This window comes from Biomphalaria glabrata, chromosome 2 (genome assembly GCF_947242115.1).
Source record: "Biomphalaria glabrata chromosome 2, xgBioGlab47.1, whole genome shotgun sequence".
NCBI classification, from domain to species: Eukaryota; Metazoa; Mollusca; class Gastropoda; family Planorbidae; genus Biomphalaria; species Biomphalaria glabrata.
In genome coordinates this window covers 33,582,024-33,654,112 of record NC_074712.1, presented here as the reverse complement: position 1 = coordinate 33,654,112, position 72,089 = coordinate 33,582,024, and the positions used below count along the sequence as shown (strand labels likewise).

At 37.8% G+C, this 72,089-nt stretch overlaps 1 protein-coding gene across 1 annotated transcript; it reads left to right on the top strand.

The window, feature by feature from the left end:
* The first annotated feature begins 29,867 nt into the window (after positions 1-29,867).
* Positions 29,868-71,116, top strand: LOC106055703 (substance-P receptor-like). Its single transcript, XM_056020156.1, has 6 exons — positions 29,868-30,031; positions 41,586-41,859; positions 43,862-44,057; positions 60,341-60,502; positions 66,466-66,634; positions 69,588-71,116. Exons 2-6 carry the CDS (start codon positions 41,610-41,612, stop codon positions 69,879-69,881), a joined length of 1,071 nt encoding a protein of 356 aa, XP_055876131.1. The 5' UTR covers positions 29,868-30,031; positions 41,586-41,609; the 3' UTR covers positions 69,882-71,116.
* Positions 71,117-72,089: the final 973 nt, after the last annotated feature.

Here is a 72,089-nt window from a genome sequence, read left to right as displayed (position 1 = left end):
GTCATGTATTTCTGTACTATTGTGTTTTGTTTTCTCACTCAGCTCCACATGTCCTGTATTTCTGTACTATTGTGTTTTTTTTTCTCACTCAGCTCCACATGACCTGTATTTCTGTACTATTGTGTTTTGTTTTCTCACTCAGCTCCACATGACCTGTATTTCTGTACTATTGTGTTTTGTTTTCTCACTCAGCACCACATGTCCTGTATTTCTGTACTATTGTGTTTTGTTTTCTCACTCAGCTCCACATGACCTGTATTTCTGTACTATTGTGTTTTGTTTTCTCACTCAGCTCCACATGTCCTGTATTTCTGTACTATTGTGTTTTGTTTTCTCAGCTCCACATGTCCTGTATTTCTGTACTATTGTGTTTTATTTTCTCAGCTCCACATGACCTGTATTTATGTACTATTGTGTTTTGATTTCTCAGCTCCACATGTCCTGTATTTCTGTACTATTGTGTTTTGTTTTCTCAGCTCCACATGTCCTGTATTTATGTACTATTAATTTTGTTTTCTCAGCTCCACATGTCCTGTATTTCTTTACTATTGTGTTTTGTTTTCTCAGCTCTACATGTCCTGTATTTATGTACTATTGTGTTTTGTTTTCTCAGCTCCACATGTCCTGTATTTCTGTACTATTGTGTTTTGTTTTCTCAGCTCCACATGTCCTGTATTTCTGTACTATTGTGTTTTGTTTTCTCAGCTCCACATGTCCTGTATTTCTGTACAATTGTGTTTTGTTTGCTCACTCAGCTCCACATGTCCTGTATTTCTGTACTATTGTGTTTTGTTTTCTCAGCTCCACATGTCCTGTATTTCTGTACTATTGTGTTTTGTTTTCTCAGCTCCACACGTCCTGTATTTCTGTACAATTGTGTTTTGTTTTCTCACTCAGCTCCACATGTCCTGTATTTCTGTACAATTGTGTTTTGTTTTCTCACTCAGCTCCACATGTCCTGTATTTCTGTACTATTGTGTTTTGTTTTCTCAGCTCCACATGTCCTGTATTTCTGTACAATTGTGTTTTGTTTGCTCACTCAGCTCCACATGTCCTGTATTTCTGTACTATTGTGTTTTGTTTTCTCAGCTCCACATGACCTGTATTTCTGTACTATTGTGTTTTGTTTTCTCACTCAGCTCCACATGTCCTGTATTTCTGTACTATTGTGTTTTGTTTTCTCACTCAGCTCCACATGTCCTGTATTTATGTACTATTGTGTTTTGTTTTCTCAGCTCCACATGTCCTGTATTTCTGTACAATTGTGTTTTGTTTGCTCACTCAGCTCCACATGTCCTGTATTTATGTACTATTGTGTTTTTTTTTCTCAGCTCCACATGTCATGTATTTCTGTACTATTGTGTTTTGTTTTCTCACTCAGCTCCACATGTCCTGTATTTCTGTACTATTGTGTTTTGTTTTCTCAGCTCCACATGTCCTGTATTTCTGTACAATTGTGTTTTGTTTGCTCACTCAGCTCCACATGTCCTGTATTTCTGTACTATTGTGTTTTGTTTTCTCAGCTCCACATGACCTGTATTTCTGTACTATTGTGTTTTGTTTTCTCACTCAGCTCCACATGTCCTGTATTTCTGTACTATTGTGTTTTGTTTTCTCACTCAGCTCCACATGTCCTGTATTTATGTACTATTGTGTTTTGTTTTCTCAGCTCCACATGTCCTGTATTTCTGTACAATTGTGTTTTGTTTGCTCACTCAGCTCCACATGTCCTGTATTTATGTACTATTGTATTTTTTTTTCTCAGCTCCACATGTCATGTATTTCTGTACTATTGTGTTTTGTTTTCACTCAGCTCCACATGTCCTGTATTTATGTACTATTGTGTTTTGTTTTCACTCAGCTCCACATGTCCTGTATTTCTGTACTATTGTGTTTTGTTTTCACTCAGCTCCACATGTCCTGTATTTCTGTACTATTGTGTTTTGTTTTCTCACTCAGCTCCACATGTCCTGTATTTCTGTACTATTGTGTTTTTTTTTCTCACTCAGCTCCACATGACCTGTTTTTCTGTACTATTGTGTTTTGTTTTCTCACTCAGCTCCACATGACCTGTATTTCTGTACTATTGTGTTTTGTTTTCTCACTCAGCTCCACATGACCTGTATTTCTGTACTATTGTGTTTTGTTTTCTCACTCAGCTCCACATGTCCTGTATTTCTGTACTATTGTGTTTTGTTTTCTCACTCAGCTCCACATGTCCTGTATTTCTGTACTATTGTGTTTTGTTTTCTCACTCAGCTCCACGTGTCCTGTATTTCTGTACTATTGTGTTTTGTTTTCTCACTCAGCTCCACATGACCTGTATTTCTGTACTATTGTGTTTTGTTTTCTCACTCAGCTCCACATGTCCTGTATTTCTGTACTATTGTGTTTTGTTTTCTCACTCAGCTCCACATGTCATGTATTTCTGTACTATTGTGTTTTGTTTTCTCACTCAGCTCCACATGTCCTGTATTTCTGTACTATTGTGTTTTGTTTTCTCAGCTCCACATGACCTGTATTTCTGTACTATTGTGTTTTGTTTTCTCACTCAGCTCCACATGTCCTGTATTTCTGTACTATTGTGTTTTGTTTTCTCACTCAGCTCCACATGTCCTGTATTTATGTACTATTGTGTTTTGTTTTCTCAGCTCCACATGTCCTGTATTTCTGTACAATTGTGTTTTGTTTGCTCACTCAGCTCCACATGTCCTGTATTTATGTACTATTGTGTTTTTTTTTCTCAGCTCCACATGTCATGTATTTCTGTACTATTGTGTTTTGTTTTCTCACTCAGCTCCACATGTCCTGTATTTCTGTACTATTGTGTTTTTTTTTCTCACTCAGCTCCACATGACCTGTTTTTCTGTACTATTGTGTTTTGTTTTCTCACTCAGCTCCACATGACCTGTATTTCTGTACTATTGTGTTTTGTTTTCTCACTCAGCACCACATGTCCTGTATTTCTGTACTATTGTGTTTTGTTTTCTCACTCAGCTCCACATGACCTGTATTTCTGTACTATTGTGTTTTGTTTTCTCACTCAGCTCCACATGTCCTGTATTTCTGTACTATTGTGTTTTGTTTTCTCAGCTCCACATGTCCTGTATTTCTGTACTATTGTGTTTTGTTTTCTCACTCAGCTCCACATGACCTGTATTTCTGTACTATTGTGTTTTGTTTTCTCACTCAGCTCTACGTGTCCTGTATTTCTGTACTATTGTGTTTTGTTTTCTCACTCAGCTCCACGTGTCCTGTATTTCTGTACTATTGTGTTTTGTTTTCTCACTCAGCTCCACATGTCCTGTATTTCTGTACTATTGTGTTTTGTTTTCTCACTCAGCTCCACATGTCCTGTATTTCTGTACTATTGTGTTTTGTTTTCCCACTCAGCTCCACGTGTCCTGTATTTCTGTACTATTGTGTTTTGTTTTCTCACTCAGCTCCACATGACCTGTATTTCTGTACTATTGTGTTTTGTTTTCTCACTCAGCTCCACATGTCCTGTATTTCTGTACTATTGTGTTTTGTTTTCTCACTCAGCTCCACATGACCTGTATTTCTGTACTATTGTGTTTTGTTTTCTCACTCAGCTCCACGTGTCCTGTATTTCTGTACTATTGTGTTTTGTTTTCTCACTCAGCTCCACGTGTCCTGTATTTCTGTACTATTGTGTTTTGTTTTCTCACTCAGCTCCACATGTCCTGTATTTCTGTACTATTGTGTTTTGTTTTCTCACTCAGCTCCACATGTCCTGTATTTCTGTACTATTGTGTTTTGTTTTCCCACTCAGCTCCACGTGTCCTGTATTTCTGTACTATTGTGTTTTGTTTTCTCACTCAGCTCCACATGACCTGTATTTCTGTACTATTGTGTTTTGTTTTCTCACTCAGCTCCACATGTCCTGTATTTCTGTACTATTGTGTTTTGTTTTCTCACTCAGCTCCAGATGTCCTGTATTTCTGTACTATTGTGTTTTGTTTTCTCACTCAGCTCCACATGTCCTGTATTTCTGTACTATTGTGTTTTGTTTTTATAAATTCATTATACGATTTAAGATTTTGATATTCAATTATTCAGTTTCCTAAAGTGAAATGATTTGCCAGTCATGGGTGCTGTTTCACTGATGCCCGGCTACGCTTGGAAGTTGTGTCAGTACCTGCGTCACACCATACGTGACTGATTATCCCTGAGTTAGGATGTGACACTCAAGATTGGGGGTGGAAACTTATTTCTGTATTCTCTCGTCACGACGTCTGCCATGCACCGAGACTAACAAACTTATTAAAACACAATTTAACACCCGCCCCTTCACAACCAAAAAAAACTACAATTAGATCAGATCACAAGATCCCTTTCACCGCCGTCATGTAGCCACAGTGGCTCTCAAACTAAACACACCTTGTTACCCTTTTGCATATGACGCAATAGGTATTGTGGTTAACACCTGAGAGTTGCGGGCTGGAGGCTATTGAACTCTAGTCTCGCTGAGCAGTCGGATCATGTAAGAAACACCCTTTGATCACGATTCACCTATCCCATAGTTTAAAATTGTTCCTATTTATTCGCGAAGCCAAGCCAGTGATCTGATGGGATGAGTTTGTTCGTATATTTGCTTGGGATAGAAGTGTGCAAGGATTACCAAGTTGGTTCAATAAAAAAAAAAAGGTGTCTGACATGCGCACTGCGCAACACAATGCATCTGTTTCATTTTCTCTTATTCATAGATCTTTTTCATACTTTGACGCAGGTGACCTGATTATAAAACATTTGATGTCTAAAACGAAGAATTCGAGTCTTTACTTGTTTCTCGCTAGTAACGTGCTACGTGCAGATAAAAGAGACAATGTCATAAAGAGGTTATGAGAAGCATTTGTGGCTAGCCAAGAGATTTGTACAGCTGAAAAAGAGGAATCTACATCTTGCGGAGAGGTCAAAAGCAGTTAGAAGAGAGATGTACCTTCAAGAAGAGTATCTACAGCTAGAGGATATGTGTATAGAGTAAATCTAAAAACACCAATAAAAAAGTGGTATTAACAGTCAGCTGAGGTGTGATATACATCTAGAAGTAGGAGATGCATAAACGCCAAGGAGCTACAACTAACGGCAAAGTATATTAACCAGAGGTGATATAGTTCTAGCTAAAGTAAAGCCGCCTTCATGACAATTATTAAGACAGCTGCAAGCAATGTAGTGACTTCAAAAACAAAACAAAAAAACAACGTTCAAGCTGGCAGTTGACCTTGACCTACGAGCAGTGGCCTAACATTCATGGCGCGAAGGGTTTCAATTTAACCGGGCCCACAGCCTGTGACGTAGCAACAATGGGATGCATTGCGCTTGTGTCCATGACTGATGACTAGTTGGGGCACACGTCAGAGCTTGGGGATGACAAAAAGGGACAAAAATAATTTGGACTTTGGTAAAAACCGATTAAAAATAGAAGATAAGAAACTCTCTCCAAATGTTCTAAACGTCATCCAAAGATTTGAAAACATTCCCCCCCCCCCCCCACCCCGGTGTAGTGTCTGTGTACCAGCGGCTTGGATTGCTTTAACTGCATCAAGTTTATTGTAACAGTGGTTTGCCTTAATCGTGCGTTTGAGGTGACAATTGTAGCCAAATTGTCACATTTTTTTTTTTCATTGTATGTTCCTAAAACCATTGATAATATAGCAGGAATCGGAGAGAGAGAGAGAGAGAGAGAGAAAGAGAGAGAGAGAGAGAGAGAAAGAGAGAGAGAGAGAGAGAGCGTTTGGTTAAGAAAAATATTAATGTGTTGTACAGAAAAAAAAAAGGAAAATGGGATAGAGGGGGGGGGGCGACAATAACAATGGACCTCATTCACCAATCGTAAACAAACAACATTTAGCCACGTGATTCTCTATCTCTTCTATACAAGTTACGTAATACACACAGGTTGTCACGTGACAGTTTTTTCGTTGTTTTATCAATATTATCACGTGGCTAAATGTTGTTTGTTTACGATTGGTGAATGAGGTCGATTAGGTCTATAGGTATAGTTTTGATGGTCGCGAATTAAAAAAGACAAGATCCTGCTGATGTTAACTAACTTTCTACTGGGTTTCATAAACAACGTACTGTCTCAACAATTGTAATTGACAAACGTTTGCATCCTATAAAGAAGATAGTGTCTATAGCATTCAATCTGCCTCCTCGGAAGTCTTCACATTCTTGTCTTGTCTTTTGTAGTGTGTTTAAAACAATGTTAATGTAATCATTAGATTAGAATAGTAATAAAAAAAAAGAAGATGAACTCTAAACAATTTTTGTTAATAACATAAAATATTTAGCAAGCAAAAGAAACATCACAGTGTGTTAAAAAGGAATCGTTCAAGTTGAATAAGTTTTGTGTTACTGAGATGAATGGCGAAACCGTAATGGGGAACAGGTTTATAACAAAGATCTAGAAGATAGAGAGAGAACTAACTTGATTATAAAATGCTTTGTATTTGGTTGAAACTTGGTTTATTCAAAAACCTCAAACCAGGCTTTATTTAAAAGTGCTATGATATATGTATTTGATTGATATGAACAGGAAAACAAACTCTAAGATGCAGACGAGATAATAGAATTGGTGGGAAATGAAGTTCTAGCCAGAATACCGGTATTACAGGAGTTCCAATCCGAACCATGTTTCTATTTCATTTGGTGACAGCATTCAAAATGTATAACAAGTTGATCCAATTAGCATTACATTTTTGATACTGTTTTGTAATCTCCGATGACGGAATACCCAAAGAAATAGTAATAAAAAAAAACATTTCTAGGTTGTCATATTTGTGAGAACCAGACGTCTGCAGAATTAGCTGAACAAATGCTCCAAGTAATGAATATCCCCATTTATCCTTAAACTACTAGGCTAAAGATATGATGGTGTTTCCAATGTGAGTACCATGGCCTTGGGGCATTGTTTTATCGAAAAAAAGCCGCTCGCGCATTATGTTGACTGTGCTAACCACAACATAGACTTGGTCTAAAATGATTCCGTCAGCTGTGTTCAAGACGTTGCAGAGTTCTAGGACCTGGACTGTATAATGTGTTTTTTTTCCCTGACAGCATCTCAAGATGAGCGCGTCTTGAGTCCTATAGAGAGAGCATAGTTTATAGGACACTCAAAAAAGTATTGCCCGCAAGGTGGCTGTCAAGTAATGATGCTCTAACTGCAATGAGATTCAGACATTTTAATGTACTCAATCTGTTAAAATAAATTACATGGTGCTCTCCAAAAGAAAAAGAACGCCTGGAAGCTCCAGCGCTTTGAGGACAATTAGAAACATTCGATGCCATTGATCTGCTTATTGTCGAGTACAAAATTGTCAGCGCAATCAACATAGTATAACAAATGTTGGAAAGTGAGCAGCAAGATCTACATAAAGCAGAAAGTCAATTGGAGAATATCTAGAATGAAGTCAGTTATTTGAGAAATGACTTTGAGAGTGTAAAATTTGAGGCCATGAAATAGCTCGATCTGGGGGGGGAGGTGATAAAGTTGTTTTGTTTTGTTTTTTTTTGCTCTACACGATGGAGGAAAGTTAAAAGGCAATTTGATGTGAATTACTGTGAAGAAAATAAAATCAAGAGACTTTCAAACTCAAATTATTTTTACAGAACTATTGATGTCATTGTTTCTCAATTTCATGACATATTTAGTCGTTTATGATCAGTTTCATTTCCAATGCTGACGACAAAATTATATGATGCCACCATTCCTTTTGTGGCCTATTGCCACAGCGTATTGTTCAGAGATGCAATCCTTTTAAGAACTTATAACTTTAATAACTTATCAATTATGTGTTATTAGGAGATTTGGCTGTTTTTTATTTATTTTCATAGGCAATACATTTTATCATCAAGTTTTCCAACCATTGTCACAGCATGCCTCTTATTTCTCACTCTGTCTTAATAAATCTATTCAGCATAGCGGTCATATTCGAAATTTCGATCGATCAAAAATTATTTAACGATTTCTATGACACAGAACAACTTGACATTGATGTTCTTTCCATTAAGTCAGAAATAGTCAAAAAGAAATAGATGCCCCACTGGTTTCTGACTTTGCTACTTAAAAGGTCAGAAATAGATGCCCCACTGGTTTCTGACTTTGCTACTTAAAAGGTCAGAAATAGATGCCCCACTGGTTTCTGACTTTGCTACTTAAAAGGTCAGAAACACTTTTAAGTTGTTTAATTCTGTTAAGAAGTAGGTCACACTCTACATTCGTCTTATTAGGGGAGGGGTGCCCATCAATATATTCTTGAACCGAGCCCACTGGTACCTTCCTACGCCACTACCTAAGAGCCAGGACTTGCGGAGAACAGGGTGAGTTTTTTATGGAGTGCTCACCTCTCAAAGACGTTGCTAGACATGAGCCTTTCAAATATTGATCTTTCAGACAGTTTTCCTTTACAAGGACGAAGATTGTGGATTCTGATATGTCTACTGTTGTAACTCCACGGGCGCACCAGAGCAGTATTTGGCACACAACATACATGTGATGTTGACCAAGCGGGACATCGACTTTGAAGAGATGTTTCAGCAGTATAGGAAGTCATGGACAATGTCAGAAGTTTATCATAATTGTCCATGTGTTTTTAGCTGCCATTAAACCTGTGTTATTGTTCCCCTTCTCGTTGAATCACCTCCCTTATATTTATTACAATACCTTGATTAATGCAATTAGGCGTGGTCATGAGCACATCAAGGCGTGGTCATCACCACATCTAGGCGTGGTCATGAGCACACCAAGACGTGGTCATCACCACATCAAGGCGTGGTTATGAGCACATCAAGGCGTGGTCATCATCACATTCAGGCGTGGTCATGAGCACATCAAGACGTGGCATGAGCACAGAAGACACAAAACTAATAGCAATGTTTCATCTTACCGGGGCTAACATAGCCCCCTGTGAACAGAGAAGGCACGAGCCACTGCACGAGCCACTGCACGAGCCACTGCACGAGCCACCCACTGCACGAGCCACTGCACGAGCCAATGCACGAGCCACCCACTGCACGAGCCACTGCAGGAGACACTGCACGAGCCACTGTTATAAATTTTGGATTTAAAAAAAAAAGAATGAATTTCTCCGCTTCTACTAGATCTAGTGTTCTGATCAATTTTGTGGTTGGAATTTTTAGCGGCCCCCGTAAGGGAAAAAAAGCCGCTATTAGGTTTGTGCAAAATGTCCGTCTGTCCGTCTGTCCGTCTGTCACACTCAGATCTCGAAAACTAGAAGAGATATAAATATTATTTCATCATTAAATCCGGCTTGAAAAGTTTAGGTGCAACGGCTATATTTGGTTTTCTAAAAGCAAACCGTTTAATTTATAAAATTAATTATGCAAGCGATTTTTTCATAAAAATACACCAATTCTAAAACAATTACGTAAATGTAAGGGAGGCAATGTTACAATATGCTAACAAAGATGGACAATTTTTGTGTATTTTCAGTATCACTAAGTCAAATATATTTTTAAAATGTACAGGAAATGTTTACAACAAATACAAATAATAGTTAAAGACGTTTTTTCTGGTCAACTAGCTGCTAAAATTAAAAGAAAACATTTCTGTTTGTTTATAAAGGCTAATAATGCACTTTGTATGTAAATATCACGCACATTTTTTTAAATGGACTTTTTATGCAGCGATTTTCGTGCAGTTGCGTAACGTCGCAACATGATCAGGTGCTAAACCAATTCCTTAAACTTTTTTTAAAAATCAGATTTTATTTATTTTTTGTTTAGTGCCCCCATCCGAATAAAAGAAGCTTATTTTTGTGCGTTTTGTCTGTTGGTCGGTCTGTCCGTCACGATTAGATTTAAAAAACTAGAACTCTAAAAGCTATTGAAAATCTGATTTACCCTTTAATGTTCCTCCTATAACATCTCAATAGTTTTAAGTATCTAAAATTGATTGTTCCGGATTTTTTTGTGCAAAACTAATCAACGCCAACAAATGTTTGTTTGCTCTTCTAACTTATATTACATTCAATTTCCATGCTTAAACGTTGCAAAAACACATTATCAATAATATGTTGTTCCGTTTTTTATGTAAATAGCATATTAATGCAAAATCATAATCTCTATACTGACTTATATTTCATTAAGTGTAAAAATGTTCCGGATATTGTTTTATAAAACATGAATTATGCCTAATGATTGTTTGAAATCGCATAAGGCTTTTAAAAAAAAGTAATTTACTAGAATTGATTACTGAAAATTACTTTTTAGACATTTAATTTTCTTGTAAAACATAACATAGAAGTTTTGTAATCGATAAAGAAAGTTCCGGATTTTGTTTCTTACAAATCGTCGCCAGAAATTTCCGAATTTATTTAAAAATCTACTAACGCCAAATAATTGTTTGAACTCCCTCTTCTAATTAATAAACAAATAATCTTCTCATTTACGAAATAATGTTTTTACGGATTTTTATGAAAAATATTTAAACTCACTACTCTCTTACAGTACATTTAACTTTCTACCTAAAACATTAAAAAATCTAATTATCGTTAATATTATGTTCCGATTTTTAAGGAAAACAGAATCCAAACACCAAAGTAAGGTATGAAAATCTCTCCACGTGGCTGTAGTACATCTAATTTTTATACGAGACCATCCAAAAAATTTAATTAACGGTATTACATTTATCTGAAATTCTCTTTTTCTTTTACTATTTATACAAACATCCGGAACAATCTATTATATAAACTTTTCAATTGTGTTCATACCTAAAAATTATTGCGATGTTTTGAAACGTAAAATAAAGGTTAATCAATTTTTAATAACTTTTAGTTGTTTTTTTTATATCAAGATAACGGACAGACCGACTGACAGACAAAACGCAAAAACAATGTGGCTTTGATCCTTTTTAAATAATATCTATTAGAACTCAGTGCACCAATGTCTATGAACCTTGTTAAATATCTCGTGTAAATAAAGACATTTTTTTTTTATGGTACCGGTACTAGCCTATTGTGAGGTAATGGAATTTTTTTTCTTTGACGTCATATGAATGGACTCTTTAAATGTAATGTTAAAAGAACGCACTCGGTGCACCAATGTCTATTAACCCTCGAAAAAATTGCTTGTATTAATGAAAACATATTTTAGTCTAACTAAGCCGTGTGACGTAGTGTTTTTTTTTTCCTTTGACGTCACATGGAATGAATTCTTTAAATGAAATGCTAAAAGAACGCACTCGGTGCACCAATGTCTATGAACACTCGAGAAATGGCTCGTGTTGATAAAGGTGATTTTTATTCTAGCTAGGCCGTGTGACGTAGTGTTTTTTTTCCTTTGACGTCATATGGAATGAATTCTTTAAATGAAATGCTAAAAGAACGCACTCGGTGCACCAATGTCTATGAACACTCGAGAAATGGCTCGTGTTGATAAAGGTGATTTTTATTCTAGCTAGGCCGTGTGACGTAGTGTTTTTTTTCCTTTGACGTCATATGAATGGACTCTTTAAATGTAATGTTAAAAGAACGCACTCGGTGCACCAATGTCTATTAACCCTCGAAAAAATTGCTTGTATTAATGAAAACATATTTTAGTCTAACTAAGCCGTGTGACGTAGTGTTTTTTTTTTCCTTTGACGTCACATGGAATGAATTCTTTAAATGAAATGCTAAAAGAACGCACTCGGTGCACCAATGTCTATGAACACTCGAGAAATGGCTCGTGTTGATAAAGGTGATTTTTATTCTAGCTAGGCCGTGTGACGTAGTGTTTTTTTTCCTTTGACGTCATATGGAATGAATTCTTTAAATGAAATGCTAAAAGAACGCACTCGGTGCACCAATGTCTATGAACACTCGATAAAAGGCTCGTAATGATGAAGGCGATTTTTATTCTAGCTAGGCCGTGTGACGTAGTGTTTTTTTTCCTTTGACGTCATATGGAATGAATTCTTTAAATGAAATGCTTAAAGAACGCACTCGGTGCACCAAAGTCTATGAACACTCGATAAATGGCTCTTATAGATGAAGGCGATTTTTAGTCTAGCTAGGCCGTGTGACGTAGTGTTTTTTTTTCCCTCTGACGTTATATGAAATTAATTCTTCAAATGAAATGAAAAAAGAACTCGGTATAGTAATGTTTATTAAGCCTCGTTATGTGACTCGCGTTTAAAAAAGGAATGATATCTTGATTTAGATCTAATCTAGATTTTTTAAACTAGATCTAGATTTTTATTACAGTATATCTAGATCTGGATTTATATTCTAATTAAAATTATTTTAGAGTCTAGATCTAGAATTTCTAGATCTAGTTTAGACTAAAATAGACTAGATTAAGATGTAGAATTTCAATTTCTAAACTTAAAGTGTAAAAAAAAAGTGTAGATTTTCATTTCCAAACGTTTTGATCAATATTGTAATGTTTTAATATACTAAAACTAATCTACTATTTTTTTATTAAATTTAAATTTAAATTTACGGCAAATGAATCTTTGAAACATTATTACTTTTGACCATCGGATGGCTGCCTGGTCGTGCGGTTTGCGCGCTGGACTGTCGTTAAGATTTATGGATGGCCCAGGGTTCAAACCCTGCCCGCTCCCATCCCCCGTCGTCCTGCGGGAGGTTTGGACTAGGAAGTAATTATCTTCAACTCTGAAGGAACATCCGAAACGTGTAAAACATTTTACATCAAAATTAAATCACCTCTTGAATATTATTTGCGAATATGCAGATCCGACAGGGATCCGACTTCGACGGGGGCCGCCTCTGAGTTTGTGTAACACAAACTCTCTTTGTAATCTTGTTTTTTATTGCTTTTGTATAGCGCAACTGTTATGCTTATGGCATGCTCAGTGGCTATTGTCCAATCTCTCTTTTCTAGACCAGTGGTGAGAAGGAATGTCTGGAAGAAAGTTTCCATGCTGCCTTTACACAAAAAATAAATAATAATAATAAAGCGGTTCCTGCCCCTTTACACGAATATCAAAATATTTTCTAGTTTTTGCGATCTAAACGGGACAGTTGAACAGACTGTCAAAAACAGACCACACAAAATAGGTACTGGCTTTTTCGCTTTCGGGGGCCGCTAAAATGATACTATTGAAACCAGTTTTGTCTCTCTTATAAGCTTTTCCTTCACTCTCTTACGCTTTCTCTCTCTCTCTCACTCACATACACACACGAACGCATTCATACACTTACTTAACATATTATCTATCGGATTCTATCCAGCTGATTCTCTATCTAATATCTATCTATCTATCTATCTATCTATCTATCTATCTATCTATCTATCTATCTATCTATCTATCTATCTATCTATCTATCTATCTATCTATCTATCTATCTATCTATCTATCTATCTATCTATCTATCTCATTTATCTCTATTCCTACAAATGCGATGTTTTGAATTTCAATTGAGACACAATTTTATATTGATATATAAAATGATTTTATATGTCGTGGTATAAATCAATGTTTCATTTATCAAGAAAGTCAATAAATGTGGCCCCCTCCCCTACCTTACCCCTTTAAAAAAATAATTCCTCCAGTCTGGATGTATTTCTACTAATATTCACTTCTAATCAAGTTTTGTACAAAATCAATGACCAAAACCTAGAAACGGATGAAAACAAAATGGACACAGCTACACACACACACAAATGTTAAAGGGTTTTTAGTGTTGCTATTGATCTATACAAATTTCTTTTAAAACTATAGTCTGTGTGTGTGCGTCTGTTTTTTGTATGAGGAGTGTGTGTGAGAGTGTGTGGTGTTTGTGTTTTTGATAGTGAGAAATGTTATAAATAAAAGATTGGTATGAAGAACTTTTTTTTTTTCTATTGGATGAAAAATAAAATGTTTTGTTGAATTATGCAAATGATAAAAAAGGATTTGTACTAGAAAAGATTGAAATTGATTTAGTTGAAGAAGATCTCACGAGCAGTCCAGAAGCTCTCTATTTTTAAAAGATAAAATAATAGAACTCATTATCTGTTAATTAAAAAGAAGTAAAGGTACCCTTTTTAGACCTTGCGATCTCTAGGGCAGGTCATGTAAAGTTCATCTGTTTCTATGGCTACATCAGCCATAACGAGGGTGCCATGTGAACTTCACAATGACCGAGCGCATTTATGTTCGCCCACCATGGGCGTAGTCCGGGGGGGGGGGGATTTAGTGACTGATTTCTAGCGGCCCCCAAAGTTTTGTATGGAATGTCTGTCCGTCTGTCCGTCCGACCCGTTTAGATCTCGTAAACTAGAAAAGATAGTGAAAATCTGACACCATAATATTTTAGGCCATTCAAAGTTCTGATGCAACGGCTACTTTTTTCTTTTCTGAAAGCGAAAAATCTAGTTTTTTAAATCACTTATGCAAGCAGTTTTTTCATAAAAATACACCACTTTTACAACTATTCACTATTAATAGTGAAAAGCACGGGAGGCTCTTTTAAAGGGGAGATGCATCGGCATTATAGTTTTAACATATCTATGCAAATGGTTTTAGATATTTTGTAAAAAAAAAAATGTTTAATTACATTTGTATTGCTAAGTTATGTAAGTTCTGTCATACTAATTACTACATTTGCAAAAAAAAAAGTTTTCTTTTACTTTAAAGAGAAAAATTATATTTAGTATGCTATAAGTTGAGCATAATTTAAAATTGAAACAACAATTAATAAGTAGTTTTTCACGTTATCACGCGGATACATAGTGTTGACCAAAGTAATAGTACACCTGACTTTTTTTTTACGGATATGTTTTTGTCTTGAGGATTTGAATAAGAGAATGACCCATTACAAAACAATTAGATCAATTAGATATTCATTATAAGACATCAGTGAGGCCAGGTTCACATTTAACTTCACATTCACTTTCACCTTTCCTTTGTTCTGCTGGACCGCTGGGGCATCACACAAGATCTGCCAACCTTCTTTCTCCATTCTTCTCTGTCATTTGTCTTTGAGAGAATATCATTCTGATGTTCTTTCTGAAAATATTGAAACCTGCCTTTTTACCTGCCTGAGTGGACCACTTTGGGGGCTGATTTTCAGTCTGTGTTTCCACACAAACTGTCTTTGTAGCCTTGTTTACTTTAATTCTGTTTATTTCAGGTGAGATTTTAATGTTAAACCATCACTTGTCCCAGCGAAGTCAAGGGGGGGGGGTAAAATCTCCTCCAGGGGGGTTTAAACCTCATTCTTCTATAAAACAAAAAATAGTCACTAAATTGCATGATCATAGCCAAGGGATATTTTGAGTTTAAAACCTTCCCCAAAAGTTTTGTAACGATAAAACCCCCTCTTCAATATAAGACTAAAGCATACAACAGTCACCAGATTCTATTCTAGGAATTTTTAGTTTAGCAGCCCCCTTCAGAGGGTTTTGGGTATAAAACTCCTCTCCAGCGGGGTTTGAAGCTAAAACCACCTCTTCAATATAAAATTAATTAAAGCAAACTACAGTCATAATATGAGGATAGCCTTGAGGTGTTTTGAGTTTAAACCCCCTTCAGAGGGTTTTAAGTTTAAAACACCCTCCAGGTGGTTTTGAGTTCAACTTCACCTCCTACAAAGAGTTTTGAGGTTAAATACCCCATCTTCAATTTTATTCTAAAGCAAACTATAGTCACCGAATTCTATGAGCGTGGCTAAAGGGGTTTTGAGTTTGTTAAAAAAAAAAAAAAAAAACTCCAGAAATATTTTAGTTTATCCTGCCCCCCAACAGATGGTTGTGACAATAAAACTTCCCCTTTCGATATAAAATCTCAAACACGAAAGTACATGAGCGTAGCCAAGAGGGGTTACAAATTACTACCAGTCACTGGACTCCATTATTTAAAGTGCAGTGAATAAAAGATTTGTTTTTTTTAAATGAAAGTTTTTAATAGAAGATAATGCACTGTAGATACCTAAGAATAGGATGTTGTTGTTTTTTTCTTTTAAATACCGAAAATAGCGCTTGGCGTTGGCTGGCAAAAGCGGAGTGGCTACAGTCTTTCCATTATTTCAGGAAGAACCTATACGTACTCCGAAATAATGAAGGGTCGGAATAGAATAAAGATTAACTACGAACACACACCACACACACACACGCCATATATATATATATCATGGGCGTAGCCAGGGGGGGTTAGGGGTTCAAACCCCCCCCTCCCCGAAATGAAATCACCCCCAGGGGGGGTGGGGAGGGATCGGAATTCAGTAATTGATTTTTTGCTTTTATTTTATTTATTTTGGGTGACATTTTAATACTAAACCATCATTTGCCCCAGCGCAGCCAAGGAGCTTTGAGTTTAAAACCCCTCTCTTCTAAAAACAAAACAAAAAAAAAGCAAACGACAATCCCCAAATTCCAAGAGCACAGTTAAGGAAGATTTTGATTTTATAACCCCCTTCTTTAATATAAAAAAAAAGCAAATAACACATTTAAAATTCCATGAGCGTAGCCAAAGGGTTTTGAGTTTAACCCCCCCCCCCTTTTTTCAGTAGGGTTTTGAAGCTAAAAATACTTCTTCAATATATAAAAAAGCAAATTACGCACTCAAAATGTTATGCGCGTAGGTAAATGGATTTCGACTCAGTTTTGAGTTTAAACCCCTATTCAGCGGGGTTTGAAGGTAAAAAATACCTCTTTAAAATTAAAAACAAAGCAAATTATACACTCAAAATTCTATGAGTGTAGTCAAAGGGGATTTGAGTTTAAACTCCCCTCCAATGGAGTTTGAAGCTAATAAAATAACTCTTCAATATAAAAAAAAAGCAAATTACGCACTCAAAATGCTATGAGAGTTGCCAAAAGGGGTTTTGAGTTTAAACCCCCTTTCAGCGGGGTTTGATCCTAAAAGATACCTCTTTAATGTAAAAAAAAAAAGCAAATTACTCATTTGGCGGTTTTGAGTTTAAACCCCTCTACTACATATGGCTTTCTTAAAAGTTTAAAACCCCTCCAGATGGTTTAAGTTTAAAATCCCCCTACAGAACGTTTTAAGGTTGACAACCTCCATCTTCAATATTTTTCTAAAGCAAACTACAGTTACCAAATTCTATGACCGTAGGAAAATGGGGTTTTGAATTTAAAACAAAAAAATAACTCCAGAGATTTTTTTGTTTAATATCCACAACAGATCATTTTGACGATAAAACTTCCATTTCGGTATAAAATCTAAAGCAAACTACAGTCACCTAATTCCAAGAGCGTATTCAAGAGAGATTACACATTTCTACCAGTGGCGGGGCTCCATTAATAAAGTGCATTGAAATTGAAAAACACTAAATGTGGCTCAACAAAGACGGCTAAGACAGATTTTAGGAGTCAATTTTAGAGATCGGGTCTAAATCAAGGAACATGTTTTCCAACAAAATGAATTACGCATATCTAATCTTCTTATCTTATATAATACAGCGTTACTTCAAAAAAGATGATTACGTCCTTCGCGTCATGCATTTAGTCATGCATATTAACCAATGACTTCAATTCTGCCAAGTCACTGGTTTTCCTGGCTAGCTCAGGCAACCCACTCCATACTCTAATAGCACTAGGGAAGCATATTAAGGGTTGCGATGACATCCTAGTACAACTTGGCGCCAGTAAGGCAGTAAGAATAGCATTTTAGGTTTTTGAAATAAACATTTTTAATAGCAGGAAAATTTACTGTAGATACCTCAGAATATTCATTTTGTTGGCTTTCAATACCAGAAATAGTGCTTGGCGGCGGGGCTTCGCCCCGCGCTGGGGGAGCTCCAAGCGCTCCCCAGACACGCTTTCTGGCAATGTCGGGGAGTCTACAATTTTTTTCACTAACTCCAGGAAGAAACATTCTAGGACATAATAAACGTCTTCCGAAAGAATGAAGGGTCAGAATGTAGTAAAGATCATTTACAAACACACACAAACATACATATTTTTTGTTCGCGGGAAAGGGGGTGGGGGGGGGAGAGAAAAAAAATCCAATCCCCCCCCCCCTGGGAGGGCGATTTCATTTCGGGGGGGGGGGGTTTGAGCCCCCATAACCCCCCTGGCTACGCGCATGATATATATAGATAGAGATATATATATCGTGGGCGTAGCCAGGGGGGGGGGTTGTGGGTTCAACCCCCCCCCCCCGAAATGAAATCCCTCCCGCGGGGGGGGGGGGATCGGAATTTAGTGACTGATTTTTTGCTTTGATTTTGTTTATTTTAGGTGAGATTTTAATACTAAACCATCACTTGCCCCAGCACGACAAAGGGGGGTTTTGAGTTTAAAACCCCCTATCAGGGGGTTTTGAGTTTAAAACCCCTACCTGGGGATTTTTAGTTTAAAACCCCCTACCAGGGGGGGTTTGAGTTAAAACCCTTTACAAGGGGTTTTTGCAGTTAAATCCGCCTCTTCTATAAAACAAAACAAAAAAAATGCAAACGACAATCCCCAAATTCCAAGAGCACAGTTAAGGAAAATTTTGATTTGAAAACCCCTCCAAAATATACGATAAACCCCCTCTTCAATATAAAAAAAGTTGGAGTTTAAAGCTCAAAAGTACATCTTCAATAAAAACCAAAAAAGCAAATTACTCACTCTAAAATCTATGAACGTATCCATAGGGGTTTCGAGTTTAAGCCCCCAGTCAGCGGGGTTTGAAGCTAAAAAAATACATCTTCATTGTAAGAAAAAGCAAATTACGCACTCAAAATGCTATGAGTGTTGCCAAAAGGGGTTTTGAGTTTAAACCCACCTTCAGGGGGGTTTGATGATATAAATACTTCTTCAATATAAAAAATGCAAATTACACACTAAAATTATTTAAGCGTAGTCAATCCTATTGGGGGTTTTGAGTTTAAACCCTTTGAGGTGGAAAACCCACAACAGATTATTTTGACGATAAAACTTCTCTTTTCGATTTAAAATCTAAAGCAAACTACAGTCACTTATTTCCAAGAGCGTATTCAAGAGAGGTTACACATTTCTACCAGTGGCGGGGCTCCATTAATAAAGTGCAGTGAATAGTCATATGCCGAAATGGAAAAACACTTAATGTGGCTCAATCCCTTGTTTGACCCCTTAGTAAGATTGTGAGAGAGCGTCGCATGAGGTTTGCGGGCCATGTTCTTCGACAAAATGAATTACGCATAAGAAGAGTTGCAATGATATCCTAGTACAACTTGACGCCACACATTCATGGAGGTCCTCAGAGCAGGTGGGAAGAGGCTTCAGACATTACCAGTGACAGATTTTTATGGAAACAACTTGACGGCAAATGCGCCGAACGGCGCGGGAGGGTCTAAGTCAGTAGGAATAGCATATTAGGTTTTTGAAATAAAACTTTTTAATAGCAGGAAAATGCACTGTAGATACCTCAGAATATGTATTTTGTTGGCGGCGGGACCCCTTGCTAGTAATGGCGGGGAATCTACAATTTTTCCACCAACTCATGGATGAACCTATTCTAGGGCACAATAAACGTCTTTCGAAAGAATGAAGGGTCAGAATGTAATAAAGATTATGTACACACCCACACACACACAGAAATACATATAAATTTTTTCTTTCGCGGGGGGGGGGGAGAAAAAAAATCCCCCCCCCCCCGAAAAAAATCCTGGTTACACCTTAAGGGGCTAAAAAGTGCTAAAACTTCTCCTTCACTTATTCCCTAGCATCCACACTTCCTGGACTTGTACAACGGAGACACCAACAAGCTATTTATAGTTTTTCCTCCATGTAGGCTATGAACAGCATTCGATTTTTTTTTTTAAATCTAAATACCACTTCTGAGGCGAAACCTGGTTAGAATCGTCCTTGGTCGTCCTTGACTCCAAGCGTTTACGTGAAACATTTGTTGATATGAAATCAATCCCATAATTCCTGCACCTAGTAGCATACAGAAACATACGAAAAAAAATTACACAAAAAAAGTTTATTATTTTCACATTAACTCAGATGGGCTATGGGTCATCTGTTTGTTAAGAAACGCTGGTAAAAATGCAGGTTTCAGTATTTTCAGAAGCCGCAATATACAAATATACATTTATACAAAGTATGCATGTGTGGTGCGAAAGTCTTGCAAAAGTGATTGTATTCATTAGCTGACCGACATTATTATTATTATTACATTAAATTGAATTGTTACTTCCCATAAGTATTCATTGTACTGATATGGTTCAGTGTGAGCCTGCCCAAACGGATGTGATTAAATTATCTTTTCTTTGGTCAATAGATTTATTAAACAAATTTGATCCATACAGCAGTAATCACACTAAATAGTAATTAATAACATTAAATTGTTTTGTTATGTTTGTATTTATAATAATAATAATAATAATAATAATCTTTATTATCCGTAAGGAAATTTGTCTTACAATTTGTGCATTACACCAAACAAAAAACATTATAACTATAAGAAACCAAAATGTACATTCACACCAGACTCACTCATAATGTACATACAAAATGCATTCTCCTTTTATTAAAAACAAAAAAAAACTTTTTCGGTCAATTATTAGATCTAGTAGCTTCTAGAACAGAAACAAAATGTAGTAATAAATCAAACTTGAATTGCGGAATTATCAACTATCTTTATCTATAAAGGTTCTATGATTTGGGGAAAGTAGTTTAGCCTCCAATGTTTTCTTCTCTTAACAGTCAAAAGTTTAAAAAAATGGTAATTTTTATGAAAAAAAAAGCTTACATAAAACAAATATATTTTAGATAATAAAAGTAGCCTTTGTACCAGAACTTTCCAAAATGCAAAATATCATGAAATTGGATTTTCAATATCTTTTCTGATTTGTTAGATCTAAACGTGACGGACAGACAGACCAGACGAAACCAATATCAGCTTTTTCCCTTAAAAAACGCTATGAAAGGAAATGTATAAATGGGTAACTTTTAAGTTGGAGCAGCCAAAACACCAGTTCTTATGTCCATGTAAGCCTCGTTTTTTTTAAAGCAGTTTTTTTTTTTCTTGCCTAAAAAAATGTAGAATTTCATTTCCTGTGATCTGATTTATTCTGGTTTAATTTCTTGAGCTATTTAGGTCCTCAGGATTCTTTCCGTAATAGAACACATTTTTTTTTCTTGTCGTAAACCGAAATGTGTGGTTGAGCTTAGAAAAAAATCAAAGTAAAAAAACAACATTGACACATATTCACGGAAGCACATACACTCACTTCCACGTACAGACAAACTTAAACACACAGACACACATACACTTAAACACGCATACACATATGCATAGACTCACACTGACACACACACAAATAGATTTCAGCAATCCCTTTTTTTAAGTTGTCAGTAGATGGTTTCAACAATGCTAGGTATTTCAGAAGTATTAGAATAAAAAAAAATTATATCAATCCCCTTAATTGGTGCTAATTATAATACGTTTAAGTTGCATCTCTAGAGACTTTCAATGTTCAACAGATATTAGCTATGGCAATGTCATTATTGAATTGAATAGCTATATATAGACACAAACATACAAACATAAGCACAAACTATAAGAAAACGAGAAGAGTAAAAAAAAAAGGGGGGGGGAATGCACCTTGAGGCTATTAAATAAAGAAAAGTTACTGACGACTTTCTATGGCCAGTAAACACAAACTACCGGAATCGACCGTAATACGTGGAAGAAATATTCCATAAAGCTGCTCAGTGATTTGTGTCTAGACATATTAAAAAAAAAATTTTCTATTAAGTGACGTGTGACTTTTACAACCATTTGTTACCATGGAAACATTCTTTTCTCCATTTGCTTATAGACAATATCTGATAGATCAAAATTTCCACCGCCATCTTGAAGAGTAAAGAGTATAGCTTAGTTCAACAAGGAGGATAACAAAGTGATATCTTGATTTATGTAGTTTCACAAATAAAAATCAATATATTTATTCATTAAAACTAATGTGACCAGAGCCAAGTCTGTTTATTTGTTTGTTTGTTTGTTTGTATGTTCGTTTGTATTGTGTTGTTTCAAATGGTGCTCAACTTCCAAGGGAAAGTAATTTGCCCAATTAGCATTTTCTAGAAAATATTGAGAAGCGAATTAAAAGTTTCTTGACCAGAATTACAAATGAAGATTAATTTCAAGTCAAGTTCTTTCCCTTCCCAACCAATTAGATGACGGGCTGGTTGACTAATGAATATTTATAACATTTGAGATCAATCGCAATGTGTTGGGTTTTTTGTCAATTCAAACAGAAAAACGGGAGGTCACTTCGGGAAATGGAAATCTAAAAACACAAATTACAATAAGACAGGAACATTACAGTTCATAAATGTTCACAAGTTATAAAGTCAATAGCCTCAAAATAAAAAAAAAGTTTTTAAAAATCGAATCGTCAATCAGGTCAATGTAAAGGTCGTTTTTTTTTTGTCTTTCAATTTCAGTCACCAAGAGAGAGTGCTGTCTGTGGAGGTAACGGAAACGGATTTTAATTAGTGTTGGTATAGCTACTAACAGTATTAATAATAATAATAATAATGACAGAGACGGATTTACGAAAGTTTCAGAGTGTGAGCCTGCACTGGGCCTCCCCCTAAAAGGAAACTCTACATTTCTAAAATATAAATTTATAACAAAATATCCATTTTGTATATTGTAAAGGAGAACTGAGTTTAAATTATAAAGTGGGCCCACTCTCTTCACAAATATGCAGGGGCCTTCACAAAAGAGATAAAAAATATATCGAGTTTTGACGGGTCAGAATCTTTAACGAGTCTTTTTCTAACACATTTTTTTTTCGCATTTTTACCGCCAACACTTTAAATTTTACGTCAGTTGGAAATAATGTCGTGATTAAGAAATGTTGTGATTAAGAAATGGCGTGATTAAGAAAATGTCGTGATTAAGAAATGTCGTGATGGAAAAATTGTGTGATTAAGAAAATGTCATGATTAAGAAATGTCCGCTTTTCGCGTTGCTCGAAATATGTACACGAAGCTCCGGATTTACGGCAGTGCGTCTATCAACGACCTTAACCTACACAAACTTAAACATATACACTTTTTTAAACTAAAATATGCCATTAAATATTTGTTTGTAAAAAGAAAATGAGATTTAAAATATTAGTACTTTTTTTTTTCTTCTAAAATATATCAAACTTTTAGATATAAGAATTTTCATTCATAAGTAGATCTTTATTAAAGCTTTCGAAAAAGGTTTGGGTGCCCCAACAAAAATTTTGCTACGGGGCCTCACATACTTAAATCAGGCCCTGCAAATATGACATGCTTTTTTTATTAATATTATTCAGTGCATTCATATTGCAGCTTGAAGAAGGGCCCTCTATACATGACTTACACAGGGCCTACACTTCCTAAACTCCGGCACTGTTAATACACATAATCTCTGCAATGGGCCAGTACTATAAGTTCATGCAGAGAATTATACATTCCATTGGTCAGTTTAAATGTAACATATTTCTTTCCCTTGTTTTTGGGAGATATATTGACTACCTAGTTAACTGTCATAACCTATTAATTCGCTTGTCTCAAAAGAATATATCCAGAGTCTAGCAGTCCCCTATCTAACGTAGATCTACTACCTGCGAAATTCTACATTATTGAAATATGCTTTACATTGGTCTCAAAGTGTATATACATAATGCTAGCACTGAAGATCGGTTATTGAATAGAAACTGTTTGAATAATAATCTCTTCAGTAGATTGGAAACCTTTCAACGAAATATAAATTCATCAATTGATTACTTTATACAACGTGGGCGATTCAATTAAAATCTTAAGACGTTAGAAAAAATGTAATAGATTGTAATAAAAAAAAATTATTCGCCAGCACAAAATGAAATCAACAAAATTGAGATAAAGAAAAAGAAGTGGAAAGAAAACATAATCTCTATTATTTCAACAAAAATTACAAAGAGAGTTAGTGTTATCACACAAACTCAGTGGTGCCGTTGCACCTCATCGTTCACACCTTGCGATCTATAGAACTGATGACGTAAAGGTAATCTGTTTCTGTGGACCAGGGATAACGAGAATATCATGTGACCAGCACAACAACCAACCGCCTTTACCTTTTTCCCTTGACTTTAATGTCAGATCTCAGTGGTGCACTAAGGATCCCGAAATTAAAAAATCCCAGAACTCCCGTTTCGGAAGCCAAGTGCTTTACCACTCAGTCGCAGCACCTCCTAAACTTTGCGAGCTACAAACTTGGTCAGATTGAATTTTATTTCTAGTACTTTTGAGATTTCAATGTGACAGACATACTAGCACAAGACTAATAGCAGCTTTTTCCTTTATGCGGATCGCTAAAAAAAGAAATTAAATTACTGAAAGAAGGACAAGGTGTAGATATGAAGTTTGATAACTTTTAAAAATTGCTTTTCGTTTAGCGGCTCTTTCATGCCACGGCGTGCTCAGTGCACTCTGGACCAATCTCTTTGATGGACATGTGGGAGCAGGGGGGGGGGGTATTTGGAAGTATGTGTCCATTCTCTTCTTGGGCTCTCAAGAAAAACAGCTCAGCTTTATTCAAATCTCGATTACAACTCCTGGTCGAGAATTCAAGAGAATAAATGAAATTTAAAAATATACAGAATCAAATGAAATCAAACACATTAAGAAAAAATGTAATTAAATGAAACTAATTCTTTTGTTGCTCTCCTAATCATGAGGTACTATTTATTATCAATCGGAAGACAGCTTTACCATTCATTTAAAGTTTAAACAATAAGTTGTACTTTGTTACCTTGTTAGAGAGTACAAGTCATATAAGCAATGATCTAAGGAAACAGTACTCACAATACGATAGTAGAGGAAGGTCAAACAAAGCTTCAGTCCAACAACTGTGTGCAAGTAGAAAAGATTGACTACGGGCTCTCGCATTTACTTTCTGCAAGGAAGGATTTCTATTTAATTTGTTATCGTTTTAAAAATGGTCCCCATGTTTGGTTTTATTCGTGAGGTTGTTATAGCCGGAAGTGACATCAGCGCTCCACTCTCTCCAATGGCCTCTGACACTCTCTCCAATGGCCTCTGACACTCTCTCCAATGGCCTCTGACACTCTCTCCAATGGCCTCTGACACTCTCTCCAATGGCCTCGGACACTCTCTCCAATGGCCTCGGACACTCTCTCCAATGGCCTCGGACACTCAGTCCAACTACTGGCTTTTACGTTTAGATGAGATATAGGACCGAGCCCAGCTCCGAGTTGAGCATTAACCAATAGGTGCTTACTTCAGATGGTTCAGAGAGAATTACAACACACGGTGCCGCCACTGCATAGAGGACCTAAACAAGGAGAAGGAAAACCTCTCCTACCTTGCGACTGTAGCCAAACATAGGAAAGACTTCTGGAGTCAACCCTTTGGAAAAATCAGGAGCTGGTGACCCTAAGCCAGCACAAAGTGGTACACGTTGGCAGAGTCTGCAACGCCGCTGACCCCAAACTGCACCGGCACCTACTGTTCATTTGGACACAGCTGCGGGGAGAGGGAGGAACTGCTTTGTGTGATACATGGTTCCGGCCACAGATTGCAGGGAGAGGGAGGAACTGCTTTGTGTGATACATGGTTCCGGCCACAGATTGCAGGGAGAGGGAGGAACTGCTTTGTGTGATACATGGTTCCGACCACAGATTTCCATGAGATGATCCTCAGTCCCTATACAACTGAAGGAGGCCAAAGATAAATCATTTTTAGCATGTAAAAACAATAAGTATAGCATGTACAATTTAAAACCATAACAATTCGCTTTCAGAAACCCCTACTAAGCCGTTGCAATTATTTCCAAACAGCCGATGAGAAGATTGTTCCGATCTAAATAGGAAAGACAAAACAAAGCCAATGGCAAATTTATCCTCACGGGACTGCTAAGAAAAAAAGAGTTTGAGCCTCCATTACAAATCGTTATGAAAATAGATGCTACTCACAAACTGCTAGATCTAGACCTAATAATAGACTGGGAGAGCGCTCATAAGATCATTAAGAAGATATAATTTGATTTCTCGTGCCGGTAAAACGCATTGATTTATGTAAGTAAATAAACTAATTTACCAGATCTACTTGCTGCCACTGATGTGCGTCTTACGTCGGCAACGGTTTTCATTTCGCTCATTTCAAAACCACAAATTTTTTGACGTCGTCGATGGTACGTGTTTCATTATTTGTATCAGGGGCGGCCGTTGGGGGTGGTTATTGGTGTCGACCGCTCCAGTTCAGCGCATTAGAAGGGGGAGGTAAGACTGAGAGGGAACTTTGGGATAGAGAGATTTTTAAACACGTCACCTCATCATACAAGTCGATTGGAAGTCGCATTCAACACATTCAAATGTACTGTACTATTCGTTATGGACTAAATTACTATGTGGTGGGTTTCTACAGATACATTTCCCGTAAACCAGGACTTGTTACTGATCATTTTAGAATTATTTCTCGATATCTATTACAATGACCACGAAAGTACTTAGGATGAAATATTTGGTTTCAAAATACCGTAATTGTTACCCATTTCAGTTTCGGATGGACACGGAAAAGTGAGTGAGGACGACTCCTCCAGGACACCTCGTATTTTCTACTGGTCCAGGACACCTCGTATTTTATTTTCTACTGGTCAGGACACCTCGTATTTTCTACTGGTCCAGGACACCTCGTATTTTATTTTCTACTGGTCAGGACACCTCGTATTTTCTACTGGTCCAGGACACCTCGTATTTCTACTGGTCCAGGACACCTCGTATTTCTACTGGTCCAGGACACCTCGTATTTCTACTGGTCCTGGACACCTCGTATTTCTACTGGTCCTGGACACCTCGTATTTCTACTGGTCCAGGACACCTCGTATTTTATTTTCTACTGGTCCGGGACACCTCGTATTTCTACTGGTCCAGGACACCTCGTATTTCTACTGGTCCAGGACACCTCGTATTTCTACTGGTCCTGGACACCTCGTATTTCTACTGGTCCAGGACACCTCGTATTTCTAAGGCTGCTTCTACGTGTAACGTACACATGTATCATGTAAGATTTGAGTATTTGGAACTTTCTGCAAGTCGCTCAATACATTTGGTTACGCTGTGCACTTTAACACAATCTTGAAATGAATTGCTGATTTGATTATTTTCTTCTGTTTGAATGGAAGTGTCTTGTCAGTTCTTCGACACGAACTCCGACATTGAGACGAAAGCCGGAAGATGAACATTTGTTTAAAAAACAAACGTAGATCACATGACTCTCTATACACGAGATTGTTAGTCTAGAAGTGTGCGCGACCTGCTACTAGATTCCATTCTGAAAATCTAGCAGACGTACTCTTTTGTTTATTTCGGTCCATTATTCACAACGTCTCTCAACATTTTCAAAGCTCACTTTGAACAGGCAGTATCAGCACGTTAAACCAGTGTTTCTCAAACGTTTGTGACCCCTCACCCCAAAGATTAAAAAAAAATCTTCACGTCCCCTCCCATAAGCCAGCTTTATGGTCCGAAGGATCTCTAAATAACGGGCAGCGCCTAGGCGTCAAGAGTTTTTAGCAGCTCTTAGTCGCTCTTAGTTTGTGCGATCTGCCTGTTCATTGGTCCGTCCAGTTTAGATCGCTAAAACTGAAAGAAATATTGAAAGTCCGATTTCAAATATTTAAGATTTTGCAAAGTTCTGGTGCAACGGCTACTTGTTTTCTTCTGAAAGTGATTTTTTTAATTATTAATGCAAGCAGTTTTTTTTTTCATAATATTATACCTCTTTTAAAACAATACATAAATGTAAGAGATATTATATTAAGGAAGAATTTTTTTCAGTTACTAGTAACATTTATTCAAATCAATTTGTCAATTTTATAAGAAATATATATATATATACCAAAACCAGTGACTCATCTGGGCGCATCCATTGCCTTTCGAGACAAAAGGAGCCATATATATATATATATTTATGACACTTTCAACACATACTTTAACAGACACTTTCAACAAACACTTTCAACAGTCACTTTAACAGACACTTTCAACAGTCACTTTAACAGACACTTTCAACAGTCACTTTAACAGACACTTTAACAGACACTTTCAACAAACACTTTCAACAGTCACTTTAACAGACACTTTCAACAGTCACTTTAACAGACACTTTCAACAGTCACTTTAACAGACACTTTCAACAGTCACTTTAACAGACACTTTCAACAGTCACTTTAACAGACACTTTAACAGACACTTTCAACAAACACTTTCAACAGTCACTTTAACAGACACTTTCAACAGTCACTTTAACAGACACTTTCAACAGTCACTTTAACAGACACTGTCAACACGACCACTAGACACTTGGACAATGCTTTTACCGATAGACTCCCCTGATGACCCTCATGGACGTAGTAACCTGAACAATTGTTGGTGACCTTCTTCCTGTTAACGACAGCCCTGGTGATTCAGCTGTGACTCAACTACATTCAGACGTTTTTTTTTTAGAAACACGAACTGAAATACAATAAACTAAATTAACGATTTGAGTTGTCAGTGAACGAGATGAACCAGTGGGCTGTAGAGGAATAGATCTCTTGTTACAAACGTAATTGGCAGAAATGCAGCAGGCATACAGTAGACAGACAGTAGGCAGACAGTAGGCATACAGTAGACAGACAGGGGGAAACATGGAAAATTAACAAAATGTTCAAAATAGGAATGCTGTTTAGTTCCACGATGGTTTTAAGTCAGCTGAGCTAAATATTTGTAAACATCTTCACTTCAACTGGTACATAGATTATAATTGTTACTCCGTTGGTTATAGATCTAGAATAGTCTAGGATACTTACATCAAGGAGCCTGTGACATCAATCTAACCCAATCTTAAACATCTTTAATTCTGCAAGGAAGGAGTATTATTTTTCTGATGTATGATTGTGGTTTTATGTCTTTTTGTGAACCAGATAAGATGCTAAGGTAGTTATTTTACCTTTGTTTGCGAATTTGACTTTTTGTGGTTGTTTTATCAACTCTCACCTTTTCAACATGTACATCTAGTTATTTTAGTCTATTTCTTAATATTGAATCATCAAAAACGCGATCTTATCAATTGGAAGTTACAAAACGTATCTCTCTAATCTATGTCTGTCTGGCCAAACGTTTGTACGCGTTATTTCTCCCACGCCCAATCTCGGATCAAGTTAAAGTTTTGCACAATTATTTCTTTTACCAGACAAAACAAGAATCAATAAAAAAAAATATTTATATTTGGTATTGAACAAAGAAAAGAAATTGTATTAGATTGATGTGTTGGTATAAGCTGACTTAGTGTCTCCTTTATATTTTGTAGAGAAAAATAGGTCGCCGCTTTAAAGTTTGAAACTAACAACTAAAAATAGTTAACTATAAAACCTTCTATTTCCCTGGCACGGTGGTTTATATGTTGGCTTGAGGAGGTTTGAACCTTCGAGTTCGAATACAGGTCGTTCAACTTTTTTTTTATTTGTATAAATGCATTTAAAAAGTGATCACTGTAACATTGACTCAGATAACCATTTCTTTCTCCCCTTTGTCAACTGGTCCCAGACAAGTGATAGTATCATAGCGTACTGAGAAAGTTAAAAGCATGAAACTTCGCTAAACAAAAACAACTTTTATAAATATTTCTAATGGCACAGATTTATTGTTGTTGGTCTAGATCTCTTACAAATGTAATTAGCCTTCATGACTGATCCAAACTAATGGATACAAACTACTCTTAATATAAGATTTGTTGTTGTTTTTCATTTATGTGTAATGTTTTTTTATTTTTCTTGTTTTACTTGTAGGATAATCTTACCCCAAAAAAAAAGTGATTAGATATTTTTGTTTGCAATTGTTTGAAATGTTATTTTTTTATGACATAATACTTAGTACAATAATGTCTTTTTTTATCCAGCGCAGTCATTTCAATTTCAAAAAAAAAAAAAAAAAAAAGCAAATCTTCCTGACGTCAAGCTATTGATTCTCCCAGCAGACGACGTAACTTCATTTTTCTATTGGCGGGAGTAAAAAAAACAACAGGAGAATGAATAAACTTCAAGTGAATTGTTTCTACTTCCTTGGCTCCAAGTTGGCATGTCTGGTTGGATATAGATCTCTATAGGGTACGTGTTGTTCTTTTTCTTTCTTCAATTTATTTCGTTTCTTGACTGTCATGTTTTCATTCCTGCTGTCATCGGATGTCTGTCTCTAGTTTGTTCATCGTGGTTCGTTGATGACCACTTTTGTCATCCAGGGGTGGACTAGGGGGCTGAGGGCTTTTCTTTTGGGGGTTTGTGCCTCTTCGTGTGGAGGATGTAGGACTATGCAAATTTAACTTTTTCCTTCATAAAAAAACAAAACAACTTGCTTTTCTATTATAAAAAAAATCAATTTTATTTTAGGCTGAACATTTTTTCCTAGACTACTAACAGGCTATTTATTGTAAATAAATATCTGAATGAATGGCAGGTGTATTAACTTTAATTTTAAAAACTTGAACTAATGATAAGGCAAATGTCAAGCACTAAGTCTATATTTTGAGTGTAATTTTCTATAATACTAGATATTTTTTATTGCAATCACGATACTTATATGATTCGTATGAAACTGTTTCATTCATGACTTGGACGCTGGACCTCATCTTAGCTTTAGAAATTACACACGTTTAGTGAAAAAAAAAGAAGAAGATAATAACATGATAGTGTCATCTAGTCGTGTTTGTTAATAAAAGACGTTTACTCTGCTAAGTCATTGGTTTTCCTAGCTGCTACAGGAAACCCTTTCCATTCTCAAATGACATTATGGAGTCCTTTTATGACTTTGTCCTAACATATGGGATAAGAACTGTGGTTTTATCTTTCTGAGTATTGTATTAGGCTATGTTTTTGTAGTTGTGGGATGTGTGACTGAGAGACTTAAACCACTCGGCTATCTATAGAGGCGGCCCGAGTTCGAAACCCGACTCGGACAGAGTTGTCTTTGCTGAGCGACTGAAGGCAGCAGGAAACCTTCTCCCAGAAACCTACCCCCCCACACACACACACACATACTAACACACCATTGGTCCGCAACTGAGATTGGACCAAGCACACTGAACCTGCTATAAGCAAGAAAGATGCACTATACAAAAGCAATTTTAAAAAATATATGGTTCAGTGTTGTATGTATTCTTGTTACTTTACTTTATAGTCTTCTGTCCTGAAGTGACATTTTAGTGACTAAATTGAAGGATTTTATTCATGGTGTTACTCTAGTCAAATGTGGATATTCATTTCATCGTTTAAAATAACGAACTTGACCACCAAAATAACTAACTTAACCACCAAAATAAATAATACCGCCATTAAAATAACTAACTTGGCCACCAAGATAACTAACTTTGCCACCAAAAGAACGAACTTGACCACCTTGCGCACTATCTTGGTGTGTTTGTTCTATACGGTTCAATAGTTCCTAGTTTAAAATAACCAACTTGGCCACCAAAATAAAGAATTTTGCCACCAAAATAACTAACTTGGCCACCAAAATAGCTAACTTGACCACCTAGCGCACTATCTTATTTTGTTTGTTCTATACATTGTGGACAAAAAAAAAAAAGAGATGTTAGCCTTTGCCCAAATCTCCGCCAAGAGTGCAGGGGATGAAGGGGGCTAACCCTGACACCATCATGACATCCAAACACAAGCGCGAATCACATGACCATGAAGGAATAAAGAATAAAAAAAAGTTTAAAAAAAAAGCGCTGGTAAATTATTCTAGCCTCTATGAACAAAGAATTTTAACATAACAATTTTTTTCCCAACACACTTATAGATCATGCAATTATGTATTGAATCACGGTAGTCTGCTCTTTATTTACAGATTTGGTTTTTAAACCGGTTAACGTTCTTTAAATAATAAAATACGGTGATAGAAAAAGAAGAGAACGCGTTTTAGAGAAATGTGGGGACGAAATAATGGAACCTAAAGAAAGACATTAAAAACATGAATTTCTAAAGATATTTTAATAAATAAATAAACAATATCAGGAACGCTTGGGGCGAAATAATGGAACCTATAGAAACACATTAAAAATGTAATGAGGAATTTCTGAAGATATTCTAATAAATAGTCCTAAATAAGCAATGTCAAGGACACTATCATAAACGACTGCTGCTGTTAGTAACAAAATAATACTTTACAAAAATACCTTGTGCTCAGGGGCGGACTGGCAAATGCCCGGTGGGCCGGTACCAAATGGGCCGGTTTGGTCGCGACCAAAGAAAAAAAAATTTCAATGCAGACAACTTTAAAAAAAGGTGACAGCAGCAAGACACAAAGGTCCGAACACGTTTTCTTGTTGTTGTTTTTTTTTTTCTAATTTTTATTACAATTAATTTAGTTTGAAATTCAACAAGAATATCAAGAATATATATCTATATATATATATATATATATATATATATATATATAATACACTATACACTGTACATATTATCATTTGCAAAACGTTAGACCGTACTTTCTGCTATGCACGAGCGGCACGGACTGCTTTGATGTCTTCGAGGTTGTGTTTGGCCTACTCATTTTGCTGGTCGGCATGGGCCTTTGATGGCATTCCTATTTTATTTTTTTTTGCTCCTTCCCTTCCCCGTCTTTTAATGGTTCCAATGAAATTTAACCAAAAAGAGGGATGAGAGAGGTTAGTTTGAAAACATTAATATAACGCAGAAAAAAAAAAGGGTTCGACAATTAGCTCTTTAACAATACTTAATAGAAATTAACTTGAACACATACACACAGCCGCGAAATTGCAAGCCACTCAACTTATTCACAGCTCAATATGGGTATAAAGCTTTACTTTCTGCGATTTGAAAAGCAAAAGTAAGTTTCTTTTTGTTTATTTTTAATAACATAGATCTAAAAATACTACACTTAGGGCTTACAAAAAAAAATATTTAATTAAAAAAATAAATCTAGATCTAAATCAATTTTTATACTATTATAATTAATGGCAAACTTATGCTTAGTAATAATAATAAGGCTAGACTTCGAGTCCGAAGGTTAGTGAGGAATGCAATATTTCCCGTGGCTTCGCAGCCCCAGCTGAGACCTACATATTTTGCCACACCCAGGGCAAACATAACCATTGTCCGCAGGTGGTCGATTTATATTTTCTTTTCGCCGTCTGCTTTTGTCCTCGGCAGCAGACTTTCTTTTGGTCTCAAATGTGTATCCCGCGGCCTTCGTGAGTGACCTCCAGCTGTCTCGTTCTGAGGCCGCATGCAACCAGGTGCTCTCTTCTATGTCAGCCAAGGAACGTTGACCCCTAAGCTGGACTTTGAAGCGTTTCCGTGGGGCGCCTCTGTTACGTTAACCACCTTTTAGCTCACCAAAAAAGAATGCCTTTGGCATACGTTCGTCTCCCATATAGGAAACGTGCCCTGCCCAGCGTAACTGTCGGACCAAAAGAGGTCCCTCTATATTGTCCATACCGGCGTTCGCAAGGACATCGCTGTTTGTAGTGCGGTCTTGCCACCCTATATCCACGATGGAGCGCAAGCATGTGAAGTGGTCTACCACTTTAAGGGGCTGTCTGTTTACGGTAATCCTTGGGGCTAAGTATGTTTTATTGGGTGACTTCTGGAACATGACTTCTGTTTTCCCGAGGTTTATAGATAGACCAAAAGAGGCGGCAGCGTATGCAAATTCGTTTACCGCGTTCTGGAGATCATGCTCATTGAGAGCTAGCAGGGCGCAATCATCGGCATAGAGAAGCTTCGTTATGACCATCTCCTTTGTTTTTTTTATGGGATAGTAGACGTCGAAGATTGAACACATTGCCGTCAGAACGAAACCGGATATAGATGCCTCCGTGCAATCACTGCCACATTTGACCCAGCATTACGCCAAAGATAGCGAATAGAGTAGGAGCAAGTACACAGCCCTGCTTCACGCCATTTTCTATTGGGAAGTGATCAGAAATGGCACCATTTTGTCTGATCTGGCCTCTTTGTCCAACGTGAAGCTGCTTGTGAATGGATAGGAACGTAGATGGGCATCCATCCCAGCCTGGCCAAAATCCTCCACAAACCATCGCGACTGACCGTGTCGAAAGCCTTGGTGAGGTCCACAAAGTCAGCGTAGAGGTTTAAGTGCTGCTTTTTGCGTTTTTCTTGTAATTGTCGCAGATCAAATACCATGTCAGATGTACCTCTTCCGGCTCTAAAACCACATTGGCTTTCAGATAAGACCTCGTCCACTAAAGAGTGGGTTAGTCGGTCGAGCAACTTAGTATGAAGTCATTAATGATGAAAATTATTACAATAATTACAATAATTTATATAGCTCTGTCACAACCTATATTTATTGAAAGGATATTTTAAATATCTTAAATATTTTAAATATTTATATTTTAAATAATGGGCCATGGTATATTCATATACAAATCGCGTTTTTTGAGAATGTACTACGAGTAAGCAAGAGCTTTTCACATTAAGTAAGTACCTCATTAACCGTTCTGTTTTCTCTATCTTTTAATGGAATGGGTTGCCCGAGTCAGCCAGGAAAACCAATGATTTAGAGATCAACATACATGACTAGATTGACACATGAAATGCGTAAGACGTAACAATCTTATTTTTTTAAGAAACGTCTGTAGTCTATAAGTAGTACCAAAAAGCTTTAAACTCATTAGGCTGCTATTGTATAGTTTATAGCTTTCAGACTACATACATATATAAATAGAATACATTATGTAATCCTACGAATGCATACATCCAGTATTTGATGCGTTATCAAACTTTATATATTTTGTAGAGAATTAGGCTTACACCTATAATATAACACATGGGCGGAGCCGGGAGGGGAGGGTCTTCAAACCATCAATTGCCTCAGACCTCATTGTCTGAAACTTTACTTACTGCCCCAGTGCAACTAACTTAAGCAAACTACAGTCACCAAATTTCATGAGCGTAGCCAAAAAGGGTTTTCTGGTTTCCCTTCCCCCTCCAATACAAAAACTAAAGCATTTTACCATTTTCTACCAGTCGCAGCTGGACTCCATTGAATAGCAGAGTTGGTTTTTGAATTTTTTTTAAGCAGAAGAATAGCAGGCTAATTGCACTGTAGATACCTCAGAATATGCGTTTTTAAAGTTTAAAATAACGGAAATAATGCTGGAGGGGGGAGCTCACAGCGCTCCCCCGGACTCCCTAGCTGCCCTTTGGCGGTGTGTACTGTCATTGCATTAATTATAGGAAGAGAGTATTCTAGGGTTGAAAAACTTTGGAAGAATGAAAGATCAGAATGTAATGAAGATTAATTACATATACAAACACACACTAATATATATATATTGCGGATTGGGTTAAAAAAAACCCACACCAAAAATATATGACATGCCATTTGTGGGCCGGTTTATGTGGTAATGCCCGGGCAGATTTTGATACCCAGTCCGCCCCTGCTTGTGCTGCCATCAATACAACGTAGAACTTGGATTCCGCAGTGCACAACTAGTGCCCACAAAATAGTGCCCACAAAATAGTAGATGCTTCTCAATGTTTCTGTATTTTGTCCACCGGATATACCAGACTTCAGTTCTGGACAATCTCTCAAAGATAATTAACAGTCTTGATTTAATTTTAAAACTAGCAAAGTATTTTTTAAAATAAGTTTTTAAAAACAAATCTTACATAAGGGAAAGAACTGAAAATTTATTGCCATATCTCTCAATACTGCACAATTTATTTCCCTTTGATCTATATAAAACAAATAATTAATTAATACTAATTTATTAACTAATTGGTTAATGTTTTTTATTGATTCATGTGTTGTTGTTGTTTTCATGGATAATGAATATATGTGGAACATGTCAACATGATCCGAGAATGGGAAGTGGGAGAACGTGTCAAAGACTCTGGCCAGACAGAGCTAACACATAAAGATTTGTAAATAAATACAATGTAGGCCTACTTCTGGGAAACAAAAGTATAAAGTGTTTCTGTGGGTATTAGTATCTTCATCGTTTGTCTTTAGTCAACTAAATTAGAGTGAATGGTTAATGTAGTCATCAATACAATAGTCTCCCATCTCACGTAGTTAACATTTCTTTCAACCCTGTTTTGTGTACAAATTGATTGAACTTGACATCCAGTCAGTTCACTTTGAGACACCACGTTTTTTTACTTGTATATTATTTTTAGCTTTCTAGTCATTTTTTAGAACCTGCTATTACCTGCATATTTCGCCTTTCGCGAGGGTTTTTTTTTAGCTCGTCATGTGTGACAAAAATAAATTTAGCAGAATTCTTGCCCTTGCGACATTTAGTTGAATAGTTCCGGTAGCCTGATTTTTGGACGCAGCAATGTTTTGATTGTCAACATCTTCAGCCAAGAGATTGTTATTAAGCATTAACAAGATTTTTTTTTTAAATGTTAAAATAATTTTTTTTTTCAACTTTTTTCTGTGTTCGTTTTTTTTTTTCAGATGGTTACTCCCTGTTTTTAAAATACCCTGAGTAAACCTGAAGTGTGAGAATTAAAATTAAAGCAGTTTATTCCGTGGTAAAGATCTATTTCAATTTGTACTGCACAAAATGTATTCATTAAATTTCTGTCTTGGGAAACATTTGTTTGTGTTGTGTAGTGAACCTCTTTCCACGAAAACGGGGGGGGGGGGGGGTAATTACATTATAAGTCAAAGCTGAGTTTTTTAAATTAATTTATCTCCCCTCCCCATCGTGTGACCGTGTAACTGAGTCTTCCGGGTGTAATTATGTCTAACAGAATTATGTCGTAGCATCTCTTACAATCGATCCATGGGACGTACAGAACTGGACATGAAATCATGAAATGTGTATATCTCTATAGCCTCCTTCTGTCGCGAAACGACTATGGAACATCTCATGGACATGAAGACGAATGCCTGGGCATTAGCTGTGGTCGGAACGATGTCGCCCACACATTGCTTCCTCCTTTAAACGCAGCTGATGTATCCAAAGGAGCAGCAAGGGCCGATACAGTTTGAGGATGTAGCACTGAGTGCTTCTAACTGCCTAAGGGTCGCCGGAACCTGATTTTTCCTCAGGGTTGACTTCCGAAAGCTTTCCCATGATTGGGTATATTATTGAGGTTTGAATTCAGAGTTTTCCTTCTCTTACGTGGGTAGCCAGCCATGGGTAACGAGCCCCTCCTGCCCGAAGCTGACTGGCGTGCCAGTTACTCGACTTCGCCTCTTCTCCTGTTGGTGAAAACAGAGCCATGCGTGAAGGCCTAGAGCTGGACTTGTTCTTAAAGGTTTTATCAGTTGCTTTGCTGCTTGATCTTGGTATATTCCGGCTGTATCGCAGCAAGTGTTTCAAGTGTTTCTGAGACACATATGTGAACAAGTCGACAGATTTAAAACTACTCTGGCTGTATCGTAGAAAGTGTGACACACAAATGTGAACAGGTCGACAGATTTAAAGCTAGCAAGGCAGTGAGAAGAAAATTGGGTGGTCGTGAAGTGAATTCGTGCGATGCAGGAACCATGGTTTTAATCCGCATTCGATTATCTGGACGATCGAGTTTCCGGACAGACACCGTTTCTAATCCGGATAATCTACGTTCTACTGTAGAGAGAGCAGACGCTCAGCACGTATGACTCATCTACAAGAATTTGTTAAAGTGATAATCAGGGAATATTAATAGTAAACATAGCAAGTCATTTAGGTTCAGTAGCATGAAGGAACGACTTCAGACAAGTACGTTAACTGATATGTGAAAAGATTGTGTGTGATACTTAATACTTTCTTTTTTAAATGCTAATTATTGTCGTTGAAGAGATATGCAATATCTGACTTGTCGAAGGGACATTAACAGTTCTGAATATTAGATTAATGACTCGGTGTGCCGTAAGTAATAAGTGACAGTGTGGGCTTACTAGAGACTGCTGTTACCTGACAATGGGGGCGAATTTAAGTACACTTCCTGTGTTTAGTAAATGTGGTGACTGCTCAGTACCTACATTTTAGCATGTTAACATGTGAGGTGAGTTGCAATACTAGACAGTATGAGGTGGAATACAGATATGCTTAGTTATCGGGGTATTGGGGTATTGCGTTACTTAACTTAGGCATTAGGGGTTCTAAGGTACTAAGCCCATACATGTGGGTATGTGTGTATCTGAAGAGAGCGAGGGAAAATATATGCCATTTAAATGTAGCATATGTATACACATAAGGAGTGACACTTCAACAAACTATTTCATGAAACGAAATTAATTCAAAAACTGTATTTGAAAACATTTAGTTTGTGACAGTGAAGCCATGATAGTTAACAATTAGGCCAATATATATTTCAAAATAAAACTGTAAACGTCTCTCTACTTCTCATTAACCTGATTGTGTGTTTACAAATCTCACATTCTAATCTAATTCTGCTAGGGAGTTTCACGGTAAATTTTAAACTCAGTAATCTCCCCTTTGTTTGTAGTTCGATTTCTAGGATCCGGTTTACATTCTTTAAGGAAACGTTTCTCAAACTGTGGGTACGCACAGAAGCGAAGGTGTTCAATTTATTAGTCAATGTAGTAAAACATCTCTGAGTATTAATCAAGTTACAATTATATTTTTCTTACTGTTTCAACAAATTGAACAACATTAAGTAAAAGTAGTCTACTAAATGGGACCTTTAAGACTATAGGCCTACAAATGTAGCAAACCTTTTTTTTTTGTTGTTGCCAGAGCGTCTGCAACAGATCCACTCAAATCATTTGTAGGTCTCCACAAATGCAATTCTTCTCAAATTTTTTATGCCAAGAAAGTTGTTTTAAAACTATGCGTTATCGGAAATGTTAAGAAATATTTTAAAAGTATTAATACTATAGAACGAGACTGAAATTATCACATTAGTTTTTTTTTAAATGCTTGCGGTCTCATTATTCTAAATAGTAGTAAAAAATGTATAAATCAAACTTTTAATCTAAGCTTTTAAACAATATTTAAGTAAACACACACACACAGAAGACATGACTCTTAATTTTGCAACACAACTTTCGGAGCATATTTTTATTTGTAATTTTTGTGTGACTTTATCAAAACAACTAAACTAATTAAACCAAATGCTGTTTTTAAAACAAGCATTTAAAAAAAAATGTGGACTAACAGTGTCATTATTGGAATTATGTTGACCTACATTTAGGTTGCGATACTAAACCATTTCTCAACTCAAACGTAATTTGTGTTGGAAGGTGTGTGTGTGTGTTTATATGTGTGTGTGTGTATTTGTGTGTGTGTGTGTTTTGTCTCGTGAATTGACTGACTTGTTCACGTTCATGCGAGTCTTTCATTTACCGGGCTAGTGGTCAAGTCGATTAGCTCGTTAGGAAAACAAATGTTTTCAAGCACAAAGATACATCTCGAACAAAAACAAAAGGAAAACACTTTATTGTTGGATGAAATAAAATAAAAACAGTACAATGTTGATGTAGATCAAAACTTTCTATTCTCTTTTCTTCTATTATGAAAAACTCACATATTCTTCTATTTCTTTCGTTTCTTTCTTTCTCTAACTTTTTACAAAGCTTCTATCAGCTCCCTCTGTCTGTCTGTCTGTCAGGTACATTTTTATTGTACACGTGATTTCTCCCACTAGCCATTCTCGGATCGAGTTGAAACTTAAAACAATTATATCATTGTTCTTAACAAAATATGTATCAATAAAAAATTAATCAATTATTTAATTAACTAATTTTTAGCGGACCCGAAAGGGAAAAAGACGATATTAGTTTTGTGTGAAATGTATATCCGTCCGTATGTCCGTCCGTCTGTCCCGTTTAGATCTCGTAAACTAGAAAAGATAGTGAAAATCCGACATCATAATATTTTAGTGCATTCAAAGTTCTGATGCAAAGGCTACTTTTCGTTTCTAAAAGCGAAAAATCTAATTTTTAAAATCATTTATGCAAGCAGATTTTTCATAAAAATGCACCACTTTTACAACTATTCATTATTCATAGTAACAAACACTGGAGGCTCTTTAGTAGGGGAGAGGATCATTTACCATATTCTTAACGCATGCAAGCAAACAGTTATTGTTTTTTTGTCAAAATTTTTTTTTTACATTTGTATTGCTAAGTTAAGTTATTTCTGTCATACTAACTACTACATTTACACACAAAAAAATGTTTACTTTTTATTAAAGAGAAAATATCTATTTAGTATGGATATAAGTTAGACATAATTTAAAACAACAATTAATAAGTAATTTTTCATATTACCGCGTTAACTGCACACTGCTATAGTGTACTCCACTAAAGCGAAAAAAAATATTTTTTTCTTGTATTTTTTTTTTTTTTAGGAATTAGAGATTGACCATTTACAAAGCAATTAGATCAATTAGATATTCATTATATTATAAGACATCAGTTAGGCCAGGTTCACATTTCACTTCACATTCACTTTCACCTATCCTTTGCTTTGGTGGACCGCTGGGGCACCACACAAGATCTGTCAACCTTCTTTCTCCATTCTTCTCTGTCATTTGTCTTTAATCAAATTTAATTCTTATGTTCTTTCTGAAAATATTGAAACCTGCCCTTTTACCTGCCTGGGTGGACCACTTCGGTGGCCGATTTTGAGTTTGTGTTTCCAAACAAACTGTCTTTGTAACCTTGTAATTACTTAATTTAGTTTAATATTAATTAAGGAAAATAAATCTTATAGTATTGGTATATGTCTATAAATACACATTTCTTCCCCTTTGATAATCTTTTTTTTAAACTTTTCTTGTTGTTTTTTTTAATGCGTTTTCTCTTTTCTGTTTTTTTTTCTTCATCTCACTCTCCAATAAGGTCTCGTACATGTACTAGTAGTCAGGGAAATACCTTTTTGCTTTCAAATGCACGAGATAAAAATAAAAATGCTGGCATATATATATATATATATATATATATATATATATATATATATATATATATATATATATATATATATATATATATATATATATATATATATATATATATATCGGCATAAAAATACACTTTTGATATCAACTTCTATGTGGAAACACGAGACGATAAAACATATTTTGGAAATTTCTACCACAAACGATCATTAAATTTCGCGAGCCCGGTCTATTCAGTCCCAGTATTCGCTTTTCAAATTTATTTTCACTAGTCAAAAAAGAATGTGAACTATATAGATTATAGAATTATTTTTACAAAGCTTTTATCATTTCTCACCACTGTCTATGGTAAAAAGTCTGTGCACGTTATTTCTCCCAAACCCATTCTCGAATCAAGCTGAAATTTCACACAATTATTCTTGTGCATAGACAATATATGAATCAATAAAAATAAAGTTATCAATTAGACAAAAAATTACTGGTTAATCATCATTTTTTGAATAGCAACAAGGGAAACTAATACTTTAATATCCACAGCTACATTTTTTGGGTTTAGTCCCTTAAATAAGTGTTAACGCTATTGATACTTTAAACAACTATTCTTAATTAATACTCAATTAGTCAATTAATAATTGGTAATTAATTGTTTTGTTTGATGTCGAATAAGGGAAATAACTTGAACATCATTGGTTGATATAGTTGTGAGGACCGAGTTCTTCCCCTTTAGATAAGCTTTGTTGTTTTTTGTTTTGTTTTTTTGGTTTTGGTTTTTAAGAATTTTCTTTAATTTTCTTCTCAAATCTTCACATAGACCAGCTCTCCTATCTAAGATGGCATGATGACGCATAATTACAAGCCAATGACTAACGGCGACCTGGCCTTCATCGTCATCATCAGTATCGTGCTGGTCCTCTCGGTGCTCGGCAACCTGATGGTGCTGGTGGTGATGATACGTACTCCCAAACTGATGAACGCCACCAACTTGTTTATCTGCAACGTGACGGTCAGTGACATCCTGCTGGCTGGACTGGTCATACCACAGAATATACACGACATCTCGCACGCAGATGATAATTACTACGAGGGTAGTATATATATGTCTTTGATTTGAAATGACTTAAGGCCTTAAGGTTTATATGGCGAACCATATCATTAGATAATTGCAAACGTGGCACCACAGCGACCTATCGTGTATTTCGTGTAGAGTCGAGTCCTATTTAATGTAAAGTCGAGTACCAGTTAGTGTACAGTCGAGCGACAGATAGCGTAGAGTCGATTCCCAGCTAATGTAGAGTCGAAAGTTATAGTTGGTGTCCCTCAAACTTGATTGTACAAATACCCAGCTTTCACAGCTTATAACTCAATACCCTTGTTCGTTCTCAAGCTTTACTTCTTGGCCGCCATGCCTAAACTGGGACAACACACTCATTAGATACGATACCACACTCAGACAACACACTCATTAGATACGATACCACACTCAGACAACACACTCATTAGATACGATACCACACTCAGACAACACACTCATTAGATACGATACCACACTCAGACAACACACTCATTAGATACGATACCACACTCAGACAACACACTCATTACATACGATACCACACTCAGACAACACACTCATTAGATACGATACCACACTCAGACAACACACTCATTAGATACGATACCACACTCAGACAACACACTCATTAGATACGATACCACACTCAGACAACACACTCATTAGATACGATACCACACTCAGACAACACACTCATTAGATACGATACCACACTCAGACAACACACTCATTACATACGATACCACACTCAGACAACACACTCATTACATACAATACCACACTCAGACAACACACTCATTAGATACGATACCACACTCAGACAACACACTCATTACATACAATACCACACTCAGACAACACACTCATTAGATACGATACCACACTCAGACAACACACTCATTACATACAATACCACACTCAACACACTCATTAGATACGATACCACACTCAGACAACACACTCATTAGATACGATACCACACTCAGACAACACACTCATTAGATACAATACCACACTCAGACAACACACTCATTAGATACGATACCACACTCAGACAACACACTCATTACATAAGATACCACACTCAGACAACACACTCATTACATACGATACCACACTCAGACAACACACTCATTACATACGATACCACACTCAGACAACACACTCATTAGATACGATACCACACTCAGACAACACACTCATTACATACTATACCACACTCAGACAACACACTCATTACATACGATACCACACTCAGACAACACACTCAATACGTGCGATACTCAGGCACCAAACTTATATTCAATACCTCCAACAGCTTCTTGAATTTATAGTATAGCAAACATACAAGTCTACGGTTTTGGGTCAATGCCGTTGAACAGTTTGCTGGGGGAGGGGGGGCATCTTGAAGTCCATGAAGTCTTTAAGTACTCCACTTAAATGTATTGTAATATAACTTTAAGATACTTCAACTTTGGCAACGAACATGGGTGGAGTAACTGGGTGGAAGTGAGCTCTAAAGTCTATGAACAGAATATTCACATTTCTGTATTAACTTTCCTCACATTTCTGTATTAACGTTACTCACATTTCTGTATTAACTTTACTCACATTTCTGTATTAACTTTCCTCACATTTCTGTATTAACTTTCCTCACATTTCTGTATTAACTTTACTCACATTTCTGTTTAGAGCTTCATATTTACCAGCGCTCTGACCTTCCCCAAACTTTTTGCTAGAAGATCTGGAGAGTTGACACTTTGTTGATTCCCTCGTGCTCCGATCACTTTTAGTCTTTTATTTTTTTTTTTTTATTGCCACCTTTAAGAAAAAATATTGATGTGTTACTTCTATAAAGCCCAAAAGTGTACTTATGTTGTCACTTAAATGCACTAGTAACCCCATTATATAATACCATATATATCTATGGTGATAACGACTGCAATCTGTTACTTTTCTGGTCAACAAGAGTTTGTTTTGGTTCTTGTCAAAATTCGTATTCATTTCTCATGTAGGGGATTTTCTCTGCCGCGTGGTCAACTTCTGCCCACTTCTGTGTGTCATGGCGTCCATCTATTCAATGGTGGCCATCTCCTTTGAAAGAAAACGTGCCATCTTGGTCAGCAACGGAGCACGCACCACAAGTGCGCAGGCGATGAAGATCATTCCTTTAATATGGTGCCTGGCTTTGGTCTTCTGTATACCAAGTATGTAAGTAAGCAATACTCTAATACCGAAGTACTCAAATAACTAAGTAACGTAATACTTAAGTAACGCAATATTCAAGTACCCCAATACCTTAATACCCCAATACCTTAATACCCCAATACCTTAATACCCCAATACCTTAATACCCCAATACCTTAATACCCCAATACCTAAAAAGATTGGTACCAAACTTAATCTAGTTTTACCTGGCAATAATCAAACATGTCAAGAGACCAATAGTAGGCCTAAAGACCAATAGTAGGCCTAAAGACCAATTGTAGGCCTAAAGACCAATAGTAGGCCTAAAGACCAATAGTAGGCCTAAAGACCAATAGTATGCCTAAAGACCAATAGTAGGCCTAATGACCAATAGTAGGCCTAATGACCAATAGTAGGCCTAAAGACCAATAGTATGCCTAAAGACCAATAGTAGGCCTAAAGACCAATAGTAGGCCTAATGACCAATAGTAGGCCTAAAGACCAATAGTAGGCCTAAAGACCAATAGTAGGCCTAAAGACCAATAGTATGCCTAAAGACCAATAGTAGGCCTAATGACCAATAGTAGGCCTAATGACCAATAGTAGGCCTAAAGACCAATAGTAGGCCTAATGACCAATAGTAGGCCTAACTGGTTTTCCATCTAGCAAACAACACCTGCGGTCTCAAATGAATTCATTTGATAACCATTGAAATAATTCCATTAGCATGAATGTTCTTTTGTTACGCTGAAGCTTAACGTTACTGTGAAGTTCATTTCGTTACAGTGAAGTTACTATTGTAACCAAAGCTTTCATTTATATTTGGTGCCCCTTGAAAGAGAAAATACGCTGTTAGTTTTATGTAGTCAGTTTGTTCTTTCGTCTGTCAAATCGATCTCACAAGCGCACCATCTTCATTTTAAAACAACGCACCAACTACTTATATAGATTTTACAAGAGTAAATCATGCAACTATCTATATGGAGAGTGAACTATGTATGTTACAATAAAACAACATAAACTTACTAATTCATTAATTATTTCTATTACCATATATATTAGCTACTAATGGATTACAAAGTAGTATAAATTATGTTCCACATTACATGCAAAAGATGCACTCAGAATGCATGTTCATACATACAAACAACATTTTAAAATAATATAATGGGTGGCTCCTTCTTTGATTTAATATATATTTTTCTGTATGATTTAATACGCAGTGGTCTGTATGCTTTAATAGTTAGTGGTCTGTATGCTTTAATAGTTAGTGGTCTGTATGCTTTAATAGTTAGTGGTTCGTTTCATTTGGAATGAAAAACAAAATATAAAAATACTTTTGAAAAAAATAATTTATTGATTGATTGGTAAATTTATTTTTATTGATTCGTGTTTTGTTCGAGTACAATAAATACTTGTTGAAATTTTCAACTTGATCCCAGAATGAGTGTGGGAGAAATAACGTGTACTATTATATAAGGGGACAAAACCCCAAATACTTAGCCATATCTGCGAACATTGAAGAATTTATTTCCCTTGTCGGTATCAAACAAAATAATTAATCACCAGTAATTAATTGACTGTTTGGTTAATTTTGTTTATTGATTCGTGCATTGTCTTTGCCAATAATTAATTGTGCAAAGTTTCAAATTGATCAGAGAATGTGTGTGGGAGAAATAAAGACATTTTACCAGAGAGATTAAGCTTTATAACAAGAAAATATAAAAACTTTTTCTTAAACAATGCTTAATTAAGCTTACTTGTATCAATTAGTTTGGGTACGTCGTGTAATAAAATGTGTAATATATCTAGACTAATAATAATAAATCTGTGCAATTAGAAATATTTTTACCAATCCGAAAGCTCATGCTTTTAGTGTTCTCAATTCGCTATGATCCTATCACTTGTCTGGACCAGTTTGGAAAGGAGTTGGGGAGAAGAAGGGTGGTTATGTTAATATTACCGTGATCGCTTTTTAAATGCATTTATTTTTTAAAAAAGTTGAACGACCTGAATTCGAACTCGAGGACTAAAGCCTTCTCCTTATGCTGAAACACTAACCACTGTGCTAACGAAAGGCTTATGAAAATAGAAGGTTTTATAGTTATCGGTTGTTAGATTCAAACTTTAAAGCGGCGACCTATTTCTTTCTGCTAAGTATAAAAGGGCCTAATTGAACTTAAACCACCACATCAGTGTACTATAATTTTTTTCCCTTGTTCGATACTGAACTAAATAATTAATTACCAATAGTTGATTAAATAATTGTTGTTGTTATGTTGTTTTATTTTGTGTTGTCAGGTAAAAGAAATTAGTGTGCAACATTTCAGCTTGAACCGAGATTGGGTGTAAAAGAAATAATGGGAGCAAACCTTTTGCTATTCAGACAGACAGAGTGAGTTGATATAAGCTTCTGTAAACATACAATTCTCCGTGAGCCTAAAACCTGACTCCACCACAAGTATCGAGTCCTGAACGAATTCATGCTCAGGAGGCGTTCGTTGGAACTCGTTCTCCAGCTTGGTAAACTTCTGTACACAAGAGTTCAGATCAATTTTTTTACAGCCTGCAGTAGTACTTGTCATTAAATAGCATTACATGTATAATTGTTACTTTTATCAATAAGTGTGGGCGTACAGCTTACTTTGTATGTTGACTGGTAAAGATCCATCCTCTTGACATGCTCATGCTATTTTCTTATTTTATGTTAACAAAAAAAAAACTACTTAAAAGCTTGTTGACTACTAATGTTATTACGCTGGGACTACTTATTGTTGGACTACTTTCTGAGCAATCATTTTCTTTTGTGATTAGATTTTGTGCAAATAGAGACTAGCATTACCCACCGGTTAGATATTGCCAACAAATATTTTTGTTTTACTTGTTTAAAATGATATAAAGTTAAACGCTCTCCCATACAATTCTTTGGCCAGTATTTATTTAGTCGAATTTGACCAGCTCGTAAATTCGAGTATCACTCCCCCCCCCCCTTCCTCCTCCTCCCAACTCTCCTCCATAACAAATAGGCTTCATTCTATTTTATTTTGGCCTGGGCCCTTTTTTCTTATTGTATCCTGCAAATGCTCACACAATACTTTCACCGTACCCGATACCCTTATTCGCAGGCCTTTCAACAGCCCCCATTCCGGCCAGTGTATTCTATATTAATTGGAACGGCCCGCTTCAAATCGTCCGCCGAAACACACTTCTGGGCTGTTGAGCTCTACATCACTTTTCTCTAACCGCCCCTTTCCTTCCTTTTGTCATCCAGTCCCTGAAACACTTCCAGTTTAGTATCTGCTCCATCTAATAGACACGTCCTACTTTATACTTTGAATTTGATTACCAAAATCACTTATTTCACACACACACACACACACTCACAAACACACTACGCCTTAGTGTACCTACATAAAATATAAGTATACTTTGACTTTTAAGCTTTTTATAGAAATATTTAAAAGTCTCTGTAATGCTTTCAAACAATTTTAATCAAGTTTTGAAAATCATCTTAGGCTCGAGGTTTTAAATTACGTTTCAACTTTTTTGGCGGACAGAATTATTAAAATTAAATGGGCTATGTTGCGCTTATGCGTTTCGTTTCTTTGGTTTAAAACTAGAATTAGTAAATAGGGCCGGTAGTACCTTTTTCCTTATATATCTTTTGCATTTTTTAGTTCTCATTTTAAATTAAACTGACATTATTAGGCTGTAAATTTAAGTGTACCTGATAGAAAAAAGAATTATGCACAAAAAATACAGGTAGTTGGGATCAAACCCTATAGAGGCTATAAAAATAAAAGACCTGAAACAAGCGCGTGAAACTACACATTTACAGTACTTTTTTTGATAAGTCTTTTAACCAAGATCTGTGTATTATTTTTTAGGACTAGCTTACTTCAAGTGCCCGGCATTTTCCGTTACACAATTTCACAGACTAAAATAATTCTAGAAATAAAAATTGTGATTTTAAAACTTTTAAATGATTTTTTAAAAGGTGTTTTGAAAAAGGTATTACTGTAATCAATTGTGAATATTCGTTTGTTATGAACCTCACTGTCTATTTTATGTCTGATTTAATTTCTCAATGTTTTCTTGAGTTAAAGGGTCGTGTTTTCTCCTGATGTTTTCTCTTAACAGCCGTTGTGAAACTTTGGTCCAAAGGCCAGATTAGACACAATGGTGACCTGTCGATCATTTCGCAATAGAAAATGGCGTGAAGCAGGGCTGTGTACTTGCTCCTACTCTATTCGCTATCTTCGAAGGCATCGACATCACGTTTCGTTCGGACGGCAATCTTCGACGTCTACTATCTATACTAAAAACAAAAGAAATGGTCATAACAGAGATTCTCTATGTGGATGATTGCGCCCTGCTAGCCCACAATGAACACGATCTCAAGATTGCGGTCAACGAATTCGCATACGCTGCCTCCTCTTTCTGTGTATCTATAAACCTTGGGAAAACAGAAGTCATGTTCCAGAAGTGACCCAATAAAATCTACTCAGCCCCAAAGATCACCGTAAATGTACCACTTCACATATCTAGGAAGCATAGTATCGAATGACACCTCGCTTTCAAGGAAGTTGATAACGTCTGGCAATGGCAAGTAGTGCTTTTGGATGCCTCCAGGAGTGAGTTGGCGGAATAGGTTGCTCCGCCTGCCTACAAAAAAAAGTGTTTACCAAGCAGTGGTTCTCTCAACCCTTCTATATGGCTCTGAGACATGGTATTATACAGAAAACAACTAAGACTATTTGAATGCTTTCACCAAAGATGCTTGAGCTCCATCATAAACAAACGGAGGCCAGACTGCACTACAAACAGCGATATCCTTGCGAACGCCGGTATGGACAGCATAAACTAGTATAGGGTGACGCTTTTAAGACATGATTAGGCGCTTACTTGCCATAGCAGACACACCATATGGCACCTGGTTACATGCGGTCTCAGAGCGAGACAGACACCTGGAGGTCACTCACAAAGGCTGCGGAATGCACATTGGAGATCAAAAGGAAATCCGCTGCCGAGGACAAACGCAGACGGCGAAAAGAAAATCTTAATCGACCATAGGCGGACAATGGTTGTACTTGCCGTGATTGTGGGAAAAAATGTAGGTCACAGTTGGGGCTGCGTATCGACGGGAAATATTCCATTCCTCATGAATCTTCGGACTCTTTATAGAATAATCTAGATAGTAGATATAGGCCTATCCTAATTAATAAACTTAAGTCAGGTAGAGCCACTAGCGGATCCAGAACTTTGAAGTGGGGGGGGCGATTTTTTTTCAAACCCTAACCCTAACGCCCAGTAAACCCTAACCCTATGCATAAACGTGCGTACACACACACACACACACACATATACATACATATATATATATATGTTTATATATATATATATATATATATATATATATATATATATATATATATATATATATATTAGAATTATAAAAAAGCAGCATTTCTAAACCTTCAGCGAAAAACAAAACAACAGGGGCAGCGCTATAAGGTTCTCTTGTGGGGTTCTTGCTTTTTTCACTGCAGAAACGCATTCTCCTGACAAGTATAGCTCTTATTTATCAATGGATTTCGGGGCGAAGCCCCAACACCAAAAGCGTTTTCTTGCATTCTTCACTGCAGAAACGCATTCTCCTGACAAGTACAGCTCTTTATTCATCAATGGATTTCGGGGCGAAGCCCCGACGCAAAAAGCGTTTTCTTGCTTTTTTCACTGCAGAAACGCATTCTCCTGACAAGTACAGCTCTTTATTCATCAATGGATTTCGGGGCGAAGCCCCGACGCCAAAAGCGTTTTCTTGCATTCTTCACTGCAGAAACGCATTCTCCTGACAAGTACAGCTCTTTATTCATCAATGGTTCTCGGGGCGAAGCCCCGACGCCAAAAGCGTTTTCTTGCTTTTTTCACTGCAGAAACGCATTCTCCTGACAAGTACAGCTCTTTATTCATCAATGAATTTCGGGGCGAAGCCCCGACGCCAAAAGCGTTTTCTTGCATTCTTCACTGCAGAAACGCATTCTTCTGACAAGTACAGCTCTTTATTCATCAATGGATTTCGGGCCGAAGCCCCGACGCCAAAAGCGTTTTCTTGCTTTTTTCACTGCAGAAACGCATTCTCCTGACAAGTACAGCTCTTTATTCATCAATGGATTTCGGGGCGAAGCCCCGACGCCAAAAGCGTTTTCTTGCTTTTTTCACTGCAGAAACGCATTCTCCTGACAAGTACAGCTCTTTATTCATCAATGGATTTCGGGGCGAAGCCCCGACGCCAAAAGCGTTTTCTTGCATTCTTCACTGCAGAAACGCATTCTCCTGACAAGTACAGCTCTTTATTCATCAATGGATTTCGGGGCGAAGCCCCGACGCCAAAAGCGTTTTCTTGCATTCTTCACTGCAGAAACGCATTCTCCTGACAAGTACAGCTCTTTATTCATCAATGGTTCTCGGGGCGAAGCCCCGACGCCAAAAGCGTTTTCTTGCTTTTTTCACTGCAGAAACGCATTCTCCTGACAAGTACAGCTCTTTATTCATCAATGAATTTCGGGGCGAAGCCCCGACGCCAAAAGCGTTTTCTTGCATTCTTCACTGCAGAAACGCATTCTTCTGACAAGTACAGCTCTTTATTCATCAATGGATTTCGGGCCGAAGCCCCGACGCCAAAAGCGTTTTCTTGCTTTTTTCACTGCAGAAACGCATTCTCCTGACAAGTACAGCTCTTTATTCATCAATGGATTTCGGGGCGAAGCCCCGACGCCAAAAGCGTTTTCTTGCTTTTTTCACTGCAGAAACGCATTCTCCTGACAAGTACAGCTCTTTATTCATCAATGGATTTCGGGGCGAAGCCCGGACGCCAAAAGCGTTTTCTTGCATTCTTCACTGCAGAAACGCATTCTCCTGACAAGTACAGCTCTTTATTCATCAATGGATTTCGGGGCGAAGCCCTGACGCCAAAAGCGTTTTCTTGCTTTTTTCACTGCAGAAATGCATTCTCCTGACAAGTACAGCTCTTTATTCATCAATGGATTTCGGGGCGAAGCCCCGACGCCAAAAGCGTTTTCTTGCATTCTTCACTGCAGAAACGCATTCTCCTGACAAGTACAGCTCTTTATTCATCAATGGATTTCGGGCCGAAGCCCCGACGCCAAAAGCGTTTTCTTGCTTTTTTCACTGCAGAAACGCATTCTCCTGACAAGTACAGCTCTTTATTCATCAATGGATTTCGGGCCGAAGCCCCGACGCCAAAAGCGTTTTCTTGCTTTTTTCACTGCAGAAACGCATTCTCCTGACAAGTACAGCTCTTTATTCATCAATGGATTTCGGGGCGAAGCCCCGACGCCAAAAGCGTTTTCTTGCTTTTTTCACTGCAGAAACGCATTCTCCTGACAAGTACAGCTCTTTATTCATCAATGGATTTCGGGGCGAAGCCCCGACGCCAAAAGCGTTTTCTTGCATTCTTCACTGCAGAAACGCATTCTCCTGACAAGTACAGCTCTTTATTCATCAATGGATTTCGGGCCGAAGCCCCGACGCCAAAAGCGTTTTCTTGCTTTTTTCACTGCAGAAACGCATTCTCCTGACAAGTACAGCTCTTTATTCATCAATGGATTTCGGGCCGAAGCCCCGACGCCAAAAGCGTTTTCTTGCTTTTTTCACTGCAGAAACGCATTCTCCTGACAAGTACAGCTCTTTATTCATCAATGGATTTCGGGGCGAAGCCCCGACGCCAAAAGCGTTTTCTTCTTTTTTCACTGCAGAAACGTATTCTCCTGACATCTACAGCTCATTATTCATCAATGGTGTTCGAAGCTCATTATTCATACTATTAAAAAAGGACCTTTTGAATAATGTTGTACTTGAAAATTATTTTAATATGAATTTATAGGCCCTTAATACATTGCAAATAAAACCGATTTGTTCCTTGAAAAGATACCCCACATATTTAGATTTTTTCTTTGGGGATCGCCGCCGAAAAAAAAATTATTCAATAAATAGTATTCAATATGATTCAGTTATAAATTGTGAATTATAGTCCCAAATTTATTTAACTAGAAAAATATCAGATTGAGTAAAGGTTGGTAAAAGGCGACTATGAAAACATTATTTGAGTTTATAACTCATCTCAATCATGGCTCTAATACTGAAAAATTTCGTTTGAATTCTAACTTTTCCAATGCAAAGTCTTACTTAAAATAATTATGATAAATTCATGTGAAATTAAATAAACTCTTTCTGGAAATGGGAGGAGCGGTAGAGTGAAAACGATTAATCCTCGCTCCTTTACTAATTTCTGCTAAAGATTGCATTTGGCATTAAAGAATAGGGGTTGGTCGACTCAATATAAGAATTTAATTTATAGTGTATATAAATTATGATGGGGGAAATGCGATTCCCTCCTGGTACAACCCTTTTTCATTTAAATTTACTAATGATACTATTTGAGATTAGATTGTGGTATGACATAATATACAATGGGTCACATATCAATAAGTAGTTTATATTATATAGATATTCAACTAATTTTGTTCACAAACTATGATTCTCCACAAAAATAGGACTGCCCCCCCCAGCATTCAGAGGGCTAGAGTGGGGAGGGCAGTACATGCAATCGCCCCCGACCACCCCACCGAATCGGCCAAAATACCAGAAAGGGAGCGACATAATATAAAATGTATATATTAATTCAACTAATTTTGTTCACAAACAATGATTTTTCCATAAAAACGGACCGCCCCCCCACCACTCAAAGGGTTAAGGTGGGAAGGGCAGAAGAGGTATCCGTCCCCCCCCCCCCCACACCAATCGGCAAACAGGGAACGACATAATATAAAGATCGGTTAAAAAATCAATAACAAGTCTACACAATATAGATATTACATTGATTCTATTAGCAAGCTGTGATTTCTACAAATTAATTGGACCGCCCCCCCACTCGAAAGTGTATGGGGGGGGCGGGATTGATACCATCGCCCCCTCCCGACCCCACCAATCGGCGAACATACTAGAGGGGGGGGCGAAATAATCTAAAAATAGGTTGAAATATAAATAATTTGTATTTATTTTTAACATAAGTAATAAATTCCTATACAATTGTGTGAATTCTATAATAAAATTCGCCCGCCCCCCCCCCCTCCGGGGGGGGGGGAGAGTCGGCCGAGTGAGGGGGGGGGGCGATCGCCCCTACCGCCCCCCCCCTGGATCCGCCAGTGGGTAGAGCTAGGTCTAGACTAGAGACAATCTAGTCTAAACTGAGTCTAAAGATAGAATCTAGATTTCTAAACTAGATTCTATCTGAAATGTAAATCTAGATATAGATTCTACTTAATGATAATGTCAGTGATTCCTAAGATTAATGATGAGTGCAGTGTTTACTATGTATTTTAATGCTTTACGAATCACATGTGCCCATGTGGTGATATGACGTAAACCAGTGATGCCCAAAATACGGCCCGCGGGCCGGACTTGGCTTCATCCGGCCTCCCGAAATGTCGATACAAGTTGTTGAAAATCCCCCCCCCTTTTTTTTTTCACAAAAAAAAAGTAGCTTGAAAAATGTTAAACGTTAAAAAAAAAGTAAAGTTCCCCTTTCAGACCATGTGTCTATAGGGCTGATGATGTAAATATTATCTGTTTCTATGGCCTACGGTTCACAATGTAAGGGTGTCATGTGGCCAGCACAACGACAAACCGCCATTACTTTTCCCCAACTAATGTCAGGTACCCATTAGAGCTGGGTGGACTCAGAGACGCCCAAAGATCCCGGAATTAAAAATCCCAGTTTTCACCAGGATTCGAACCCGGAACCCTCGGTCGGAAGCCAAGCGCTTTACCGCTCAGCCACCGCGCCTCCTTTACCTACGTTAGGGCTCTAAATTTTTCTCTGATGGATTGGTACCAAGACGGTTTAAAACTTGTAGGTTTTTGCAATGGGAGAGCCGAAGAAACTAAAAGTGGACTCTGAATTTAGAATCTACCAGGAAAAGTGGATGGATCTTTACGTATTTTTCGTGGACCATGATAATAAACCAGCAAATTTATTTTGTAAAGTGTGGCTGTATAAAGCACAACATAGAAACAGATTATAAAACATTCTTAGTTTGACTCCGAATTAAGACTAAGACTGAAGGATCGATGGGGATATTTACTAAGAAGAGACAAGAATATGAGTCGTTTGGTAAAGCTATCTACAATGTTGCTCACATTTTACTTAGAGAAATGAATCTAGTTTCCGACATTCCAAAATGTCCCATTAATTAATGTAAGATGCAAAAGTTTCTAATAAACTTGTTTTAGGTCAATTTCATTTCGTTTTTGTACATTTTCGGTCATGTGGCCCGCGGCAAAAGTGTCGAAAATTAAAGTGGCCCGCGGTTCGAATTAGGTTGGGCATCTCTGGCGTACACTGTATACGCAGAACCTATAGCGACTTGACGTCTTTTGTAAGTTTTCAATGCGCTATGATTCAAAGAAACTAAACCACTTCCACATGACATGTCTGAGAAAAATACTGAATGTCAAATGGCAAGACAAAATACCAGATACAGAAGTCCTTCGAAGAGCGTGTCTGCAAAGCATCCACACAATCCTGATGCAGTCCCAGCTGTGATGGGCAGGTCACGTCTACAGAATGAAAGACCACCGCATCCCTAAACGACTCTTGTATGGCCAACTAAGCGAAGGAAAGCGATCGCAAGGTGGTCAAAGAAAGCGCTTCAGGGACACCCTCAAAGCTTCTCTGAAGGCGTTCAGCATAGACCCAGGCACCTGAGAGACAGAGGCACATGACAAAGCATCATGGCGTCGCGCTGTGAAAACTGGCGCACAGGTTGCTGAGGAAAAAAGAACAACGCTGGCAGAAGAAAAACGCCAGAAAAGAAAAGCAAGACAAACGACACTAGCTCCAGCTGGAATAACCTGCCCAGTGTGCAGCCGGGCTCACATAGGTCTCACCAGCCACATGAGGAGGCATAAAACCCCAGTGCAAAGCCCTCAGCCCCCTGGATGACAAAGTGGTCATCATCGAACCACGATGGACGAACTATATATGATCCAAACACTTGTCTGGACCAGTTGGGGAAAAGGTGAGGGAGGGTAGCAGGGGGGTATCTGAGTGAATGTTACCGTGATCTCTTTTGAAATGCATTAAAAAAAAACTCAGGGCTCAGGCTTCCTCAAGGGGACTAATTCAACTTATGCCACCACATCTGTCAAGTATGAATTCTTTCCCTTGTTCGATACGAAACAAAATAATTAATTAACAATAGTTTACCAATTGGTTATTTGTTCAATGGATTCTTGTTTTGTTAGTTACAAGAAATAATCGTGCAAGATTTCAACTTGATCCGAGATTGGGTGTGAGAGAAATAACGTGTACAAACGTTTTACCCAAGAGACAGATCTTGCGATCAGAAGACAGATGATGTAAAGGTCAACTGTTTCTGTGGCCCACGGTTAACGAGGGTGTCATGTGGCCTGCACAACGACCAACACCTTTTACTTTTCCCTAACTAATGAATGGACTCAGAGGCGCCCAAAAATCCCGAAATTAAAAAACTCAGTTTTCAGCAGGATTTGAACCCAGGATCCCCGGTTCGGAAATTAAAGCACTTTACCGCTAAGGCACCGCGCCTCCAACAGACAGACAGAGTTAGTTGTTAAAAGCTTTATAAAAACATAATTCAAAGCTTGAACAAACGTTGATCTAGAACAGTGATTCCCAAAGTGGTCCATATAGACCCCCAGGGGTCTACGAGGACTTCCAAGGGGTCTACGGAGGTGAAAAAATTAATTGGGGGTATATGACCTGTAAATGGGGGTCTACGATAGTGGATCTCATTAAAGCATGTCTAAACTTTAAATTTCATTTTCTATTAATGATTTGTACCTTAGTTAATCCTTTGAATTTTAGCCTTGTTAGTCTAATGATTTTATTTTTACAATTTTAACATCCTATTTTAATTAGCTTAATTTTGTCTGTATAAAAGTACCTAATCTTGTAGGCCTACATGACCGAGTCTGAAAAGAATTGTAGAAAGTCCATTGGTTATTAGAACTTTGGCTTCATTTTGTCCTTGTGAAACAAGCATATGCATTTGTGCTTTTTATGCAATAAAGTTTAAACTTATGTCGCTATGAAACCATTAAATCTGGAACATCATTTGAGGCAACGCCAACATGATATAGTTGATTAAGATTTGAAATGTTTGATTGAATATCACAAAAGAGAAGAGGTTTGTGAACATTTAACAATCAGGGGTGGAATGGGTATCAAAATCGGCCCGGGCATTACCATATAAACCGGCCCACATAGCATGTCATATATTTTCATATATATTAGTGTGTGTGTATATCTAATTAATCTTCATTACATTCTGATCTTTCATTCTTTCAAACGTTTTTTCTACCCTAGAATACTCTCTTCCTATAATTAGTGGAAAGACAGTACACACTGCCAAAGGGCAGCTAGGGAGTCCGGGGGAGCGCTGCAAGCTCTCTCAGTGGGGTCCCCGGAACCAGGAACCAAGCATTGTTTTAAGCTTTAAAATTGCATATTAAACCCCCTCCGCCATTTATATATATATATATATATATATATATATATATATATATATATATATATATATATATATATATATATTAGTGTGTATATGTAATTAATCTTCATTACATTCTTATCTTTCATTCTTTTAAACGTTTTTTTTTCTACTCTAGAATACTCTCTTCCTATAATTAGTGAAAGGTAGTACACACTGCCAAGGGACAGCTACAACTAGGAAGTCTGGGGGAGCGCCGTAAGCTCCCCCAGTGGGGTCCGGGGCGAAGCCCCGGATCCAAGCATTATTTCCGTTATTTTAAGCTTTAAAAAATGCATATTCTGAGGTATCTACAGCGCAATTAGCCTGCTACTTTTCCGCTAAAAAAATCAAAAATTAAATCTTCTATTCACTGGAGTCCAGCGACTGGTAGAAAATGGTAAAATGCTTTACTTTTGTATTGGAAAAGGGGGGGGGAACCACAAAACCACTTTTGGCTACGCTCATGAAATTTGGTGACTGCAGTTTGCTTAAGCTGGCTGCACTTGGGAAGTAAGTAAAGTTTCCCTTTCAGACAATGAGATATGAGGCCAGTGATGGTTTGAATTTCTCCCCTCTCGGCTACGCCCATGTGTTTAATCATAGGTGTAAGCCTAATTCTATTCAAAATATATAAAGTTTGATAACGCATCGAAAACTGGATGTATGCTTTCGTAGGCTTACATAATGTATTCTATTTATAGATCTACATGTATGTAGTCTGAAAACTATAAACACTGCAATAGCAGCCTTAATGAGTTTCAAACTTTTTGGTATTACTTATAGATTACAGACGTTTTTTAAAAAAAAAACAAAATAATTAGGTCCTACGCATTTCACGTGTCAATCTAGTCATGCATGTTGATCTGTGACTTAAAATATGCTAAATCATTGGTTTTCCTGCCTGACAACCCATTCCTTTACAGTGGTATTACCACAAATACAAAACTAGGGGTCTATCGAGTCGTCATCCTCCTCTACATTGCTCTATGCCTCAGAAACATGGATAGTGTACAGTTAACATGCAAAGAAACGGAATCACTTCCACATGACATGTCTGTGAAAAATACTGAATGTCAAATGGCAAGACAAAATACAGATACTGAAGTCCTTCAAAGAGCGGGTCTGCAAAGCATCCACACACCCTGATCCAGTCCTAGCTGCGATCGGCAGGACACGTATGCAGAATGGAAGACCACCGCATCCCTAAACGACTCTTGTATGGCCAACTAAGCGAAGGAAAGCGCTCGCATGGTGGTCAAAGAAAGCGCTTCAGGAACATCATCAAAGCTTCTCTGAAGGCGTTCAGCATAGACCCATCCACCTGGGAGACAGAGGCACATGACAGCATCATGGCGTCGCGCTGTGAAAACCGGCGCACAGGTTGCTGAGGAAAAGAGAACAAAGCTGGCAGAAGAAAAAACGCCAGAGAAGAAAAGCAAGGCCAATGACACTAGCTCCAGCTGGAATAACCTGCCTAGTGTGCGGCCGAACATTCCGGGCTCACATAGGTCTCACCAGCCACACGAGGAGACATAAAACTCCAGTGCAAGGCCCTCAGCCCCCTGGATGACAAAGTGGTCATAATCGAACTACGATGGACGAACTATATATATATTCCTTTAAAAGATAAGAGAAAGAGGTACTTCTAAATGTGAATAGCTCTTGCTTCGTCCTAGTACATTTCAAAAACGAGATTTGAATATGAATATATTATTTAAAATATAAATGATTCTAAATCTCCTTTCATTAAATATGGGATGTGACAGCGCTATATAAATTATTGTAATAATTTTCATCATCAATGACTTCATACTAAGCATAAGTTTGCCGTTAATCACAACGGTATAAAATTGATTTAGATCTAGATTTATGTTTTAAGTAAAAAAAAAATCTTTAAAGCCTTAAGTGTAGTATTTTTAGATCTATATTATTACAAATAATCAACAAGAAACTTGCTTTTTCTTTTCAAATCGCAGAAAGTAGAGCTTTATACGCATATTGAGCTATGAATAAGTTGGGTGGTTTGCAATTTCGCGGCTATGTGTATGTGTTTTGTTAAAGAGCTAATTGTCTCCCCTTTTGCCGCATTATATGAATGTTTTCTAACCTCTCCCATCCCTCTTTTTCGTTAACTTTCATGGAACCATCAAAAGACGGGTGAGGGAAAGAGCAAAACAAAAATAGGAGTGCCATCAAAGGCCCATGCCGACCAGCAAAATGATCAGGCCAAACGCAGTCTAGAAGACATCAAAGTAGTGTTGAAGGCCATGCCGCTCATGCATAGCAGAAAGTACGGTCTAACGTTTTACAAATGATAATACGTACAGTGTATAGTGTAATTCTTAAAATTATATTCTTGTTGAATTTCAAACAAAATTAATTGTAGTAATAATTTAAAAACAAAAAACAACAACAAGAAAACATGTTCGGGTCTTTAAGTCTTGCTGCTGTCACAAGTTGTCTGCATTGATTTTTTTTTCTTTGGTCGCTACCTGACCGGCCCATTTGGTACCGGCCCACGGGCATTTGCCCGTTTGCCCATATAGCCAGTCCGCCCCTGTTAACAATACTTTACTTTATCAAACTCTAGAAAACTGCACACTGTAGGTAAAAAATAGACTTTGCCAGCCAGTGAAGAGGTTTTGCAACCTGTTTTACACAATCCTATATGTGCCGGTACTCAGTAGTTGATTGCCTAACTTTTAACTACTAAAAATTAATAATATACGTTAAAATACGACAAAATTTATTTTTTTTCAAAAAGGTGCCGGTATGCCATAGCGGTGTGTACCATCACAAAAAAAAAAAGCCCTGCCTATATCTGATATAATAAAAATTCCTCGTTGCTACAATAGAGTGATAATATAGTGTGTTATTACTATTTTTCGTTTTGTTATGAATCAAGAAATCATAAAGATCTACTTTTTGATCAATGGCTCCATCACACTGAAGTATGATAGTTGTCAAAAGGCTTATGTGTGACAATATTTGAGTTCTTGGGTGCTAAAGATCTAATTTTAAAACCAAAAAAAATAAGCGGGAAACGGACATAGTCTATTTAACAGACTTATTTCATAATTTAATGTGGTTAATTTGCTGCTTCAAGGTGATAACCTAGATTTTGTCACAACGAAATCATAATCTCTGTTTCTTGGGAGAATTTAAGGAATGTAGCGTGCATTGGACAGCATGAATTTTTTTTTATTTTCCAAATTTATCTTAGTTAAACATTATCTAATCGAGAAGGTATAAAAAATAAACCTAAATTGAAGCTCAATATGAAAATTTTATTATCAAACTTTTCGACCAATAGTTTTTTATTTGTTTTTTTTTTGTCTTTTTTTATTAGTCAATTCATATCATGCATATAAATTTTTTTGCTTCATTCTAATTTGAATATCATCAATGTACATACATATCTGCAAGAAAAACACATTTGATATTAATGAATTTTCAAAAAAAATTTTTTAAGGGGGTCTACCAAAAACCAGAAAACATGGCAGGGGGTCTATGAGACAAAAAAGTTTGGGAACCACTGATCTAGAACCATATATATATATATATATATATATATATATATATATATATATATATACGGGTCGGTGATTTAAAATGCAGAGAATCGATAGCATACACAATACACATAGAAATGTGTAGACTATCCAACGAGATCACATTCCTCATCGCCTCTTCATGTCTCCATGTCCACAGATACGAGTATTCAGAGTTTCAAGAACTGACTGTCAACGGCAGTGTCATCACAAGATGTGGCAATCACAATGTCTCCAACCTGTACTCCACAGTGAACGGCAGCTGTATCTTGATGCTGGCCTATATTCTCCCCTTGTCAGTACTCTTGTTCAACTACAGCTGGTAAGTTGGCCAGAGTTATTGTCTAGTAAACTGCACCAAATATATTAGAGACTGCAATACCATGGTCAAATACACAAACATATAGACTCCAATACATTGGTAACATACAAAATACATATAGACTGCAATACCACAGTAAAATACACAAAGATATAGACTCCAATACCATAGTAACATACAAAATACATATAGACTGCAATACCACAGTAAAATACACAAAGATATAGACTCCAATACCATAGTAACATACAAAATACATATAGACTGCAATACCACAGTAAAATACACAAAGATATAGACTCCAATACCATAGTAACATACAAAATACATATAGACTGCAATACCACAGTAAAATACACAAAGATATAGACTCCAATACCATAGTAACATACAAAATACATATAGACTGCAATACCACAGTAAAATACACAAAGATATAGACTCCAATACCATAGTAACATACAAAATACATATAGACTGCAATACCACAGTAAAATACACAAAGATATAGACTCCAATACCATAGTAACATACAAAATACATATAGACTGCAATACCACAGTAAAATACACAAACATATAAACTGCAACGGTTCAGTATATTAAATTTGTTTCATTAATAAAAATTGTTATTTTACTCAGTAAACTTTTATACAGATGAGTTAATCATTATTTAGTCATATTTTCCCACCTTTTCAGTAAGAGTTGTCTTCGTCGTTTCTCTCTTGCAGTCAATTCAAACCGAGGCTAGAGTAGAAATTTGAAATATCATAATCCAGTGTTTCCAAAACTGTGTTTCTCGACATCTGAATAGGTGCTGTTGGGGGGGGGCAATGAACTGGTAGACCTAAATAGGTGCTGTTGTGGGCAATGAACTGGTAGACCTAAATAGGTGCTGTTGTGGGCAATGAACTGGTAGACCTAAATAGGTGCTGTTGTGGGCAATGAACTGGTAGACCTAAATAGGTGCTGTTGGGGGCAATGAACTGGTAGACCTAAATAGGTTCTTGTTGGGGGCAATGAACTGGTAGACCTAAATAGGTTCTTGTTGGGGGCAATGAACTGGTAGACCTAAATAGGTTCTTGTTGGGGGCAATGAACTGGTAGACCTAAATAGGTTCTTGTTGGGGGCAATGAACTGGTAGACCTAAATAGGTTCTTGTTGGGGGCAATGAACTAGTAGACCTAAATAGGTTCTTGTTGGGGGCAATTAACTGGTAGACCTAAATAGGTGCTGTTGGGGGCAATGAACTGGTAGACCTAAATAGGTTCTTGTTGGGGGCAATGAACTGGTAGACCTAAATAGGTGCTGTTGGGGGCAATGAACTGGTAGACCTAAATAGGTGCTGTTGGGGGCAATGAACTGGTAGACCTAAATAGGTGCTGTTGGGGGCAATTAACTGGTAGACCTAAATAGGTGCTGTTGGGGGCAATGAACTGGTAGACCTAAATAGGTGCTGTTGGGGGCAATGAACTGGTAGACCTAAATAGGTGCTGTTGGGGGCAATGAACTGGTAGACCTAAATAGTTGCTGTTGGGGGCAATGAACTGGTAAACCTAAATAGGTGCTGTTAAGGGCAATGAACTGGTAGACCTAAATAGGTGCTGTTGGGGGCAATGAACTGGTAGACCTAAATAGGTGCTGTTGGGGGCAATGAACTGGTAGACCTAAATAGGTGCTGTTGGGGGCAATGAACTGGTAGACCTAAATAGGTTCTTGTTGGGGGCAATGAACTGGTAGACCTAAATAGGTTCTTGTTGGGGGCAATGAACTGGTAGACCTAAATAGGTTCTTGTTGGGGGCAATGAACTGGTAGACCTAAATAGGTTCTTGTTGGGGGCAATGAACTAGTAGACCTAAATAGGTTCTTGTTGGGGGCAATTAACTGGTAGACCTAAATAGGTGCTGTTGGGGGCAATGAACTGGTAGACCTAAATAGGTTCTTGTTGGGGGCAATGAACTGGTAGACCTAAATAGGTGCTGTTGGGGGCAATGAACTGGTAGACCTAAATAGGTGCTGTTGGGGGCAATGAACTGGTAGACCTAAATAGGTGCTGTTGGGGGCAATTAACTGGTAGACCTAAATAGGTGCTGTTGGGGGCAATGAACTGGTAGACCTAAATAGGTGCTGTTGGGGGCAATGAACTGGTAGACCTAAATAGGTGCTGTTGGGGGCAATGAACTGGTAGACCTAAATAGTTGCTGTTGGGGGCAATGAACTGGTAAACCTAAATAGGTGCTGTTAAGGGCAATGAACTGGTAGACCTAAATAGGTGCTGTTGGGGGCAATGAACTGGTAGACCTAAATAGGTGCTGTTGGGGGCAATGAACTGGTAGACCTAAATAGGTGCTGTTGGGGGCAATGAACTGGTAGACCTAAATATGTGCTGTTGGGGGCAATGAACTGGTAGACCTAAATAGGTGCTGTTGGGGGCAATGAACTGGTAGACCTAAATAGGTGCTGTTGGGGGCAATGAACTGGTAGACCTAAATAGGTGCTGTTGGGGGCAATGAACTGGTAGACCTAAATATGTGCTGTTGGGGGCAATGAACTGGTAGACCTAAATAGGTGCTGTTGGGGGCAATGAACTGGTAGACCTAAATAGGTGCTGTTGGGGGCAATGAACTGGTAGACCTAAATAGGTGCTGTCGGGGGAAATGAACTGGTAGACCTAAATAGGTGCTGTTGGGGGCAATGAACTGGTAGACCTAAATAGGTACTGTTGGGGGCAATGAACTGGTAGACCTAAATAGGTGCTGTCGGGGGAAATGAACTGGTAGACCTAAATAGGTGCTGTTGGGGGCAATGAACTGGTAGACCTAAATAGGTGCTGTTGGGGGCAATGAACTGGTAGACCTAAATAGGTGCTGTTGGGGGCAATGAACTGGTAGACCTAAATAGGTGCTGTTGGGGGCAATGAACTGGTAGACCTAAATAGGTGCTGTTGGGGGCAATGAACTGGTAGACCAGGTCACGACATTCGCACAGGAGGTGGCCGACGGGTTCCAGAGGTCCGAGAGCACATACGCGGTGTTCATAGACCTAAAACAGGCCTACGATCGTGTGTGGAAGCAAGGCCTCTATCTTAAGCTAAGAGCTATGGGTGTGCGGGGCAAGATATACAATTGGATACAATCATTTCTGTCAGGGAGGAGCACACGTACAAAATACCAGCACTCCCTTAGCAAGCCAAAACAACAACTTAATGGCCTGCCTCAGGGCTCTGCCCTGTCCTGTACACTTTTCATAGCCTTTCTTAATGATTTGCCCAGCTCACTACGGTCCAAAAAACTGCTATATGCTGACGATATTGTCCTCTGGTCAACCGGGAAGAAAGCCGACCAAATTCAGGCGGCACTTCAAGCAGACCTCCATACCATCTCCTCGTATTGCGACAAATGGCAGATTCAGATAAACGTTGCCAAAACGACCTGGTCCCTGTTCAGCCTAGGAATCGACATCCTTAAGGCTCCATTCGAGCTTCAACTCGGTGGGCTGCGACTCCAGCGTGAAAATACGCCAAAATATCTAGGGGTGACCCTGGATAGAAAACTGTCAATGCTCCAGCACGTCCAGGAAGTTGAACGAAAAGCCTCGGAGAAGTTAGCGTTATTAAGAAAGCTGGCCAGCACAAAGTGGGGTGCCAAAGCTGACATGCTACGCACATTGTACCTAGGGGCAGTCAGATCACAAATTGAATACAGCTATACAGTTCAAGTATATGCTAGTAAAACTGCTCTCGAATCACTCGACCGGGTACAAGCACAGGCTCTACGGTTCATTTGTGGCACCTTTAGGACAAGCCCAACAAACGCTGCTGAAATCTTTACAAACGTGGCACCCTTACATCTTAGGAGGGAGAGGGCAGTACTTACGGCCTACGAGCGCTATAAAAGGGGCGACTCTAGGCTACCCACCTCAATTTTAGTGCGACAGTGGAGAGAGAGGAACCGCATTAAAATGCGATCGTTCCTACATATAGCGGCCAATTTGTCAAATACAGCTGGACTCTCCACTGATAGAATCCCCATTAGGAGAATCAGTACGTGCCCTCCGTGGAGGAGATTGCCGGCCCCACAAATAAACCTGTCCCTGTTAGGGCAAGAGGGAGCCACCAAGAGGCGCTTAACACCTGCCATTCTCCAAAATTTGGCATCCATAACCATAAAATCCTACCCATCAGATGCCATATTCTGTTATACCGATGGGTCGGTAATGAGGGACCCCGATAGATCGGGGTATGGGGCCCTTATTGTCTACCCCGACCGGACTGAACCAGATAGGCTCTCTGGTCCATGCGGCTACGCTGCATGCTCCATGGATGCCGAACTTACAGGGATAACTAGGGCGTTCGAGGCCATTAGGGCCCGAATGCTCCAACGCGAGACTAGCGCCACTACGGTGGTGTTGGTCACTGACTCTCGCTCCAGTCTCCTAGTTATGGGTGGCGGCGGGGGAGGGTCGCCCGTAATAGAAGAGGCAATCGGCGCCGCAGATAACATCCGCCGAGCTATTGGAGCTGTCGTTTATATGCAGTGGGCGCCTTCACATTGCGGCGTGAGGGGCAATGAAACGGCAGACGCCCTCGCAAGGGAGGGTGCTATGGCAGCCACACACCTCGAAGCACCAAGCACGTACTTACAAGCAACGGCACAAATCCGAGCACTCATTCATGAGAAGTGGTTAAAGTCCTGGGAGGAATCCGACAGAGCACGTGGTGTCTGGCAGCGCATGCGTCACCCAGATCGCGACGATCCATGGTGGCGACTGAGGAGGTCAGAGCAGTCAATAGTTGCGCAGTGCAGGACGGAACATTGTCCTATTGGGGCATACTTTGCCCGGTTCCGCACTAACTTTGACTCCCGATGCCGTCACTGTGGAGAGAGCGTCGAAACAGTGTCGCATGTCTTGTACGAGTGTCCCCAGCTCCGCGAGCTAAGGGGGGACTTGCCTGTGCAGTCACTCGACTTGTATGGTAGCTATGAGGCACTACGCCGGACGGCTAAGTTTCTTGCCAGAGCACTACGGGAGGACTAGTCCTTCCTGCTCTGATTTTTCAATAGGAGTTCATCTCAGGTAGACCTAAATAGGTGCTGTTGGGGGCAATGAACTGGTAGACCTAAATAGGTGCTGTTGGGGGCAATTAACTGGTAGACCTAAATAGGTTCTGTTGGGGGCAATGAACTGGTAGACCTAAATAGGTGCTGTTGGGGACAATTAACTGGTAGACCTAAAGGGAATGAATTCCTAAGTAATCGCTGAAAATTGAGATTGATCTTATAAGGCTCTTCTCGGTAGCGGGACGAAATCCTATAACAACATCATAGAACTTTGAACTTTGAACTGATCTACATTCTGACTCTAGTTTGAAACAATTTCATGATTTCTGATCGAGTCTGTCTGAAGAGTTCCACACCATTTCAAGCTGCTCGTTATTTTCCTTTAATTCCCTACAACCCATTTGTGCTAAGCGACATTCTCTTAGTCTGTTGCAACCAAATCAGTGGCGTATCTAGGGATTTGGGGCCCGTGGACTTGACCTTTTCAGTGGCCTCTGCATTTTGACATTCGACATCATGACATGAGATAATGTAGGTCTACTTAATAAATATATAAGTCAAAATTCCAATTGGTACAGTATATAAGTAAAATTAACAAAAAATAATCATTAAGACTCTTGTAATAAATAATACTGTTGTTTAGTGGCGAGATAATGCCCAAGTGACAAATCAGTGGGCTGGGCTTTGGGCATCACTGGTCTAGATAATTCGAACGAATGGAATTTAGTTTAGTATTATAATGATGTTGATAGCGTGGCCCTTTTGAACGAACATCTATCAGCACACTGATATAATTATCCCACACTAGACCCTGAAGTTAGATCACTCTGTATCAAACATTTTATATTATAAATGTGTATTATTGTTTTCAATAATTGTCTTTATTTCTTTGTCCCATTCAGCATTATTGGATTTTTTCGATCACGTGGTATATTTAACTCAACGAGTATAGTGTCTGTGGTTAACCAGGCTATGTATAGAAGTCGTTACAATGTTGTCAAGATGATGATTCTGATCTCTCTGTTGTTCTGTGTTTCGTGGATGCCTTACTTTGTACTGCTGCTGATAGAGGTGAATATTGTTTCATGGATGTCTTACTTTGTACTGCTGCTTATTGGGTTGAACAGGCATGTCAAACTCACTAAGCCTAAGGTGTATGGGCCACATAAAAAACTTACTATGACCTGAGGGGCCGAAGCTAAAAATCAGTTGCAAAACAGCCTACTAGTTTTATGTAAATTAGAAACAATACAATAGAATACAATAATTAATGGAATACATGTCTCTTAGTTAGCTATATTCGTAGTACTGTTAGGTAATTAAAAATCACCAGAGCATTGTAAGGAGCAAATGAATATGAAGATACAGACAACGAAAATTCTTGCTCGTATGAAACGAAGTCATGAAAACGGTCATTGAAAGCATCTTCTAACGATTCCAGGTGTAGGACATATTTACCTTTACAAAATATTGCAACCGTATTTTATCTTTTTAGTTACTGACACGTTCAGAAGTAAACAAGATTTTCTCTTGATATTTGGTTTATCCACAGTTGTAACTTTGCTTGAAAGCACTTCACATGATCACACGCAGTTATGACAATTTTATTTGTACTTTGAAGTTTCAAATTCAAGTCTTTCAGGTGACTAATGAGATAAACTGCAAATGTCAAATCCTGAACCCATTCGTCAGTTTGGAAATGTTCAACAGGTTCACCTTTCATGTTCAGAAACAATACAATTTCCTCACGCAGTGCAAAAAATCTCTTCAATACTTTAAAACGGAAGAACGTATTCTGTCCAATGTTATCCAGAAACATTGAACATTGGCGAGGAGTTAAGCCACGGGCATTTACCAAAGGTAAATTGTACTGCAATATCAACTTCTGTTATTTCTGAAAAACATCCTCGCTTGTTGTGGTGTTATGCATAGATCAGAGCTCAAGTCTCATGTATCTCAAAATTCCTGTCACAGGCCCTTTTGAATATAGCCAACTGTGCCACACCCGTTACATCAGCTGATTTATCGAGAGCCAATGAAAAGAATTCAAAATCAACTATTTTGTTCTTTAATTGTTCACGCAAGCTGATTATCATGCCATTTAGTCTATCTGTCACGGTGTTCCTAGTTAAAGCTATTTCTTTGAATGCTTTCACCTTTTCTGGAAAAATTACTTACGCAGCTTTAACTAGGGACTCCTTAGTAAAATCACCTTCACTAAATGATTTACTAGAACTTGCAGTTAAGCAATTAAGTTAGACAAAATTTAGCAGGCTTACACAGCAGACTCACTCTCGTTGTTCAGTTTAATTAATAAATACTATTTTTAAATTCAAGTAGCTTGTCATCTCTTATTTTCCCGCGTAATAGTTTAACATTACTTTGATAATTTTTTGAGGTGACCAAGCGGGCCGCATGCAAAGTGGTCACGGGCCGCGTGCAAAGTGTTCGCGGACCGCATGCGGCCCCCGAACGCTATGTTTGACATGCCTGGGGTTGAATATTGTTTCATGGATGTCTTCCTTTGTACTGCTGCTCATACAAGTAAATACTTAAATAGTATTGTAAAAATAAAGTATTATGTGTGTGTGTATTCTAGGAATAAAACGATCTTACGGCAGCACACCAGTACATAGCATTCAGATTTCAAATGAACACTACACTACACGACTACAGGAAAAAATAGACTTACTATTGTACATTTGTGTAACTTCAACGAGTAAATGTCAAGAGTTCCAGGGAAATTTCAATTCTTTTAGAAAGAGACTATTTTCTTTGAGTGACAGGATTTTCTGTTCATGACCTAGCATGAAGAGATACTTTTGTAACCTTTTTTTTTGTGTCTATCGCATTTAAAACCTAATTATGATCAATAATTCAGCTTTAAAACAAGCAAAATAGAAAGATTACTTTATAAAAATATATATATATATATATATATATATATATATGTCTATATGAGGGGAAGAACTCCATATTTACAACTATCTATCAAAAATAGAAAAGTTGTTTCCCCTTTCAAACTAATAATTAATTACCAATAATCAACATGTTTTTTTTTACTTGATTCATGTTGTTTTTATTAAATAATATATGTATATATATATATATATATAATTAGGTTTCAACTAGATCCGAGAATGGGTGTGGGAGAAATAACGTGTACAATTAGCCATTTCTCTGAATACTGAAGAAGTAACTTCCCTTGTCGGTATCAAACAATAATTCATTCCTAGTAATTAATTAATTTATTTTTCTATATAGTCATGTATTATCTAAGACAATGAATAATTGTGCAAAGTTTTAACTTGATCCGGGAAAAGGTGTGGGGAAAAAAAGTACAAACTTTTACCAGACAGTCAGACAGAGTGGATATACATTGGTTTAAGCTTTGTATATATTTGATATATATATATATGTATGTATGTGTGTGGTGTTAGTGTGTGTATGTATGTGTGTGTGTGTGTGTGAATCCTGCTATGGCTAGTGTTATTTAGCCACAGCAGCTTGTTATAGTTAAATTGATGGCAAGCTTCATATTCATATAGTTTAACAGTATACATATAATGTTTAAAAAAATATATAAACCTGGCTGACTTCAAAAAGTGATCAACATATCGAGGGTAAAATTGATATGTACAATACATACATATATAACTACATATGTGTGTGTGGTGTATAATTTTCAATATTTAAAAGGTATGAAAAAAAAAATAAGTAAATATCTTCATGTATACAATTCAACGAATAAAACTGTAGCTACTCACCAAAAGTAAGATTAATTTGTATTTTAGTCAGGTGCTGAATAAGAGGTCTGCTCTTAACTTTTAATTGTTTAAAATCACATAAACTCTTGACTTCTGAACAAAAATTAATTCTTAGTTTTCTTATCAAGTAATTACATTTTTTTATTTAGTAATCATTTGTGTTCTTATTTAGTTAATTTAATTTAATTTTTTCTTGTACATTTGGTCGGCCTTAATGTTCTGATGAAGCTAATGATAGATGTGTGTATTATCTTCAGAAAATCACCGGAACAAGTGACGTCACTGACGCTGAGAGTTCCGTGCAGATGTTGCGGCTGGCGCTGGCTGTGTTCAGCACGGTCTACAATTTTCTCCTCAACATCATCTACAACAGAAACTTTCGCGGAGGTTTCCAAAAGTTCTTCGTCTGCGCTCGACGTGTGGCAAGAACGAATACAATTGTCCCCCTCGAGCCAGGAAACACAGCCAACCTGGCAGGCTCTTCCGACATCATGGTTACTCCTTCAGCCTTTGTTTTATCATTACAGCCAAGAAGTGCTACCTTAGCCTAGAAGTGATACCTCATACCTCAGAAGTATTACCTTGCAGGAGATGTGCTAACGTAACCAAGAATTTCAACATTATCAAAAAGTGCTACCATAGCATAGAGTTGCTACATTAATCAAGAAGTGAGACCTTAGTCTAGAATGAATAAATTGGTAGTACTACCGTAGCCAAGAAGTGCTACTTTAGCCTATAAGTGCAACATTAGGCAAGAAGTGCTACCCAAATTCTACCTGCCTAAAATTTGGTTGGAAACCACGTTTGAATGTATAATATTCAGTGCTATTCATAGGTCAGGAATGGAGTGGCGCGGGCACGCTACTCTGCCTCATCGTGGCGCTCGTGTGGAAACGACCATTGGAGTAAGTGGTTAGGTTAAACGGGTAGCAAAACAAAACTCCCGTGGGGGTGTCCACGGGTTAGCGAGAGCCAACCCATTGCACGGAGCGGAGTTGAAAGAGAGCCCTCACGAAACTGTCGAAAATTCATGCACCGTTCCGGACCGTTACATTAATGGCGAGTTCCCCACGGTTAGCTTGGTACAACAAAAGAAAATGGCGGAGGTTCCCGGTGTGCTCGGTCTTCGGCCATGTCTAGCCCATGCGCTCGGGGACCAGATGCATCGGAAATAGCAATGCTTTACATAGGCATTGACTTGGGTCTCTTCCAGACAGAACTGTGTGTTCACACAGGTTGTTTTTGTTTTTTTACTGTTTGACGCTCAAACATGTTGTTTTTTTTTCAAACTTAGAGCTCGATGAGCCTTCGGCTCAGCTCTTAAGACGATCAAACGGAATGGAGTGGGGCTGAGGACCTTATTTAATCCCTTCAGTCTCTAAGTCTGGACTGGAAGACCTGCCGGATGAACATAACATTCTGACCCTAGAAAGTCTAATTGAAACGAATGCACTGTAAGACTTCAGTGATACCTTTTTTAAATGGCTTAATCAAGAGTTCACTTAATAGCTGCCTGAAGGCGTGGTACAATTATTTGCAGATCGATGTCATCTCTGCCACCTTGCAGGGCGTTTGATGAAGGACGTGACCTCTACAATTACATAACGTTTAACGTTTTTAAAAAATGCTTTAAATAAGTGCCGCAAGGGAGGTAACCTGTTTTAACCAATTTATATGGATTACCATTGTGTTGAACTCCTCTTTTTTTCTCTTAATATTTCCAATGTTTGTCAAAATTATGCTGCCACACCATTTACCATCATAACATAAATACATTGCAGGCATCGAGAAAAGAGGTCTAAATTTATATATATATATATATATATATATATATATATATATATATATATATATATATATATATATATATATATATATATATACGTATATATATATATATATACATATATATATATATATGTATATAATATATTGTTACGAATCTCGCTATCCAGGCTCTCTGCAAACTGCACCACACGACACCACCAACTGAAAGGACTTGACAACTCAGGGCTCCAAATAACGTAATAGTTTAATGTCAACAAATAACAGCCAATACTGTACAATTGGCAGCACGTAATACAAGACTGTACAAATATCTCTCCGTTAATCGCCGTATCAACTCTTGCACTGGTCTCTCTGTCTCTTCTCAGACTTGTACTGAGCCGTAGTAACGAACCGTAGCCCGAGAAGTTGTCTCTCCCCGTCTTTGATACCTTCGCTCTTTATATAGGGTCCCTGCTGGCCTTCTAGAACCGGGCAGAACGTCGCTCGACCATTCTGGGTGGTCATATGACTACATCCCTCGTGACACTCTTGAGCTCTGTTCACGACGACGATCCTACTCGAACCTTCATGTTAATACTCGTCTCGGCTGACCGTCGTAACTCGTCACGGTTGACCGCTCGTCTAGCGCTGGCCTGGGGCGATTTGCGCCGGCTGACTACACACACACCACTACCCCCATCTGTGCCACCACCAGGTTTATAACACTGCCCCCTCCTTAGATCTGTCCGTCCCGGGCAGATCCAGCTTCACCATAGTACTTGTTGAGTCTGTCGATGTGGACGACCTTCAGTTTCGACCTTGGGCTCTTCTGTATTCGATACACGACATCGTTGATTCTTTTTATCACGCGGTAGGGTCCTTCCCAGTCTGTTTGAAGTTTTGGGGACTTGCCTTTTCGTCTTTGTGGGTTGTACAGCCACACCAGATCGTTCTCATGAAACCCAGCGGCATTGGCCCGTTTGTCGTACCTT

Coding starts and splice junctions, on each gene's coding strand:
- LOC106055703 (XM_056020156.1), top strand. CDS start 41,610: ATGATGACGCATAATTACAAGCCAATGACTAACGGCGACCTGGCCTTC. Junction 41,860..43,861: donor AGATGATAATTACTACGAGG/GTAGTATATATA, acceptor TTTCTCATGTAG/GGGATTTTCTCTGCCGCGTG. Junction 60,503..66,465: donor CTCTTGTTCAACTACAGCTG/GTAAGTTGGCCA, acceptor TGTCCCATTCAG/CATTATTGGATTTTTTCGAT.